This window comes from Triticum aestivum, chromosome 1D (assembly GCF_018294505.1).
Source record: "Triticum aestivum cultivar Chinese Spring chromosome 1D, IWGSC CS RefSeq v2.1, whole genome shotgun sequence".
Taxonomy (NCBI): domain Eukaryota; kingdom Viridiplantae; phylum Streptophyta; class Magnoliopsida; order Poales; family Poaceae; genus Triticum; species Triticum aestivum.
In genome coordinates, this window is record NC_057796.1 from 248,591,943 (window position 1) to 248,664,031 (window position 72,089).

At 44.5% G+C, this 72,089-nt stretch overlaps 1 pseudogene across 1 annotated transcript; it reads right to left on the reverse strand.

Moving 5' to 3' along the window:
* Positions 1 to 18,387: 18,387 nt before the first annotated feature.
* LOC123181259 (uncharacterized) lies at positions 18,388 to 20,874 on the reverse strand (annotated as a pseudogene). Its single transcript, XR_006491610.1, has 3 exons — positions 20,692 to 20,874; positions 20,471 to 20,612; positions 18,388 to 18,707 (listed from the first exon to the last, which is right to left on the reverse strand). The product of XR_006491610.1 is annotated as an uncharacterized protein (transcript).
* Between the last annotated feature and the right edge of the window lie 51,215 nt (positions 20,875 to 72,089).

A 72,089-nucleotide genomic window follows, 5' to 3' on the forward strand; every position in this document is an offset into this window, starting at 1 on the left:
AAGTGATTGTCGTTGTAGGAGAGCTTGGTGGACCGTGGAGTCGATGTAGAGGTATAATGTCCTTGGCTAGGAACTCTGAAGCGGGAAACCGGCAAAGAAGCGTGCTTTCAAATTGTCGTGGATGAAGGCTTTAGGCGAAGATGCCAAAGTGCCGATTTTTCTCTCAAACAAATGAAGTGGTAACCAATGTGACGATCAAGCGCATGTCAGCTAGCTTCGAAACGAGCCCAAGAACACCAAAATTGGAGTCCGGAATCAGAAGTTACAACCAAAAAGGATGTAGATGCTGAAATTTCATGCGTGCCTTCGCTAAGTCCGGAAGTTCTAGGGTGGGGGCCGGAATGTCCGGTGTCTAGAAATTCCGGGTTTGCACAGAAGTGTCGGTTTAACCCAAAATTATGGATATGAGTTTGGGGGCGGAAAAACTTGATTTACGGCCCGAATTGAAGGGGAAAAAGGGGAATTGGTCAACTAGTTTTGCAAGAGATTCATGGATCAAACCAACCAGTTCGCATGAAATCCAAAAAATAACAAAAAAACTGGGTGAGTATTTTTGAATTTGGCAAGGAAAAATGAACAAGAGGCTAGAAAGATGAGGGGGATGGGCTCCAAATCCTGGCAACCTTGCTCATGATATCAAATGATACGAGGCAAAGCATGAAGGTGGCCCGATCTGCATGAATTGGAGGTGGACTTGATGAAGAACACGAAGGAAAACAAGAGGAAGCGAAAGGGAACCTAGCACAAATAAACACAAGATACACATGGATATATTCTTGGTCCCAATTATCCACAAGAGAGAGAGGGGGCAGGATAGGGTTCTTCCCCAAGTCCTAAGACAAGGAGAATTAGAATTCCACATGATGAATCTTCACCATGGAAGGAGGTCTTGCGCTCATGTAGCCTTCACCACAAGGGTGGCCTTGATACTCCTCAGAGTCTTCATCCGAAGGTGGCTTCGAACTCCAATGGATTCTTCTCCAACATGGAGGGATTCCACAAGGGGGGGGGGGTGCGTCAGCAAAGTTCTATGTCTAAGTCTAATCTTCGCTAACCCTCGAGATGAGGTGGTTAAAAGATATATATAGGTCCACCCACCAAGGGGCAAGTGGGAAGGGAATGATAGAAGGGTCCAGCCCAGAGTCACTACACGCGGGCAAGCTGGAAGTTCCAGGGAAACTGAGAGGTTCCGGGGTCTGAAAGTTCCAGGGTAGGTTTTAGGGTACTTCCGGGATATCCAAATGCTTGCAAGGGGTGCGCGGCGCCCCTGAAGGTTCATGAGATGCTAGCCCGGAAGTTCCAACGTAGGCAGTGGCCTTCGGTTGGCCTGGGGGGTGCCACCTTCGTGATTCGTTTCTCTGTCTTCGTGCTTCCTTCTCTGCTTTCATGCTTCCCTCTTGGACTGCATGGGTGTTCTCTAGTGTTTGACCTCCTTCATGCCATGCTGACATTTGGCTCAAACCTAACGATACACAAGGTAGTAGTATACTATCCTTAAGAGAACCAAGTAGACACGAGTAAAGAAGAAAATTCATCTTTCTATTTATGGAGCGCGTGTCACTTGATGATGGGGCACTTGCCATCATGATGACACTTTGTGGAGGCCCTGGATGCAGTGTCGACGCTCTATCGAAATAGGATTTCGCCCCGCTTTATAGATAAAGCAAAACAATGCTGCCACTTGAAGGATGTGAGTCCTTCCACGTGTTGCATAGGGCGCACCACTGCCCGCCGCTGCCACGAGTAAGAGGGTTGCATGGCCCCTGGCATTTCATGGCCATATGGCGTAGTTCCTTGAAGCGGTGACAACAAGACCATAAGGTACAATCCTTCCCCCAGTGCCTCTCAGACAGGTATTTCAAGTACTTGCTCTTAAGCTTTGTCGAGAGAGGGCGGTGGTGGGGCGGCCAACTGAGCAGCAGTGCGCCTGCAGTGAGGGCCCTAATTCTATCAACCGTCGACATTTGGCAGAGCGTGTGGAGCGACGACCAAGCAGGTTGCTCCACGCGGATGACGACGTAGCGTCGTAGCTGAGGCAGGAGCCAATCACGAGGCTGCGGCCATAATGTAGGACAACCGCGTGTCGGAAAAGACAAGTCTCGAGCTCCTAGCGACGGAGGAGGAGCTTGTGTTGAGGCTGGCCTCCTGCCAGCGACACTCCGGCTCGGTGCCAACGACGACAAACCGCAGCGGGGGAAGTGGTGGCTGCTATGGCACTGGGGGACGGCAGCGCGCCGGGATGGCTAGCCGCGGAAGGGGAGGCTTGTTTCTTGTCTATGTAAGAGAACCAACGGAGTTGGCCTCATACCCTATCATTTCTTAAAACTGAAGCATTTTGCATCACTCTTTTTTTCCTTTTTTCTTTGAACAAGGAAAGGCACCAAAAGGCGCCAACTTCATTCAGCTCAAATGCATAGTACAACATGTACTACAAAATCCTGGAATTGCATTTGAGAGATAGTAGAAAGAAAGGGACAAAGGGTATGCCTATGAGCTGAAGAAATACAACCAAAGACACGTTCTGCCAGAGGCGGACGTTTGGTCTATGGTTGTATCAGCACCCTATATGGAAAAAATTAGTAATTAAATAAAAAGTCAAAAGATTATGAAATATTTTTGAAATAACCTTCTATTGTAGTACTTGTGAAAAAGTTCCACAAAAAGAAACCCCCCCTGACTTCTTTTTCAAAAAAAAATTCAGCGAAATAGCGTGAATAGTGACCCTATATATAACAGCAAATAAATAAAAACACCCTAAAGGCAACGCTGTTTTTTCCCAGGTTTATTGTGAAAATACTTCTGAACTATTTTGACTTTTTTTTTGTAATATTTTTTCCATACATGGTGTAGATACAACAAGGAACACATAGGTATTTCCCAGGTTCTACCTTGTTGTTTAGAACCTGATGAGCTACATTGTCTCAAATGCCGTTGAGCTTTCTAGATATATGATAGATAGAAGGTTGCAACTCATTGGAGATGGGGAAGTAGTCTGCTAAGAGCATCTTCAGCCGTTGGCCCCCCAGGACGCATAAAAATCGTCCCCTGGGGCGAGCCGGCGATTCGTTTGACGCTGGGGTGGTTTTGCGCCCAGTCGTCGCCCCTAGTCGCCGATTTTGGCCCACTTTTGAAGCCTCATTTCAGCAAAAAAGGCCCATATAGGCGAGAATAGGCCCATATTTGGTGTGGTTCGCCGTGGCTCGGCGTTCAATTATCAACATAAATATTTTTTATCACATATTTCATCACAGAAAATTCAAATACTTCAACAAAATAGTTCAACAACAAATAGTTCAATACAAATTATATAGTTCAACAAATAAAAACTCATATTTCATCACACATCGCGCCCGGTGTCGCCCTTGAGCCTCCATAGGTGCTCTATCAGATCTTGCTGCAGTTGATGATGCACCTGTGGGTCTCGGATCTCCTGACGCATACTGAGGTAGGCAGTCCAGGTTGCCGGTAGCTGGTGATCAACTTGGGTAAGAGGACCCTGCCTGTGGTATGGTTCAGTGTCAAACACTAGCTCTTCCTGCTCGCTCTCAATGATCATGTTGTGCAAGATGACACAGCAGGTCATGATCTTCCACATTTGACCTTTCGACCAGGTCTAAGCGGGGTACCGGACAACAGCAAATCGAGATTGGAGCACACCAAATGCCCGCTCGACATCCTTCCTGCAAGCCTCTTGAATCTTCGCAAACCAAGCGTTCTTGCCTCCAGGCACAGGGTTTTTGATGGTCTTCACAAATGTCGACCATCTCGGATAGATGCCATCAGCTAGATAGTACCCCTTGTTGTAGTGCCGCCCATTGATCTCGAAGTTCACCGGAGGAGAATGACCTTCAACAAGCTTGGCAAAGACAGGAGAGCACTGCAGCACGTTGATGTCATTGTGAGTTCCTGGCATACCAAAGAAGGAGTGCCAAATCCAGAGGTCCTGTGTGGCCACCGCCTCAAGTACCACACTGCAACCGCCTTTGGCGCCTTTGTACATCCCCTGCCAAGCAAATGGGCAATTCTTCCATTTCCAATGCATGCAGTCGATGCTTCCAAGCATCCCAGGAAATCCTCTTGCTGCATTCTGTGCTAGGATCCGAGCAGTGTCTTCCGCATTGGGTGTTCTCAAGTATTGCGGTCCAAACGCTGCCACCACTGCCCGACAGAACTTGTAGAAACACTCTATGCTGGTGGATTCGGCCATGCGCCCATAGTCGTCCTGTGAGTCACCGGGAGCTCCGTATGCAAGCATCCTCATCGCTGTCGTGCATTTCTGGATGGAGGTGAATCCAAGTTTGCCGGTGCAATCCATCTTGCATTTGAAGTAGTTGTCGAACTCCCGGATGGAATTCACAATCCTGAGGAAAAGCTTTCTGCTCATCCGATAACGGCGCCGAAATGTTCTGTTGTCGTGAAGTGGAGCATCGGCGAAGTAGTCGAAGTAGAGCATGCAGTAGCCTTCGAGACGATGTCGGTTCTTTGCTTTCACCCGCCCGGCGCCGAGCCACCTCGCCGCGGCTTTTCATTGCTCGCCAACAGCTGGGCAAGGGCGGCGAGCACCATGAGATGCTCTTCTTCCTGGACGTCGGCCTCGGCTTCCTCCTCCAGCAGCGCGGCGAGCACTTCCTCGTCATCTGAGTCCATCGCCGAGGCAGGCAAATCGCCGAACACCTTGCGCGCGATGGGCGTGCACCCGCCGCTAAACTGCCCCTCCGCGGCCAGAAACGGCGGCCGGAAACGCCCAGCTGGTGTCGGAGGGGCTGCCGCGGCGAACCTCTGCTATTTTTCCGGCGGGGAATGGCTATCTACCGGTGAAGGGCGGCGGGGCGGCGCCGGGATATACCTAGTGGCGGCCGAGAGCGCGGGGGGTGGGAGGCGAGTCGGAGAAGAAAATCTTGACTTTTCACCTGACGGCGTGGGCCAGCCGCGCTTTTCCCTTGCGTCGGAGCCCCAAAGCGCCCCCCAGCGCGCCGGGTTCGGCCTGCGGCCACCGGGCGGAAAAAAGGGCCGAATCGGCGCTTTTCGTCGTCCTGGGGGCGCGACTGGGCCGTTTTTTTGGCGCCGGCGCCGAAAAAGTCGCTTGGGAGGCCTGTTGGGGGCGCGGCTGGAGATGCTCTAAAGATTGCCTGATGGTCCAGTGAACATTTTCTGCATCCAACTTAGTAGATGCAAAGGGAGAAGATCTACCCTTCTGTTCCGTAATCATGCATACTTGTGCTGCTTAAGGATGAACGGGTCACTAGTTCTGTTTAAATATGGATTACAATCGTAGAAAGCAGCTTCGATACACACACAAAAAAGTGGCAAATGGTTTGGTCATGGTTTATGAGTCCTTCGTGCCAGGTTAGGTTAGATCCTCACCCTCTCTCCTCGAGGGAATCACCCAACGATCGAATGGATGATCAGCAGAAACAATGAGGATTTTCAAATTGTTGTTCGCGAGTGTGTGCAGGTGAGTTCGCTTGTGGAGGAATCGATTGAATTAGTCGATCTCGCGTCGGACTCCGAGAGTGCAGCACCTAAGCCAATCATCGGAGGACGATTTTGGGTGCTGGCGGATGATACTGATGCAGACGAAGACGGTGAGGGCGGATGCCTTTTGTCCGACGAGACTGAGCCCAACGCGATGATACGGGCTCCGTCTAAGGATTTACAGGTCAAGAAAGTTCCCAAGGGCAAACCGGAGGGACACGGTAAATCCCCGTCGACGAAGATCAAGCCGTGGAAAGGACCTATTCACAAGGTATTTTTGCCGCCTCATACTTTGTCAGATTATTTTTCGGATGGTTGGACGAGAGTATCGCGGAAGAAAAAGAAGCATTGTGTTGGGGCTTTTAAGCAGCAGCTGGGACGAATGGCTGCGTGCTGCACGAGCGCTCGATCGGCGCCGGAGGTGACCGCTGCTGCGTCGCAGCCGGTCACGGCGATCCAGATCAGAGACGCTCATAAGATACGTTTGAATTTTTTGCTGGGCCAAGGTGAGCCGCATGTTACTGGGCCGGGTGGTACAAGTGGGCCGAGCTCCGGTGGGTATGAGGCCCAGCCAGAGCCGCGTCCAACTACTCCGATCGAGAGGGGCGCATGCACGCTACGTCCGTCGTCTCTTTCCCCATCGTTGCGCAGGACTAGGGTTTTGGTGCGTAGGGCGCCGCATCGCCGTGTGGTGGGGCCGGGCCGAGCTCGTCGCATCCTCCCTCTCGGCGCGATGGCCGCTCCTGGCGGAGCGCCGCCTCCGGGCAAACGGCCGCCTGCCCCTGCCGGTGCGCCTCCCCCGGGCAAGAGGCCGCCGGCTCCGAGCGGGTCAGCCCGGGTTGTTGCGCCGCCGCAGCCGGGCCAAGGAGGAGGCCGAGGTGTGGCGCCGGCACCGGCGCCTGGTGCTGGACGGGGCGGAGCGGCGCCCCCCAAGGTCCTGGCGGGTCGCGGGGCTGGGGGCGTTGGTGTGCCGCCCGCCGGGAAGTCGCCGGTTCCCGTCTTGTCGGTGGGTGGGCGAGGCGGGCCGGCGTCCGGTCCCCGTCCCATGGCCGCCATTGGGGCTATGACGCCTGCTGCAGGCCGGGGGGCTCCGCTCCCGAAGGCGCCGGCGTCGTCGGTTCCGCTGCCTAGGCCGGCCCCTCCTCCACATGTCGTTGCTCGCCCATCTCCGCCGACGCAGAACGGGGGTGGCTCTGTGGCTGTGCCCCGGGGTCAATGGGGGGATGACGGCTACGATGTTTATGGGACTGGACAACACCGCGGTTCATCGTCAACGGGTGGAGGTCGAGGTTACGCTTGGCAAAGCGATGGTACAGCTGAGAGGCCGTTCTTGGGTCCGTCCGATGGCTTTGTCGAGGGGCAGTCGGGTCCGGATAATCGGCAGCGTGGTGGTTACCGTGGCCATCGGGGGGGTCGGGGAGGCCGAGGGGGCCGGTACCGTCCTCGTCAACCACCCCCTCCTGTTGTTGTCGAGCACGGAGCAGTTAGCGGGGCTGCCAAGGAACCGGTTCTGACCGGGCACGCTATGGAGGTGGTAACGGCTCTTGCTACTGTCCAGGTCCCTGAGAATGAGGTTATGACTGATGTGTCTGCGGAGCCGACGGAAAGGGCTGAGTCAGATAGGGCGTCCAAATGGGCGCGTAAGAAGGAGAAGATGTTGTGCTATCGTTGTGGCGACAAGGGCCACTTCATTGCGGAGTGTGTGGCTCGGCTATGCGACACCTGCGGCAAACCGGCACATGATTCCGGGGACTGCCCGATTCTGCGAGAGCAGGCTCCGTCACTTATGATGTATGGTGTTTACTGTGCTGAGCTCACGTTTTTTGAGTCTCCGTATGAGCGAGAGGTTACTGATGAGTCACCGAACATGACTACGGGGATTGTTAAGGTCGCCAGAGGGGAGGTCTCTGAGACACAGATCGTGCAGAGGCTTCGGGAGCTTGTCCCTGGGGACTTCCAGTGGGACCTCGTCAGTCTCGATGATAAGATGTTCAGAGTTGAGTTTCCCTCGGTTGAGGATCTGCAGAGGTTGCTGAGTTTTGGGATGTGTAATGTTCCGGGGACTGATGGCATCCTTGAGTTCCACGAATGGAAGCTGGTGGAGCCTCAGGGTGCGCCGCTTACTCAGGCGTGGTTGCGTTTTTCCGGGGGCCCATCCAAGCCTTTGCAGGATGCTCGAGTTGTGGCTAGCTTGGGTATTTTGATTGGGAAGCCTGAGCGAGTGGATATGGCGTTCACCAGAGCTCATGGGATTGCTCGGGTTTTGGTTAGTATTCTGAATGTTGAGTATGTGCCGGAGGTGGTTAAGTGGGCTTACCAAGGCAGGATCTATGATTTGATTATTGAGTTTGAGGATGAGAGCCTTTTGGTTGCGGCGACTCACGGGTCCGATGTGGATATGCACGAGGGTGACGGCAGCGCAGGTGCGAGGGAGCCGCCGGTCGAGGGGTCTAGACGACAGATGTCCAAGGGACCGGGGCCCGACACTGCGATGACCGAGAAGGGAGCGGAGCCACCCTCCTCGCTGCCTGTGACATCACTGAGATTTGGGTCTTTTGAGCCCGCTTCTGCACCCCCGAGGCTCTGGAGTGATCGGGTCAAGTCTGACGAGGCTTTTGAGCTTGCGTTGCCTGCTTTGGGGTTTGAGGATACAGTCTGTTCTCTGCCTGTGGTTTCTGTGGTGTCGTCGATCTCGGGCAACGGAGGGGTAGAGGTGAGTCGGCAGGTGACTACTCTCTCTCCTGCTCAGCGTGGTGTTCTTTCTCAGGACGAGACGCCAGTGGTCGTGGATGGGTTGTCGGGAGGGACCCCGGGGCAGGCGGCCTCCGGTGGCTCTTTTCCGGCTGAGGTAGGGGACTCGGGGCAGGTGGCTCCCGTGACCCTCTCTGCGTTGGGAGGGGATCTGAGGCAGGTGGCCACGGATGCATCCCCTCTCGTCGCTTGCTCCTCTATGCTGGTGGCGTCGGTGCCTATGGGGGGGGCTCGGGGCAGGTGGCCTCGGGGCCTCCTTCTCCTAAGGCGCCTATGCTGGCGACTTCTGCGGTCTTGGGGGGGGGGTCAGGGCAGGCGGCCCTGGCAATCCCGTCCCCCTGTGTGCCTCCGGTGCAGTCCCATGGGGAGAGCCAGTCCGTCCTGACGGGCCGGCCTGACGGTTGGAGTGGGGCAGGAGGCCTTACTCCAACCATGATCTCTCGGGAGGAGGTGATTGCGTTCGGTGGGATTCCGGATCCGATGTCTGAGGGACGACGGGTGAGTGCCTGTCTCCAGACACAACCGGTAGTGGACGACATTCAGCAGCGATGTGTCATGAGGGTGGCTAAGCTTCAGGATGCTGCAATCTCTACTGGTATGTCCGTCAACATATCTAACTCTTTATTGCATTTTTCTAATGAGGAGATTATAAATAATGCAAACCAATTGGGAGTTTCTCTCGGGGCTACAGATAGTGAGATGTCCAATTCGGTGAATGATTTGTTAGATTTGGAGGCGGAATGTGTCTTAGAAACTATTCGTAATCTTGCAGCAGTTAAACCCATGACTGACAATGAAATTGATGCATTAGGGGTTAGCGTGCTCAGCAATATGTGTGTGGATTTAGCTCCATCCAATCTTGAGACAGAGGACGATGATATGCCTATTGAGAGTGCAGATGTTTGTGCCGCTGAGCCCGGTTATGAGGATCGGGAGTCAGGACCTAGCAAACCCAAGCGTAAGTGGAAACGGAAAATTTACCCCGATTCTGCAGTTCGTAGGAGTGCTAGGACTCGGACTACTAAAAAATTTCATGATGAGTGATGAAAGGAATTTTTTGGAATAGCAGAGGTCTGAAAGACTTGGCTAAAAGAAGGTTTCTTGCTGAGGCATCACTGGAGCATCGTTTAGATTTTATTGCTCTATCGAAAACTGGTAGAGATAACTTTGCGCCCCAGTTCCTTTCATCTCTTGCGGGTGGTGTTGATTTTGATTGGCATTGTCTCCCTCCGCGAGGAAGATCGGGTGGTATTTTGCTGGGTGTGAGATGCGATTCGCTTGAAGTCCGGAGCATAGTCATGGGCGACTTCGCGGTTAAGTTTCGAGTCAGGTCTAAGGTTGATGGTTTCAACTGGGCGTTGGTGGCGGTTTATGGTGCCGCACAGCCCGAGCTTAAACCGGATTTTTTAGCGGATCTTGTTCGGATTTGTGGGTCCGAGCAGCTTCCAATCTTAGTTGGGGGAGATTTCAACATCATTAGGAGGAGAGAGGAGAAGAATAATGATAACTTTGACGGCAGATGGTCGTTCATGTTCAATACTATTATTGAAAGCCTGGATCTGAGGGAGATACAGCTTTCTGGTAGAAAGTTCACCTGGGCTAACTCTATGCCCAACCCGACGTACGAAAAGCTTGATCGTGTTCTTGCGAGTGTGGAATGGGAACAGAAGTTCCCGCTTGTGACGGTTCAAGCTCTTTCCCAGGGTTTTTCCGATCATACACCCCTGTTCGTTGACTCAGGGGAGCCGAACCATGTGGGAAATAAAAACACCTTCTCTTTTGAGATGGCCTGGTTCGAACGCGAAGGGTTCCTAGACCTGATCGCTCGGGAATGGGCGAAGGGTGTAGGTGGTAGGACCGCGGTCGAGCGTTGGCAAAATAAGATTAGGAGTTTGAGAAGCTTCTTACGGGGTTGGGCTAAGCACCTTAGTGGGGTATATAAGATTGAGAAGGACAAGCTTCTCTCTCTTATTCAGAATCTGGACGTCAAGGCCGAATCCACGATTTTGATGCCTGCTGAGCTCCAGGTTAAAACTGAAGCAGAGAAGAGGTTGAAAGAACTTCTCCGTGAAGAAGAATTGAAGTGGGCTTTGCGGGCTAAGGTTCGCAAAGTGGTCCAAGGGGATGCAAATACTCAATTCTTTCATCTGATTGCTAATGGTAAGCACAGAAAGAAGAGAATATTTCAGCTTGAACAAGATGAGGGCACTATTTTAGGACAGGATAACCTAAAAACATATATAACCGAATATTATAGGCAGCTATTTGGACCTCCGGAGGATAGTTGTGTCTCTCTCGATGAGTCCAGAACTGAGGATGTGCCTCAACTCTCGGTTGCTGACAACGATATTCTGGTTGCCCCGTTTTCGGAGAAGGAGGTGTTTGATGCTATAGCACAGTTGAAAAATAATAAGGCTCCCGGACCGGATGGATTTCCGGTAGAGTTCTACAAAAAGTGCTGGCATATTATTAAGGGGGATTTGCTACCTATGTTTCATGATCTATTCTCGGGACAGCTTCAATTATTTCACTTGAATTTTGGAACTATCACACTGCTTCCTAAGAAGACGGATGCTGTGAGAATTGAGCAGTTCAGGCCGATCTGCCTACTCAATGTTAGTTTTAAAATATTCACCAAGGTCGGGACTAATAGGCTCACACAGATTGCGCATTCTGTGGTGCAGCACTCCCAAACTGCCTTCATGCCGGACAGGAACATCCTTGAAGGGGTGGTTGTCCTTCATGAAACGCTCCATGAAATCCACTCCAAGAAGTTAGATGGTGTCATTTTTAAGGTGCATTTCGAGAAAGCGTATGATAAGGTTAAATGGCCATTTCTCCAGCAGGCACTGCGTATGAAAGGCTTTGATGAAGCCTGGCGACGCCAGGTTGAATCATTTACGCAAAAAGGGAGTGTGGGAATTAAAGTGAATGACGATATTGGTCATTACTTCCAGACACATAAAGGCCTTAGACAAGGAGATCCGATGTCCCCTATCTTGTTTAACATTGTGGTTGATATGTTAGCCATCTTGATAGGAAGGGCTAAGGAGAATGGTCAAGTGGGGTAGCTTGGTACCTCATCTGGTTGATGGAGGTGTATCCATCCTTCAGTACGCTGATGATACAATCATCTTTATGGAGCATGACCTGGCCAAGGCGAGAAATATGAAGCTGGTGTTATGCCTCTTCGAACAATTGACCGGGTTAAAAATTAACTTTCATAAGAGCGAGCTGTTCTGCTTTGGTAGAGCCAAAGACGAACAGGAGGCTTATAGGCAATTGTTTGGGTGCGATTTGGGGGAATTACCTTTCTCTTACCTAGGTATTCCAATCCACCATAGAAAGCTGACGAATAGAGAATGGAAGTGCATCGAAGACCGGTTTGAGAAGAAACTGAGTTGTTGGAAGGGCAAGCTCATGTCATATGGAGGCCGATTAATTCTGATTAATTCGGTGCTCACAAGTATGCCTATATTTCTCTTATCGTTCTTTCAAGTCCCAATAGGTATTAGGAAAAGGCTGGAATTTTATCGATCGCGTTTCTTCTGGCAGGGTGATGATCTAAAAAGAAAATACAGACTTGCAAAATGGGATATCATCTGTAGACCGAAAGACCAAGGGGGTCTTGGTATTGAGAATCTTGAAGTTAAGAACAGATATCTTCTCAGCAAGTGGCTGTGGAAGCTTTCTTTTGAGACTGATGCCATGTGGGCACAAATCCTCCGCAGCAAGTACCTACAGACTAAGTCCTTGTCCCAGGTCACAGTCAGGCCAACTGACTCGCCTTTCTGGAAAGGCCTGATGAAAGTTAAACAATCTTTGTTTAATAGGACAAAGGTTGTCATTGGCAACGGTGTTAGTACACGCTTCTGGGAGGATACTTGGCTCGGCGAGACACCCTTGGCCATTCAATATCCGTCTTTATATCGCATTGTTCAACGACGTGAGGTTTTCGTTGCTACGGTGTTTCAATCCATCCCCCTTAATATTCAGTTCAGACGGTCGTTAGTGGGCAATCGCTGGGAAGAGTGGCTCCGTCTAGTTCGGAGACTAATGGATGTCCATCTTTCTCAACAACCCGATGAATTACGCTGGAAACTGACTAGGTCTGGAGTATTCACGGTTAAATCAATGTATATTGATGTAATTAACTCGAGCTCCATTCCTACCTCCAAACATGTTTGGGCTGTCAAAGTTCCTTTGAAGATAAAAGTGTTTATGTGGTTTGTCCATAAACAGGTTATTTTAACCAAGGATAACTTGATTAAGCGTAATTGGACAGGACCTACGAGGTGTAGCTTCTGTGATCGGGACGAGACAATCAAGCATCTCTTTTTTGATTGCCCGTTTGCCCGAGTACTTTGGCGGACGGTTCACATTGCGTTTAATATTACTCCACCGAATTCTGTCACTACGTTATTTGGGACATGGCTCACTGGGATTGAGCCTGAATTAGCGAGACATATTCGTGTTGGAGTTTGTGCTTTGTCGTGGACTATCTGGACTTGCAGAAATGATTTGGTTTTTAACAGAACATCACGTATTCACTTTTTGCAGGTTATTTTCCGAGCCACGGCTGTGATCCGTTCGTGGTCGCTACTCACTCCGATGGAGGCCAGGGAGCATTTGGTTACTGGATCTATCCGCTGGGAGATGGTAACTCGGGATATCTTCAACCGGTTTGGATGACGGTCATGTAATAGGATAGGCAATTAGTTTACTATCTTTTTTTAGCCAGCCGGTTGTGGCATCTTACCTTGGCTAGTCTGTGTGTCCAGCCTCTGTAGCTCTGTGTGAGCTGGCTTTTTATTTCTTTTCAGTCGGAGACTTTGGAACCTTGTTGGAACCTTTTATTTCTTTAATAAGATGGCTGTATGCATCACTCTGATGCAGAGGCCGGGGAAATCCCCCTTTTCGAAAAAAAGCAGAAACAATGAGGAGCATAATCCCATCAGATAAAAGCAATTTTCATCATTGGAAGTGACGTTATGAGTCAGTGATTAGATATCAACTTAACAAGGAAAACTTTGTGGAGAAAATCATACACTGATTATTCCAGAGGACAAGCGTTCTCTTTATGCTAGTACATGTGTATTTACAATCTTATGACAAGATCCTTAACTTTGTTAAACACATCAACCGGCATATATCTCCATGAGGCGCATCGTAGGAGTTGGTTAGGTAGTTAGAGTATAATGTTTATCTCATGTACCTCTTATCTCTACCTCCTTTCTTTATCTCCAAGAATGTAATCTCAACCAATGTATGCGCTGTTATGGGAGGTGCGCCCCATCCATATAACACGAAGCCGTCGGCCTGAGAAGGCAAGACGTTCCGCTAGTTCGCACATGATAATCAGAGCCCCATCTCTTCCCATCTACTGAGATCCCATCTACCGAGCCTAGCCATGTCTTCCTCCTCCTCCTCCGGTGCTTCCCAGACCACCCTCAATGGGCAGGTCACCGAGAAGCTAACACGCACGAACTACGTGCTCTGGTGCACGCAGGTCACTCCCCATCTGTGCGGCGCCCGCGTCTTCGGCTACGTCGACGGCACCACACCGGAGCCGGCCAGGCTTCATGTCACCAAGGACAAGGATGGCAAAGAAAGCGCTGAGCCCAACCCTCTCCACCCAATCTGGGTCCGGAAGGATCAACAGGTGTTGGGCTACCTGCTCAGCACCCTCTCCAAGGAGGTCCTGATCGCGGTGACCACGGTCACCACGACGCACGCGCTCTGGACAGCGGTGGCAGGTATGTTTTCCTCGCAGTCCATGAGCCGTGCGAATAACATCAGAACGGCGCTCATCAACGCGCAGAAGGGCAACCAGACGGTTGCCGCCTACTTCGCCTCTCTCCGTGGCCTCGCCGACGAGCTTGCCGCTGTGGGGAAGGCCATCCAAGATGACGAACTCATCTCCTACATCATCCACGGCCTCGACGTCGACTACCAGCCCCTCGTGTCCGCCCTCGACGCACGCGTCACGCTGGTCTCCCTCGACAAGCTCTACGCCATGCTCAGCAACTTCGACCAGCGCATGGCCCAGTTTAATCACTCGGGCACCGGCGGCTTCCGCTCCTCTGCCAACGCCGCGGTGCGTGGCCGTGGTGGTGGATCACGTGGTCGTGGCTCTTCTCGCGCCAAGGGGCGATCTGGAGGACACGGTGGCGGCGGCAACAGCCGCTCTAGTGCATCCCGCGGTCGTCGTGGCGGCGGTCCACCTCGGGCCCGACCAGAGATGCCTCGCTGCCAAATTTGCGGTAAGCCAGGGCACACCGCGAAGGATTGCTGGTACCGTTATGATGAAGATGACGAGGACTCCCAAGTTGAAGAAAAAGTGGCTGCCGCGGCTGATGGATCCTACGGCATCGACACAAATTGGTACGTTGATAACGGCGCCACCAATCACATCACCAATGAGCTTGAGAAGATCACGATGAAAGACAAGTACCGTGGCAAAGATCACATCCACACGGCAAGTGGAGAAGGTATGCAGATTTGTCACATTGGTCATTCTACTTTTCGTACCCCTCACCGTCCAATTCATCTCAAGAAAATTTTGCATGTCCCTAGTGCTGCTAAAAGTCTCCTCTCTGTTCATAGAATTGCCCTTGATAATCATGTTTTCCTCGAATTTCATCCTTATTTCTTTTTGATCAAGGACCAGGCCACGAAGAAGGTTCTCTATCGAGGTAGATGTGTTCGAGGGCTTTACCCATTGATTCCGGAGCTTAGGAGACTCAATAAACAAGCCAATGGTGTTGTCAAAGTTTCGTCAACACGGTGGCATGATCGATTAGGGCATGCTGCTTTTTCTTTAGTTGAAAGATTGCTTAGGAAAAATAAACTCCCATTTGTTGGTGAGCGAAATGTCGAAACTATTTGTGATTCTTGTCAATGTGCTAAAAGTCATCAATTACCGTATCCAGTATCTACTAGTGTCTCTACCAAACCACTTCAATTGATCTTTTCTGATGTGTGGGGTCCTGCTCCCACTTCTGTTGGTAGACATGAGTATTATGTAAGCTTTATAGATGACTATAGCAAGTTTGTGTGGATTTATCTTCTCAAAAAGAGATCTGATGTCTTTCAAGTTTTCAAAACTTTCAAGCCTTGGTTGAACGAAAATTTGATAGCAAAATTATTGCAGTCCAATCGGACTGGGGGGGGGGAGTATGAAAAACTCAACTCCTTCTTCCAAACACTTGGCATATCACACCATGTTTCATGTCCTCATGCCCATCAACAGAATGGCTCCGCTGAACGGAAGCACAGACACATAGTTGAGGTCGGGCTAGCTCTCCTGGCAGGAGCCTCCATGCCCCTCAAGTTTTGGGATGAGGCCTTTCTTGCTGTTGTTCATATCATTAATATGCTTCCTAGTCGAGTCATCAATAATCAAACTCCAGTAGAAAGACTTCTTCACACCAAACCAGACTATAAATCTCTTCGCGTGTTTGGGTGTGCTTGTTGGCCTAATCTTCGCCCATACAACAAAAGAAAACTCATGCTTCGCTCAAAACGATGTGATTTTCTAGGGTATAGCCCTCAACACAAAGGTGTCAAGTGTTTAGATATATCCACTGGTCGTGTCTATATATCCCGTGACGTCGTTTTAGACGAAACAAAGTTTCCTTTCGCCACCCTACACCCAAACGCCGGTGCTCGCCTCCGAGAAGAAATTCTCCTCCTACCTACTCATCTTACCACCATTGATCAAGGGGGTCCGAATTATGATGATCAACTGTTGACTAATCCTGCTACTAATGGTGTGCATGGGTTTTTTGATGATGTTCCAGGAGATAACAGCGGAAATAATGAAGAAATCGGTGAAAAAAACGCGCCGGCAGTTCCATATCGCATGTGTCCGCATCCAGGAGGCAAATCCTCCTCGGGATTGGCTCCGCAACAGCAGTTCAATCGATCCCCCTTGGGATCGGTGCCGGCAGATGCGCCAGACGCGCAGGCGACAGCGCCAGCCGGCCGTGCGGCTGTCCCCAGCCCAGCGCACGCCGCGCGTCACGCTCCAACTGGTGGCGGCCCAGGCGCCTCTCCGCGCCAACCCCCGTCCAACACGCGGCAGCACGTGGTTCGCCAGGACGGCGCACGCTTCCGTGACTAGCCGGTCACGTACAAGCCGCGCGACCAGATTCGCCGACCTGACACCGGGTCCGGATCTGCTGCGGGACCGGGCGCGGACTCCTGTGCGCCCACGCGCGCACCGAAGACTGGCGTCCGCCTCGAGGCTGATCCGCCATCATCCACCAATGATGAGGCCCCGGGATGTTCTGTGCCTACAGAACATGCTGCACCTGATCAAACTGCCATCGAAGATCCAGCGGGAGCAGATTCTGCTACAGGAGCTTCTGCTTCGGGATTTTCTGTGGCCGAGGATCCCGATGCTGCACCGTCATGACGTACATGACTACAGCATGGGGTAATACATCCTGTTAATTATAAACACATAACCAAATACGGTATGGTCTGTTCTACAGGTGAACCAGGTGAACCCCAAACACTTCAGGAAGCACTTGGTGATGAACGATGGAAAAATGCTATGAATGAAGAATACATGGCACTCAAGAAAAATAAAACTTGGCATTTGGTTCCCCCACAGCAAGGTAAAAATTTAATTGATGCAAGTGGGTATTCAAAATAAAGAGGAAATCTGATGGAACTATTGATCGCTACAAAGCTAGGCTCGTTGCAAAGGGTTTTAAACAACGGTATGGCATAGATTACGAGGACACATTTAGTCCAGTTGTTAAAGCTGCCACTATCCGTCTTGTTTTGTCTATTGCTGTTTCCAGGGGATGGAGTCTCAGGCAACTTGATGTTCAGAACGCGTTTCTTCATGGTGTTCTGGAAGAGGAGGTATATATGAAACAACCTCCTGGGTTTATAAGTAAAAGTGCACCCTCTCATGTCTGCAAGTTGGACAAAGCACTTTATGGTTTGAAACAGACACCAAGAGCATGGTACTCCCGTCTCTGTCACAAAATGCAAACACTTGGTTTTGTCCCTTCAAAGTCTGACACCTCTCTATTCATCTACAACAAGTTCAATACATGCATATTTGTCTTGATATATGTTGATGATATTATTGTGACAAGCTTATCTGATGAAGCTATCACAGGGTTGTTAAAAGATTTGAGTGCAGACTTTGCGATCTTGGAGACTTGCATTATTTTCTTGGGATTGAAGTAAAGAGGCACAAGGATGGACTTCATCTCTCCCAAGAAAAGTATGAAGTTGACTTGGTAAGAAAAGCTGGTCTACAGGGTTGTAAACCTACACCTACTCCACTATCCAGCTCAGAAAAGTTATCTCTCACACAAGGAACTCTCTTGACTCAAGAGGATAGCACAAAATACAGAAGCTTGGTAGGACCTCTTCAATACCTTACTCTTACTAGGCCTGATATTTCTTTTGTTGTCAACAAAGTATGTCAGTTCCTTCATGCACCTACAACTGTTCATTTGACTGCTGCCAAACGGATAGTTAGATATGTCAAAAACACATTAAGCATGGGTCTCAATTTTAGCAAGTCATCCTCTACACTTGTCAGTGCATTCTCTGATTCTGATTGGGCAGGTTGTCTTGATGATAGACGCTCCACTGGTGGTTTTGCTATTTTCTTTGGACCTAACTTAATTTCATGGCGTGCTCATAAGCAAGCTACAGGCTCCAGATCTAGTACAGAGGCAGAATATAAAGCATTGGCAAATGCCACGACTGAAATCATATGGGTTCAATCCATGCTCAAGGAACTTGGTATATAAAGCAAACAAGCTCCATGTTTGTGGTGTGATAACCTTGGTGCCACCTATCTCTCAGCTAATCCAGTGTTTCATGTCAGGACCAAACACATTGAGATAGATTTTCATTTTGTCAGAGAGAGGGTGGCTCACAAACAACTTGACATTCGTTTTGTGCATTCCAGTGATCAAATTGCAGATGGATTCACAAAGGCATTGCCGGTCAAGAGTTTTGAAAACTTCAAGTATAATCTCAACTTAATGGAGTTGGAGGGTGTTAAACACATCAACCGGCGTATATCTCCATGAGGCGCATCGTAGGAGTTGGTTAGGTAGTTAGAGTATAATGTTTATCTAATGTACCTCTTATCTCTACCTTCTTTCTTTATCTCCAAGAATGTAATCTCAACCAATGTATGCGCTGTTATGGGAGGTGCGCCCCATCTATATAACACGAAGCTGTCGGCCTGAGAAGGCAAGACGTTCCGCTAGTTCGCACAAACTTTACACAGGGGCTGGTTAATATATAGTGCATACATTATTGTGTATTTGGGGTTGCAACCTAAGCGTGTTGAGATCTGCCCAAAGAAGAGAATATGCCATTTCACTGGACGTACAACATTCTGAATTGGAATGAGATGAGGGGTTCTGCCGACTGAGGTTGCTTCTTTCAAAGTTCCAAAGATTATTCCTTAAGAGGTCCCTTCTGATTTACTGTTCCTGTTAACCAATATTAAACAGCCATGTTCACGTTAGCATATAAAACAAAAAAGAAAAGAAAAAAACAGATCCCAAACTAGCCTAAGTGTGTTCTAGAATCTCAGATGGTTTAGGGGTGGAACCATCTTAGCATTTTAGCAAAAGTAAAACTAGGCTATATCATCTATGCAGAAAGCAGCTATCTTCGTCAGAATGTCATATAAGATAGGAGTATTACTTTTGCAAGTGAGCACACTATGATTTGAAATGATGGGGTATGTCTGGAAAGTGTGCAACACTCTGAATAACCAGAGTCTTCAGATAGCATTCCTGTAGTAATCATGTCTATCTTCTAATGTATTCCCTCTGTTCACAAATGTAAGACCTTTTGGCAGTTTAATTTAAATTGCCAAAACGTCTTACATTTGTGAACAGAGGTTGTAACTTTTATATGTAAGACCAATATGCTCTAAACTTAGATGAAGAAAGGAATGTAACACTCTGTGACACACCAAGCCACACTCTTCCTGTTAGCTTCTTGTCTGAATTTTCTAAAAATCAGCATGAAACAATTCCTTGTCAAGTCGCATCAGCTCTTAACCAGTCAACAAAAGTAATCAAACATTTGATATTAAACTGGTTATCACAGCAGCTGGCTACGTATTAGTGACCCAATATCAAGAAACTCAGCACCATTTGGCAAAACAATTGTATGCAACTCTTATGACAAAAAGGAACGGTATTAACATACAACTGAAAAGCGTGGTAATTTTTTATGTTGGTCTACGCGTGAAAGTAAAATAAGAAGACTCTACGGAGACAACAAAACATAACTCAGATGCTAGAATATACACATCATAATACTTTACAAATATCTTTCCTCTTTTCAAATAATTACTCTCTACGGATAAAAATGCCCGAATTGACAATCACATTTATCATGTTCAATTTTCAATTAATAGTGATAAAATATAGAAAATTTCATAGGCACTTTTAATCTGAACTCTCTATGAACAAAACAGGCTTTACAGATATTTTCTTCTGTTGAAGTATACGTGGACTTGCCCAACCTTCTGCGTCAGTTTGGACTTTTGGTTCTACTGGTTGATGCATGAAACTTAATACTCATTGCTCTCCAACCATATTTCCCACAAATTTGGTAGAAGGGATAAAAAGTTTTGAAACAATACGGCTGCAGGTATTTGCAGTGCCAGCCGTTAAATAGTTCTGCTTCTTAGGAGTGATTAGAATCGTACTCTAATCCCTCTAATGCAGCTCCGAAACAGCCAGCGGCTAATCTTAACATATGGTTGTCTGATTTACTCAACAAGTTTCCTTTGAATTTAAACACGAGTGTTTCACCATTCTACCGTTCACAAATTCTCCAAAGCATTTAACAGTTCTACCACTGCACCAAGATCAAACTAAAAGACTGCAGTGTAGTTGCAGAGAAGGACGCAACCAATGCAGCAAACATCAAGGCCACGGGTAGGCAATAGATAGCTTAAACTAACATTTCACAGATCAGTTTCGATAAAAGGAAAACTGCAATGATAATCAAAATCTCGTGAGCAATTGCGAACATCAAAATAAAGCTATCCATGAATACACCAACCCAATCTACATTCCACAGCACGAGTATCTCAGCTGTGCCCACAGCGGAATAGAAATCTTGGCTAGAATTGAGCAAAAGTGGGTGAAGATTAATTGCCGCAGAACACAACAGCAGCACATCCAAATGGGAACAGAAGTAAAAGGAGACTTGGGGAGGTTAGAGCCGTCACCTCTGGGCTTGCGACTCGTAGAACCTGGCGATGCGACCGCGGTTTGGGGGCTTGGGCTTGACGGGCTTCTTCCGGCGCAGCCCGGCGATCTCCTGCACGAGCGGGACGTGCACCAGCACCGTCCTCCACGCCACATACCAGCCTGAGGCTCGTCAGTTGACCAAGACGGACGAGCCGAAATTAAAGGGGAACGAGCCAAGGTGAAGGGATGGCCGTCGTACTCAGGAGGATGAATGACAGGACGAAGGTGACGGCCAGGACGGGACGGAGGACGAAAAGTTCGGCGAGCTCCCACGCCGTCTCCAGGCTGCCACCGGCCATGGCGCCGACGGCCTTCGGGGGGAGAAAGGAATCTCGTTCTGTGCGATGAGGGTTGAGGGGAGGTCCATGAGTCTATGACATGTCGGACCTAAACTAAGATTGCTGGTTGCTCAATCGTTGAAGCAAAGGAGACTTTTTTTCTTCTTTTTTTCAAAAAAAAAGCAAAAGGAGATTGCTGTTTCTGTATCGTTCGCTCCTCGTAGCTGCAACTCTGTAGCTCATGCTCTTGCTGCAATTGGAGCTAATGGCAATGATCCCCACCGCCTGTGGTTGGAGGACGTGCCGAATGATATATGTGAGTATGTGACCTTGTGGCCAGCGACTTAGCTGTGCTTGATGTTTAATGGAATCAGTTTCCAGTTTCAGAAAAAGAAAAGAAAAAGAAGCAAACGAGATTGCTTGTGGGAGAGAGGAAGTAGACCGTAAACGAATAACCCTCCGTCCAAAAATACTTGTCATCAAGATGAATAAAAGAAGATGTATCTAGACATATTTAGTTCTAGATACATCCTTTTTATCATTTTGGTGACAAGTATTTTCGGACCAAGGGAGTAGGATTCAAATTGTATGCTGATCAAATCACATTCACACATAATCCTATACCTATCAATACATTCACAGATGGTATAAAAAATAACTCGTTCAAATTAGATCCAGAGTTATCTCATCCGTTTTTTTCCCTCTGTACATGGTTGTATTTTCGTTATGTCCCCGCTTCAAAAAAAATCTCATCCCTTTTCTAATGATTTTTTTAAGCATGGCAAATAGAACATTTTTTAGGGCAAACTATGTTGTGGCGAGGATGGCAATTTTCTTTAGCATGCAAATGACAATTTCTAGCAAAAAAAATGAATATGACAAGGATTTGGCATGCTTGCTGACATAAATTGCCAATCCTCGTGACAATCTAATTTACCGGCAAAAACATTGTATTTGCCATGCTAAAAATCCAACGTTTGATTTATAGCCAACAAAAAATTTGCAGAGTAAATTGTATTTTCATCAACTTATCGTGAAGTACAGTTTTTATCCGTAGACTTTCTTTTGGTGTGAACCTTCATCCTTTAACTCTTAATACTAGTCAAATTTAGTCCTTGGCGGCAGTATTTTCGGGTCAAAGTAGGTTTTGACTTTGTTGTCATTGTAACCTTTGTCCTTTAACTCGTAATATTCGTAGATTTACTCTCTCACTCTTCCTCTCTCTCGAGCTACCGTCCCATCGAATCATTCCATTCGTCGGTTCAATAGGTGTGCATCTCTCTCTCTTTTTTTTAGAAGAAAGACGCAAGGAGCGTCCGCCTTTAACTTAATAAAGCCCACGAATAGGCAGCATCCGACAAACAAGACAGTCTTAAATGAAAGGAACGTGGCCGAAGCCTTAGTTTTAACATGCAACCGGCCTAGGCCTGAGAAAAGATAAGGCAAAAGTCTAAACATGCCAACACCGGCAAAAAAGGAACGATCATCGACATCTAGTGACGAGCAGCAATCTGGATCAGTCGAATTCGCTCCATCGCCTCCTGCATCCGCTCAGCGTCCCGCCGTTTCCCCAACGGCATCCAAGTCTGGAGGAACAAATGGCATTTGAAAATAATGTCAGCGGGGTGAGAGGGAAATTTGTGCTCTATAGTGATTTTGTTTCTAGTAGTCCATAGAGCCCAGAAAAGCGCCCCTACGCATCTCCAAAGCACTTGACCGAACCCACCCCTACGGGCCAAGAGAATATCGCGAAGGTCTCTACTCGAGTGGGGATTCCAATTTTGGTCAAAGGCTTCCCGGACCGCATTCCAAGCGAAGCGAGCGAGATGGCAATTGAAGAAGATACGGTTTGCATCCTCGTGCGGACCACACATCACACAATTGCCATCGGACAGCCTGTTTCGTTTCGCTATGTTGTTAGAGGACGGGAGGCGGTCGTGGAACATTTGCCAAAGGAAAACTTTAATTTTGAGGGGGATTGACACTTTTCCATAGCCCCCTAGCTATGTCCAGTGTCGGGCCCTCTGTCAACTTATTGTAAAGAGACTTAACCGTGAATTTCCGAGAGCTCGTAAGGGACCAAGAGACCGTATCGGCCTCGGGCCGCAACATCACTACCGCAAGAGCATTACATAACTCGTCCCAGCCAGCCAGTTCGGCGTCAGAGAGGGGCCTTTTGAAAGTAATGGCTTGTGGGTTAGTTCTAAGCGCGTCGGCAACGAGGATATCGATGTTAGTAGCAAGTTGGTATATGGAGGAGTGGCTACGCCACAACGGCTCCTGACCGAACCAGTGATCTAACCAAAATCGCGTGGATCTTCCGTCGTTAACGCAGAGCTTAGCTCCGAGCGCGAAGGCCGGTTTGGCGGCCCGGATCCCATTCTAGAATGTCGACCCTTTGGCCTTGGAGGTAAGGAAATTCCCGTCGGGGAAGTATTTCGCTCTCAGAATATCCGCCCAGAGCCCCTGCTCATTTTGGGCGAGTTTCCAGAGCCACTTGCAGAGAAGGGAACGTTCATAACGCCATATTTCTTTGGCGGCATATCGCTGCCCACTTAACTAAGTGGTACTTCTTTTTGGACCCAGTTCCTTCCCAAAAGAACTTGGATCGGGGGGTGTCGAGGTTGGCGTGAACACCGTCTGCTAGGAGGAACATGCCCATGGTAAACATGGGCAGAGAGGAGAGGCTAGTGTTCGTCAGAATGAGCCTAGATGTCGAAGACATGAACCGGCCCCGCCATGGGCTGACCTAGTTCGCCACCTTGCCGTACAGGGGTTCCCATTCTTGGATAGATATGTGTTTGTCAAAGATGGGGAGGCCCAAGTACGTAAACGGAAAGCTCCCAAGCTTAGGTTGGCAACGCGCAAAGCGAGAGGTGCGGCCATCCCAATGGCTATCACCTCACTCTTGAGGAAATTTATCTTGAGGCTGGAAACGATCTCGAAAGCAAGGAGGATGAGCTTGATGAGGCAATACTGTGTTCGTCCGGCTCAAAACGCAGCATGGTATCATCCGCGTATTGAAGGTGAGAGACCCCTCCTGGAATGAGGTGGGGGACGACACCGCGGATGTGGCCGGCACCATTAGCCTTTGTGATCATGGCCGAGAGGGCGCCCACAACAAAATTGAAGATAAGAGGGGAGGATGGGTCACCCTGCCTAAGCCCTCGCTTGTTGCGGAAGAAGTTCCCAACTTCTCCATTTATAGACACCGCCGTATGGCCCCCCAAGACCAGCTGCATAATACGATGCACAAAGCCTGACTCAAAACCCTTACGGACGAGGACCTCACGAATGAACTCCCAATTCACTCGGTCATATGCTTTTTCGAAATCCAGCTTGAGGAGCACGGCCGGTTGCCGGGCTCGTTTAAGCTCATGGACAATCTCCTGAAGCACTACTGGTCCCTCAAGGATATTACGACCCTTGAGAAAAGCCGACTGGCTATGGTTGATGATTCTATGCGCCACCGGGGCTAGTGATACGTCTCCAACCTATCTATAATTTTTTATTGTTCCATGTTGTTATATTATCAATCTTGGATGTTTTATAATCATTTTATATCATTTTTTGGTACTAACCTATTGACATAGTGCCAAGTGCCAGTTGTTGTTTTCTGCATGTTTTTTACATCGCAGGAAATCAATATCAGACGGAGTCAAATGCAACAAAACTTCGCGGAGATTTTTTTGGACCAGAAGGAACATAATGGGCCCTGGTTGCGCCTAGGGGGTGCCCCGAGGGGGGCACAACCCACCAGGGCGCGCCAGGAGGCCCAGGCGCGCCCTGGTGGGTTGTGCCCACCTCGGGTGCCCCCCGGACCGCCTCTTTGCTCTATAAATACCCCAATATTCCCAAAACCCTAGGGGAGTCGACGAAATATTCATCCAGCCGCTGCAGAGTCCAGAACCACCAGATCCAATCTAGACACCATCTCGGATGGGGTTCACCACCTCCATTGGTGCCTCTCCGATGATGCGTGAGTAGTTCTTTGTAGACCTTCGGGTTCGTAGTTAGTAGCTAGATGGCTTCATCTCTCTCTCTCTGAATTCTCAATACAATGGTCTCTTGGAGATCCATATGATGTAACTCTTTTGCGGTGTGTTTGTTGGGATCGATGAACTTTGAGTTTATGATCAGATCTATCTTTTTATATCCATGAAAGTATTTGAGTTTCTTTGATCGCTTTTATGCATGATCTTTTATAGCCTCGTATTTCTTCTCCGATATTTGGGTTTTGCTTGGCCAACTTGATCTATTTATCTTGCAATGGGAAGAGGTGCTTTGTAGTGGGTTCGATCTTATGGTGCTTGATCCCAGTGACAGAAAGGGAAACGACACGTATGTATCGTTGCTACTAAGGATAAAACGATGGGGTCTATCTCTACATAGATAGACCTTGTCTACATCATGTCATCATTCTTATTGCATTACTCCGTTTTTCCATGAACTTAATACACTAGATGCATGCTGGATAGCGGTCGATGTGTGGAGTAATAGTAGTAGATGCAGGCAGGAGTCGGTCTACTAATCTTGGACGTGATGCCTATATAATGATCATTGCCTGGATATCGTCATGAGTATTTGAAGTTCTATCAATTGCCCAACAGTAATTTGTTCACCCACCGTTTGCTATTTTTCTCGAGAGAAGCCACTAGTGAAATCTACGGCCCCCGGGTCTCTTTCTCATATATTTGCCTTTGCGATCTACTTTTTCCTTGCATTTATTTTTAGATCTATTAAACCAAAAATACAAAAATACCTTGTTGTGTTTTATTTTTATTTATTTTATTTGGCGTTCGATCTATCAATCTATTACAATTTTCTCCCGTCCACGCACCATTTCTGGCACCGTTACCCGAAAGGGATTGACAACCCCTTTAACATGTCGGGTTGCGAGTGGTTGTTATTTGTGTGCAAGGGCTGTTTATGTTGTGTTGCTTGGTTGTCCTACTGGTTCGATAACCTTTGTTTCATAGCTGAGGGAAATACCTACCGCCGTTGTGCTGCATCATCCCTTCCTCTTTGGGGAAATACCGACGTAGCTTCAAGCGACATCAAAAGGAATTTCTGGCGCCGTTGCCGGGGAGGATCTTCAACATATACCAGGTTCCTAATCACAAATCTCATCTCCTTGCAATTTACATTATTTGCCATTTGCCTCTCGTTTTCCTCTCCCCCACTTCACAAAAAAATGTCTTTTTATTCGCCTCTCTTTTTTATTCGCCGTTTTCTTGTCGAATCTATTTTTGAGTGCAATCTTGTTGTGTGGTCATCATGACTCAAGAGAACACCAAGTTATGTGATTTCTCAAATACCAACAACAATGATTTTATCGGCACTCCGATTGCTCCTCCCGCCACTAATACGGAGTCTTGTGATATTAATACTGCTTTGCTGAATCTTGTTATGAAAGATCAATTTTCCGGTAGTCCCAATGAGGATGTCGTGTCCCATCTTAATACCTTCGTGGAATTATGCGATATGCAAAAGAAAAAAGATGTGGACAATGATGTGGTGAAGATTAAATTATTTTAGTTTTCTTTGTGTGATTCTGCAAAAAATGGTTCTCTTCTTTGCCTCGCAATAGTATCGATTCTTGGAATAAATGCAAAGATGCTTTTATCACTAAGTATTTTCCTCCCGCAAAAATTATTTCCCTTAGAACCCAGATCATGAATTTCAAGCAACTTGAACATGAGCATGTTGCACAATCTTGGGAAAGGATGAAAATGATGCTAAGGAATTGCCCAACTCATGGGTTAAATCTTTGGATGATCATACAGAAAATTTATGCGGGATTGAATTTTGTTTCTCGTAATCTTTTAGATTCCGCCGCGGGTGGTACTTTTATGGAAATTACTTTGGGTGAAGCCACCAAATTTCTTGATAATATCATGGCAAATTATTCACAGTGGCATACCGAAAGAGCTCCTACTAGTAAAAAAGTTATTTCGGTTGAAGAAATTTCTTCTTTGAGTGAAAAAGTTGATGCTCTTATGAAATTGGTTGCTAGTAAAAGTGCTCCTATTGATTTTAATGATATGCCTTTGTCTACTTTGATTGAGCAAAATAGTGATGCCATAGATGTGAATTTTATCTCTCGAAATAATTTCAACAACAATGCTTATGGAGGTAATTTTAATCCTAGGCCTTTTCCTAGTAATTCCTCTAATAATTATGGTAATTCCTATGGAAATCAATCTTATAATAATAATAGGAACACCTTTGATCTTGAGAGCAATATTAAAGAATTTATCAACACACAAAAGGCTTTTAACACTTCCATAGAAGAAAAGTTGGGTAAGATTGATGATTTGTCTAAAAGTGTTGATAGAATTGCTCATGATGTGGAAAATCTCAAGATGAAAATTTGTGTGCCTAAAGTGGATGAATCAATTAAAGCTCTTTATGTTTCTATGGATGAAATTAAGAAAAGAACCGCTATGCTTAGAGCTAAAAGAGAATTTTTAGAAAAAGCGTTTTCTAGTGATTTCTTTCGCAAAAGTGATGAAGATCTTAAAATGATTGGTGTTTCTCCTATTGATTCCTTTTTTAGTAAAGTTAAGATTGATGAAAAAGGGACAGGAGAAGAGTCAACTTTAGGTAGAATGCATCTTGATACGTCTCCAACGTATCTATAATTTTTGATTGTTCCATGCTATTATATATTCTATTTTAGATATTTAATGGGCTTATTTATACACTTTTATATTATTTTTGGGACTAACCTATTAACCGGAGGCCCGGCCCAAATTGATGTTTTCTTGCCTATTTCAGTGTTTCGAAGAAAAGGAATATCAAACGGAGCCCAAACGGAATGAAACCTTCGGGAGAGTTATTTTTGGAACGGAAGCAATCCAGGAGACTTGGAGTAGAAGTCAAGGAAGCTTCGAGGTGGCCACGAGGCAGGGAGGCGTGCCTGCCCCCCTGGGCGCGCCCCCCACCCTCGTGGGCTCCTTGTGGCTCCCCTGACCAACTTATTTCGCCTATATATATCCATATACCCTAAAAACATCGGGGAGCAGAATAGATCGGGAGTTCCGCCGCCGCAAGCCTCTGTAGCCACTAAAAACAAATCGGGACCCTGTTCCGGCACCCTGCCGGAGGGGGAGATCCCTCACCGGTGGCCATCTTCATCATCCCGGCGCTCTCCATGACGAGGAGGGAGTAGTTCACCCTCGGGGCTGAGGGTATGTACCAGTAGCTATGTGTTTGATCGCTCTCTCTCTCTCTCTCATGTTCTTGAGGTGGTACGATCTTGATGTATCACGAGCTTTGCTATTATAGTTGGATCTTATGATGTTTCTCCCCCTCTACTCTCTTGTAATGGATTGAGTTTTCCCTTTGAAGTTATCTTATCGGATTGAGTCTTTAAGGATTTGAGAACACTTGATGTATGTCTTGCATGTGCTTATCTGTGGTGACAATAGGATATCACGTGATCCACTTGATGTATGTTTTGCTGATCAACTTGCGAGTTTCGTGACCTCGTGAACTTATGCATAGGGGTTGGCACACGTTTTCGTCTTGGCTCTCCGGTAGAAACTTTGGGGCACTCTTTGAAGTACTTTGTGTTGGTTTGAATAGATGAATCTGAGATTGTGTGATGCATATCGTATAATCATACCCACGGATACTTGAGGTGACATTGGAGTATCTAGGTGGCATTAGGGTTTTGGTTGATTTGTGTCTTAAGGTGTTATTCTAGTATGAACTCTATGATAGATCGAACAGAAAGAATAGCTTCATGTTATTTTACTACGGACTCTTGAATAGATCGATCAGAAAGGATAACTTTGAGGTGGTTTCGTACCCTACAATAATCTCTTCGTTTGTTCTCCGCTATTAGTGACTTTGGAGTGACTCTTTGTTGCATGTTGAGGGATAGTTACATGATCCAATTATGTTATTATTGTTGAGAGAACTTGCACTAGTGAAAGTATGAACCCTAGGCCTTGTTTTCTAGCATTGCAATACCGTTTGTGTTCACTTTTATCATTAGTTACCTTGCTGTTTTTATATTTTCAGATTACAAAAACCTATATCTACCATCCATATTGCACTTGTATCACCATCTCTTCGCCGAACTAGTGCACCTATACAATTTACCATTGTATTGGGTGTGTTGGGGACACAAAAGACTCTTTGTTATTTGGTTGCAAGGTTGCTTGAGAGAGACCATCTTCATCCTACGCCTCCCACGGATTAAGAAACCTTAGGTCATCCACTTGAGGGAAATTTGCTACTGTCCTACAAACCTCTGCACTTGGAGTCCCAACAACGTCTACAAGAAGAAGGTTGCGTAGTAGACATCACGTCTCAATATTTCGGAGGGTGAAAATCTTGTTGAGAAAATTGATAAAAGTGGGTTTGAAGAGGTCAAAACTTTAATTAGTAATGTGCCCACTCCTTTGGATTACAAAGACTTTAATTATGATAGTTGATCTTTGATTGATTGTATTTCTTTGTTGCAATCCATGATAAATTCACCCCATGCTTATGAACAAAATAAAGCTTTTACTAAACATATTGTTGATGCTATGATGAAAGCTTTTGAAGAAAAGTTGGAATTGGAAGTTTCAATTCCTAGAAAATTGCATGATGAATGGGAACCTACTATCAAATTCAAGATTAAAAATTATGAATGTTTTGCTTTGTGTGACTTGGGTGCTAGTGTTTCTACAATTCTGAAATCTTTATGTGATGTGCTTAGTTTTACCGATCTTGAAGAATGTTCTTTAAATTTGCACTTGGTGGATTCTACTATTAAAAGGCCTATGGGAAGAATTAATCATGTTCTTATTCTTGCAAATAGGAATTATGTGCCCATAGATTTTATTGTTCTTGATATTGATTGCAATCCGTCTTGTCCAATTATTCTTGGTAGACCATTTTTACGCACTATCGGTGTCGTGATTAATATGAAAGAAGGCAATATTAAGTTCCAATTTCCCTTGAGGAAGGGTATGGAACAATTTTCTAGAACAAAAATTAGGCCACCATATGAACCAATCATGAGGGCATCTTATGGATCTCAAACTAAAGATGACAAAAATTAGATCCTTGCTTTATGCCTAGCTAAGGGTGTAAAACTATAGCGCTTGTTGGGAGGCGACCCAATGAATAAAATTTATTTTTGGCTTTTGATTTCTGTTCTTGAGTGTTTACACTATTATGCTACTGTTATTATTGTGTTTTTTGTGTTTTAATTAGTGTTTGTGACAAGTAGAATCAATAGGATCTTCTTGGGTGATAGTTGTTTGATCTTGCTGAAAAAACAGAAACTTTGCGCTCACGAAAACAATTATAATTTTTTATCAGAAAGATATTTTGCCCTGATTCTTTTTGCAGAAGATTAATATACAAATTACCCAGGTCTTCCTAGTTTTTCAGAATTTTTGGAGGTCCAGAAGTTTTTGAAATAGTCAGAATGCTACAGACTGTTCTGTTTTCACAGATTCTGTTTTCTTTGCGTTGTGTGCTTATTTTGATGGCTCTATGGTTTTCTTTGATGAGTTTTTACCCTAGAAAAGTTGGAATACAGTAGATATAATGCAAAAACAAAATATGAATTGGTTTGGTACAGTACTTATAGTAGTGATTTTCTTTCTTTTACTAACGGATCTCACGAAAGTTTTGTTGAGTTTTGTGTGATTGAAGTTTTCAAGTTTTGGGTTATCTTACGATGGATGAAGGAATAAAGGATAGAAGAGCCTAAGCTTGGGGATGCCCCAGCATCCCAAGATATTATCCAAAAATGATCAACCAACTAAGCTAGGGGATGCCCCCTAGTGGCATCCCCTCTTTCTTCTAACGAACATCGGTATTTTACTCGAAGCTATATTTTTATTCGTCACATAATATGTGTTTTGCTTGGAGCATCTTGTATGATATGAGTCTTTGCTTGTTTTATTTTGTGTTTTAAGTCTTGATCCATTGATGGACACACCTATTTGGGAGATCCAAAATTATTTCATGACTTGTTAGAATTGCTCTCTATGCTTCACTTAAATTTTTATGAGCTATGGACTTGCTCTAGTACTTCACTTATATATTTTTGAGAACGATGTGCTTTATTAATTTTGAAGAAAATACTTTTTTGCTTCACTTAAATTTATTTGAGAGTTAGTAAAATTTTCAAAGAAATTCTCTCTTGCTTCGCTTAAATTATTTTGAGAAAAAGAAAGAAAAATTATGCTCATGATCTTCACTTATATTTGTTTGAGCTTGTCAAAGGCAACACATAAAAATTAGTTCCAAAGTGATAGATATCCAAGAAGGATATAATAAAAAAATTCATGAAGATCATTGGACAAAATAAACTTGATTCTTAGTAATAGTTTTGAGATATGATGATGTGATATGTGAGTTATGTTGATGAGTAATTATGCTTTAGTAAGAATATTGGTGTTAAGGTTTGTGATTCCCTATGAAAGCACGAAAGTCAATAGTCATGCAATTAAATTAGATCCTACTTGTGGTGCATTATTCTGTGTTAATTATGCTTAATGCTTGCTTATGAGATTATTCGTTTCTTGGTTGGTCGCTGCTCAATCTTTTGCTAGCCTTCATTTTTGTACTAAGTATGATCTCTACTTGTGCATCCAAAATCCTTTGAACCAGTTTTGCCACATGAGTCTAGTATATCAACCTATATGCGGTATTCTTTTGCCGTTCTAAGAAAATTTGCATGTGCCATCTCTAATTTTCAAAATAAACTTCTCTTTTATGTGTTTGTTTCGCTCGCGGAGCGGTGAGGGGTGGCTAATATTTTCCATGCTGGATGTGTTATTCTCACGATGAGTGTTTAGTCACTTGTCATTGCACGAGAGTAAGGCAAAGTTTTTAGGGATGCCCTGTCCCGAAATGAAAAAATGTACTTTATGTTGTCAAATAATAAATTCCTTGGAAAGTGTTGGTATGGAGGTCAACCGTGGATACGGCTAGCCATGGAAAGTGAAAGTATGGTGGAAAAAGGAATAAACTTTATTTCCTGTTTGGGAACCGCCTATGATATATCTAGCATGGAAAGTATTGGGAACTCTAAGTCGTTTTCGTTGGTGGGATGGATACACCTCCCAAAATGTTTTTATCTCCACGTTTTTCGCTTTGTTCTCTGGCACCTCTACAAATCCCTACTTCCCTCTGCGAAGGGCCTTTCTTTTACTTTATGCAATTTTTATTTTGAATTTGAGTCTCCATCTTCTCTTATAAAAGCACCAACTAGGAGGCAATATGATCGTGCTTAAGTATTGGGTGTAGCTAATATGCGAGTGTGTTTCATGAATGGATCAATGGTTGAGCATGATGGGCTAGGGATAACATATTTTAGCATTGATATTTTGAAAGACATGGTTGCTTGTTGATATGCTTGAATATTTAAATTATCATGTCAAAACTAGACTATTGCTTTGAATCACTTAAAAGTCCAATTTTCCATGCTATAAAGAAAAGAATATGATATGACATGATAGGCAGCATTCCACATCAAAAATTATGTTTTTATCACTTACCTACTCGAGGACGAGTAGGAGTTAAGCTTGGGGATGCTGATACGTCTCCAGCGTATCTAAACATTTTGATTGTTCCATGCTGTTATATTATCAATCTTGGATGTTTTATAATCATTTTATAGTCATTTTATATCATTTTTGGTACTAACCTATTGACATAGTGCCAAGTGCCAGTTGTTGTTTTCTGCATGTTTTTTACATCGCAGGAAATCAATATCAGACGGAGTCCAAATGCAATGAAGCTTCGCGGAGAATTTTTTTGGACCAGAAGGAACATAATGGGCCCTGGCTGCGCCTGGGGGTGCCCCGAGGGGGGCACAACCCACCAGGGCGGGCCAGGAGGCCCAGGCGCACCCTGGTGGTTTGTGCCCACCTCGGGTGCCCCCCGGACCGCCTCTTTGCTCTATAAATACCCCAATATTCCCAAAACCCTAGGGGAGTCGATGAAATATTCATCCAGCCGCCGCAGAGTCCAGAACCACCAAATCCAATCTAGACACAATCTCGGATGGGGTTCACCATCTCCATTGGTGCCTCTCCGATGATGCGTGAGTAGTTCTTTGTAGACCTTCAGGTCTGTAGTTAGTACCTAGATGGCTTCATCTCTCTCTCTGAATTCTTAATGCAATGGTCTCTTGGAGATTCGTATGATGTAACTCTTTTGCGGTGTGTTTGTTGGGATCGATGAACTTTGAGTTTATGATCAGATCTATCTTTTTATATCCATGAAAGTGTTTGAGTTTCTTTGATCTCTTTTATGCATGATCTCTTATAGCCTCGTATTTCTTCTCCGATATTTGGGTTTTGTTTGGCCAACTTGATCTATTTATCTTGCAATGGGAAGAGGTGCTTTGTAGTTGGTTCGATCTTATGGTGCTTGATCCTAGTGACAGAAAGGGAGACGACACGTATGTATCGTTGCTACTAAGGATAAAACGATGGGGGTCTATCTCTACATAGATAGATCTTGTCTACATCATGTCATCGTTCTTATTGCATTACTCTGTTTTTCCATGAACTTAATACACTAGATGCATGCTGGATAGCGGTCGATGTGTGGAGTAATAGTAGTAGATGCAGGCAGGAGTCGGTCTACTAATCTTGGACGTGATGCCTATATAACGATCATTGCCTGGATATCATCATGAGTATTTGAAGTTCTATCAATTGCTCAACAGTAATTTGTTCACCCACCGTTTGCTATTTTTCTCGAGAGAAGCCACTAGTGAAATCTACGGCCCCCGGGTCTTTTTCTCGTATATTTGCCTTTGCGATCTACTTTTTCCTTGCATTTATTTTCAGATCTATTAAACCAAAAATACAAAAATACCTTGCTGCGTTTTATTTCTATTTATTTTATTTGGCGTTCGATCTATCAATCTATTACAATTGTCTCCCGTCCACGCACCATTTCTGGCGTCGTTACCCGAAAAGGATTGACAAACCCCTTTAACACGTCGGGTTGCGAGTGGTTGTTATTTGTGTGCAGGGGCTGTTTATGTTGTGTTGCTTGGTTCTCCTACTGGTTCGATAACCTTGGTTCATATCTGAGGGAAGTACCTACCGCCGTTGTGCTACATCATCCCTTCCTCTTTGGGGAAATACCGACGTAGCTTCAAGCGACATCAGCCAGCCGCGTCGTATGGGCCTTTGCACAAATTTTGAAAGGCACGTTAATGAGGGTGATAGGCCGGTATTGTTTTATGGAGTACGCCCCTTTGACCTTTGGAATTAAACTAATGACCCCAAAGTTGAGGCGCGAGATGTCTACCGTGCCTAACGCAAATCCGTTAATGATGTCGTAAAACTGAGCTTTGAGCATGGGCCAAAACCGATGGAAGAAAGCCACCGGCCAACCGTCCGGGCCGGGGGTAGTGTCAGTCTTCATCGATCCAACAGCCCTATCGATTTCCTCCGTGGAAAAGGACAAGGCGAGGAAGTCATTTTCGGCCTGAGAAACTCGAGCTTCGTCCCCCCAGAAGTCAGCTTGGAGGCGCAAGGGTTTCTCCTCCGTTGTTCCCAACAGGTTGAGGAAGAACTCGTAAATGTGAGCCGTAATATCCGCTTGGCTGACCAGCACCCCTTGCTCAGATTGCAGACGCATGATCGAGCATTTCCTTTTACGCCCGTTGGCATAGGCGTGGAAATAGCCCATGTTGGCGTCTCCCTTGGTGATCCACTTGACGCCTCCCCGACGGCGCCAATATTCCTCCTCTTCCCTAAGGATGGAAAGCACCTGGTTTTCGAGGGCGTATTGATTAGCCCACTCCGCCTCCGAGAAGGTCCTGGAGTCTGCTAGGGCGTCGAGGGATTTGATTTCTTCAATGAGAGCTTCCCTAGCTCTCTTCGACGCACTACCATGGTTAGCCCCCCAATCGCGGAGGAAACCGCACAAGGAACCGGCCGCCGAGATCCATTGAGCCATTGGCCCCCTGGTCCGGCCGGCCGCTACCACCGCTTGCTCCCAACGAGCGATGATCAACGGGATAAACCCGTCCACCTCGAACCAGCCTGTTTCGAAGAAGAAACGCCGGCTGCGCTTGATCCTGTCCTCCCCTGAGGCCAAGAAGAGTGGGACGTGATCTGATCCTATACGAGTTTCTGCAACTAGCGTACATAGGGGGAAAAGAACTTCCCAATCGGGCGAGACAAAAACTCGATCAAGCACACTACGCACCAGGGCTAACTATTTGTTGGTCCATGTAAATCTAGCATCGGTCCTGGCAATCTCCCGCAGAGCGGATGCCGCAATAGCGTTATTGAACATCGCCACCCTTGGCCAGTCAATATTCCGGTTATTTTTATCCGCCCCCGAGCGGATAAGGTTGAAATCACCCCCAAGAACGATGGGCATGTTGGCGGCTTGCTTGGTCCCAGCTTGGATTTCGCTCAAAAATCCGCCGCGCGCGAGTGATCAGCTGGGCCGTAAACACACACGATCGTCCACATTGCTAAGGAAACATGGTGTTTGATCATAGCCGCAATAAAGAAAGTACCTGTATCCCAGCAAACAACATCACATAGATCACGATTACAGCCCAAGAGAAGCCCACCCGAGTGGCCGTTTGAGGGGACCCAACCCCACAAAAAACATTGAAGAGGATCAAAAGCCGCAAGATCTCTAAAGGTAAAGTCCGTTTTGACCGTCTCTTGAAGCGCCACTATATCTATTTGTTCACGGGCAATGTATTCTCTAAGTTGGGTGCGTCTGCCCGAGTGACCGCACCCCCGAATGTTCCAGAAAAGATAGCACATCAGATAATACGGTTGCATAGGCGCACCCCTCTGGAGGTCATCGGTTTTGCCACTCTTTTCTTAGCCGGGGCATGGCTGGTGGAGGGGGTCGCGTCCACCTCCCTGGCTTCGGCCTCTCCACCTGACAATAACAGCACCGGGGCGCCAGGCACAACCCCAACTATGACCTGGGCCGGTTCGGTAGCCACGGTGGCCTCCCTGGCCTTTGCCGCAGCCGCGGCTTCCGCCAGAGCCGCCTCAGCATCCTCACGTGCACGAATCCTAGAAATAATATCACTGCCATACGTGCCTAACTCGAAACCGCTATCGTCGAGGATCGAAGCTAATTGATGATCAGTGAAAGCGTTCAGAATTTTGTAAGAGGGGGGTGGATGATGTCTACTACGCAACCTTCTTCTTGTAGACGTTGTTGGGCCTCCAAGTGTAGAGGTTTGTAGGACAGTAGCAAATTTCCCTCAAGTGGATGACCTAAGGTTTATCAATCCGTGGGAGGTGTAGGATGAGGATGGTCTCTCTCAAACAACCCTGCAACCAAATAACAAAGAGTCTCTTGTGTCCCCAACACACCCAATACAATGGTAAATTGTATAGGTGCACTAGTTCGGCAAAGAAATGGTGATACAAGTGCAATATGGATGGTAGATATAGGTTTTTGTAATCTGAAAATATAAAAACAGCAAGGTAACTAATGGTAAAAGTGAGCGTAAACGATATTGCAATGCGTTGAAACAAGGCCTAGGGTTCATACTTTCACTAGTGCAAGTTCTCTCAACAATAATAACATAATTGGATCATATAACTATCCCTCAACATGCAACAAAGAGTCACTCCAAAGTCACTAATAGCGGAGAACAAACGAAGAGATTATGGTAGGGTATGAAACCACCTCAAAGTTATCCTTTCTGATCGATATATTCAAGAGTCCGTAGTAAAATAACATGAAGCTATTCTTTCCGTCCGATCTATCATAGAGTTCATACTAGAATAACACCTTAAGACACAAATCAATCAAAACCCTAATGTCACCTAGATACTCCAATGTCACCACAAGTATCCATGGGCATGATTATGCGATATGCATCACACAATCTCAAATTCATCTATTCAAACCAACACAAAGTACTTCAAAGAGTGCCCCAAAGTTTCTACCGGAGAGTCAAGACGAAAACGTGTGCCAACCCCTATGCATAAGTTCAAAAGGTCACAGAACTCGCAAGTTGATCACCAAAACATACATCAAGTAGATCACGTGAATATCCCATTGTCACCACAGATAAGCACATGCAAGACATACATCAAGTGTTCTCAAATCCATAAAGACTCAATCCGATAAGATAACTTCAAAGGGAAAACTCAATCCATTACAAGAGAGTAGAGGGGAAGAAACATCATAAGATCCAACTATAATAGCAAAGCTTGCAATACATCAAAATCGTACCACCTCAAGAACACGAGAGAGAGAGAGAGAGAGATCAAACACATAGCTACTGGTACATACCCTCAGCCCCGAGGGTGAACTACTCCCTCCTCGTCATGGAGAGCGCCGGGATGATGAAGATGGCCACCGGTGAGGGATCCCCCCTCCAGCAAGGTGCCGGAACAGGGTCCCGATTGGTTTTTGGTGGCTACAGAGGCTTGCGGCAGCGGAACTCCCGATCTATTCTGTTCCCCGATGTTTTTAGGGTATATGAATATATATAGGCGAAAGAAGTCGGGCAGGGGAGCCACGAGGGGCCCAGGAGGGTGGGGGCGCGCCCAGGGGGCAGGCGTGCCTCCCTGCCTCGTGGCCACCTTGAAGCTTCCTTGACTTCAACTCCAAGTCTCCTGGATCACGTTCGTTCCAAAAATCACGTTCCCGAAGGTTTCATTCCGTTTGGACTCCGTTTGATATTCCTTTTCTCAGAAACACTGAAACAAGGGTTAATAGGTTAGTCCCAAAAATAATATAAAAGTGCATATTAAAGCCCATTAAACATCCAAGACAGATAATATAATAGCATGGAACAATCAAAACTTATAGATACGTTGGAGACGTATCAGCATCCCCAAGCTTAATTCCTACTCGTCCTCGAGTAGGTAAATGAAAACAGAATTTTTGATGTGGAATGCTACCTAACATATTTATCCATGTAATTCTCTTTATTGTGGCAAGAATATTCAGATCCATAAGATTCAAGACAAAAGTTTAATATTGACATAAAAATAATAATACTTCAAGCATACTAACAAAGTAATCATGTCTTCTCAAAATAACATGGCCAAAGAAAGCTATCCCTACAAAATCATATAGTCTGGCTATGCTCTATCTTCATCACACAAAATATTTAAATCATGCACAACCCCGATGACAAGCCAAGCAATTGTTTCATACTTTTGATGTTCTCAAACTTTTTCAATCTTCACGCAATACATGAGCGTGAGCCATGGACATAGCACTATAGGTGGAATAGAATGGTGGTTGTGGAGAAGACAAAAAAGGAGAAGATAGTCTCACATCAACTAGGCGTATCAACGGGCTATGGAGATGCCCATCAATAGATATCAATGTGAGTGAGTAGGGATTGCCATGCAACGGATGCACTAGAGCTATAAGTGTATGAAAGCTCAACAAAAGAAACTAAGTGGGTGTGCATCCAACTCGCTTGCTCACGAAGACCTAGGGCATTTTGAGGAAGCCCATCATTGGAATATACAAGCCAAGTTCTATAATGAAAGATTCCCACTAGTATATGAAAGTGACAACATAGGAGAATCTCTATCATGAAGATCATGGTGCTACTTTCAAGCACAAGTGTGGTAAAAGGATAGTAGCATTGTCCCTTCTCTCTTTTTCTCTCTTTTTTGGGGCCTTTTCTCTTTTTTTATGGCCTCTTTTTTTCCTTTTTTTTCTTTTTTTTCTTTTCTATTTTTCGTCCGGAGTCTCATCCCGACTTGTGGGGGAATCATAGTCTCCATCATCCTTTCCTCACTGGGACAATGCTCTAATAATGATGATCATCACACTTTTATTTACTTACAACTCAAGAATTACAACTCAATACTTAGAACAAAAATATGACTCTATGTGAATGCCTCCGGCGGAGTACCGGGATATGCAATGACTCATGAGTGACATGTATGAAAGAATTATGAAGGTGGCTTTGCCACAAATACGATGTCAACTACATGATCATGCAAAGCAATATGACAATGATGGAGCGTGTCATAATAAACGGAACGGTGGAAAGTTGCATGGCAATATATCTCGGGATGGATGTGGAAATGCCATAATAGGTAGGTATGGTGGCTGTTTTGAGGAAGGTATATGGTGGGTGTATGATACCGGCGAAAGTTGCGCGATACTAGAGAGGCTAGCAATGGTGGAAGGGTGAGAGTGTGTATAATCCATGGACTCAACATTAGTCATAAAGAACTCACATACTTATTGCAAAAATGTATCAGTTATCGAAATGAAGTACTACGCGCATGCTCCTAGGGGGATAGATTGGTAGGAAAAGACCATCGCTCGTCCCCGACCGCCACTCATAAGGAAGACAATCAATAAATAAATCATGCTCCGACTTCATCACATAACGGTTCACCATACGTGCATGCTACGGGAATCACAAACTTTAACACAAGTATCTCTCAAATTCACAACTACTCAACTAGCATGACTCTAATATCACCATCTTCATATCTCAAAACAATCATAAGGAACCAAACTTCTCATAGTATTCAATGCACTTTATATGAAAGTTTTTATTATATCCCTCTTGGATGCCCATCATATTAGGACTAGTTTTATAACCCAAGCAAATTACCATGCTGTTCTAAAGACTCTCAAAATAATATAAGTGAAGCATGAGAGTTCATCTATTTGTTCAAAATAAAACTACCGTCGTGCTCTAAAAGGATGTAAGTGAAGCACTAGAGCAAATGACAAACTACTCTGAAAGATATAAGTGAAGATCAAAGAGTAGTTGAATAATTATGTAACTATGTGAAGACTCTTTAACATTTAAGAATTTCAGATCTTGGTATTTTATTCAAACAGCAAGCAAAACAAAAGAAAATAAAATGACACTCCAAGCAAAACACATATCATGTGGTGAATAAAAATATAGCTCCAAGTAAAGTTACCGATGAACGAAGACGAAGGAGGGGATGCCATCCGAGGCATCCCCAAGATTAGGCTCTTGGTTGTCCTTGACTATTACCTTGGGGTTCCTTGGGCATCCCCAATCTTAGGCTCTTGCCACTCCTTATTCCATAGCCCATCGAATCTTTACCCAAAACTTGAAAACTTCACAACACAAATCTTAACAGAAAATCTCGTGAGCTCCGTTAACGAAAGAAAACAAAACACCACTTCAAGATACTGTAATGAACTCATTATTTATTTTTATTGGTGTTAAATCTACTGTATTCCAACTTCTCTATGGTTTATAAACTATTTTACTAGCCATAGATTCATCAAAATAAGCAAACACCACACGAAAAACAGAATCTGTCAAAAACAGAACAGTCTGTAGTAATCTATAACTAACGCAAACTTCTGGAACTCAAAAAAATTCTACCAAAATAGGAAGACCTAGATAATTTGATTATTGATCTGCTGCAATTGGAATCAGTATTTTATCACGTTCTGGTGATTTTAAACAATTGTTTTCGTGAACAGAAAGTTTCTGAAATTTTCAGCAAGATCAAATAACTATCATCCAAGAAGATCCTATAGGTCTTACTTGGCACAAACACTAATTAAAACATAAAACTACATATAACCAGAGGCTAGATCAAAAATTTATTATTAAACAGAACCAAAAAGCAAGAAACAAAAATAAATTTGGGTTGCCTCCCAACAAGCGCTAACGTTTAACGCCCCTAGCTAGGCATGATGATTTCAATGATGCTCACATAAAAGATAAGAATTGAAACAGAAAGAGAGCATCATGAAGAATATGACTAGCACATTTAAGTTTAACCCACTTCCTATGCATAGGGATTTTGTGAGCAAACAACTTATGGGAACAATAATCAACTAGCATAGGAAGGCAAAACAAGCATAACTTCAAAACTTTAAGCACATAGAGAGGAAACTTGATATTATTGCAATTCCTACAAGCATATGTTCCTCCTCATAATAATTTTCAGTAGCATCATGAATGAATTCAACAATATAACCAGCACCTAAAGCATTCTTTTCATGATCTACAAGCATAGAATTTTATTACTCTCCACATAAGCAAAATTCTTCTCATTCGGAATAGTGGGAGTATCATAAGAGACTCGAATACTATAAATTGTTTCCACATTAAAAGAGTAATGTTCAGAAAAGGGGTAATCATAATCATGACAAGTTTTATAAATATAATCATCACTACTCTTTATAGCATAAGTGTCATCACAATAATCATCATAAATAGGAGGCATGCTATCATCATAATAAATTTGCTCATCAAAACTTGGGGGACTAAAAATATCATCTCCACTAAACGTAGCATCCCCAAGCTTGGGACAAACATTAATTGCAGCAAATATATTCTCAAACATGTCATTCTCATCAAACATAGCATCCCCAAGCTTGGGCCTTTTCATATCATAAGCATAATCACTCTCATCATTAATAGTATGGGTAACACCAATAGTATAGCAATTATCATCATCACAATGAGTAATAGAAGCAACATCATTTGGGAGAGATACCTTTCTACCTTTGCTCCTCCGTCTTTTCTTTTTCTTCTTCATATCATGTGTCGGTTCAATCCTCCTTTTGGAGCTCCTTATTAATGATATTGGTTGAATAGAAGGCTCCTCCTCGTTACCTGATTCATCATAAGAAATAATAGGAGAATATTGGGAAGTCTCTTCCCTTTCGTTAGTATTATCTTCATCTTCTATCTGTTTTCTTTTCTTTATGTAATTGGCAATATAAGGATTTTCAATGGAATTCACCGCACAATGCATATAAATTTCTTCTAGATCAATATCGAGGAATTTCTCAAGGTTATATTCTGGAATATGCTTAGTTTGACGTTTCATTTCTTCATAACCAAAAAGCAAACTAAGTTCATTATGATGTGCAAGGGAAATCAAGTCATCACAATTTTTGGACACGATTCGATCATGAAAGAATTTGCATTTGATATTTAAATGACCATGTTCATTGCAAAGTTCACAAGTACGGTGAAGATATTTTAAAGTTTCAGCACTAACATTTAGCCTTTCTTGCAACCATTTAGTTTCCAAATACTTATGCCTCTTGCAAAATCTATTTTCCCAATTTGGTATGTACTTGCAAACTCTATGCACTCCACAAAAGTCGACATGCTTATAAGTGATATTCTCATCATGACTAGTGCAATCATCATTAGTACTATGGATATTCAAGGAGTTCATACTAACAACATTGCAATCATGCTCATCATTCAAAGATTTAGTGCCAAACATTTTATAGACTTCTTCTTCTAGCACTTGAGCACAATTTTCCTTTCCATCATTCTCACGAAAGATATTAAAAGGATGAAGCGTATGAGGCAAACTCAATTCCATTTTTTTGTAATTTTCTTTTATAAACTAAACTAGTGATAAAAACAAGAAACTAAAAGATTCGATTGCAAGATCTAAAGATATACCTTCAAGCACTCACCTCCCCGGCAACGGCGCCAGAAAAGAGCTTGATGTCTACTACGCAACCTTCTTCTTGTAGACGTTGTTGGGCCTCCAAGTGCAGAGGTTTGTAGGACAGTAGCAAATTTCCCTCAAGTGGATGACCTAAGGTTTATCAATCCGTGGGAGGTGTAGGATGAAGATGGTCTCTCTCAAACAACCCTGCAACCAAATAACAAAGAGTCTCTTGTGTCCCCAACACACCCAATACAATGGTAAATTGTTAGGTGCACTAGTTCGGCGAAGAGATGGTGATACAAGTGCAATATGGATGGTAGATATAGGTTTTTGTAATCTGAAAAATATAAAAGCAGCAAGGTAACTAATGGTAAAAGTGAGCGTAAACGATATTGCAATGCGTTGAAACAAGGCCTAGGGTTCATACTTTCACTAGTGCAAGTTCTCTCAACAATAATAACATAATTGGATCATATAACTATCCCTCAACATGCAACAAAGAGTCACTCCAAAGTCACTAATAGTGGAGAACAAACGAAGAGATTATGGTAGGGTACGAAACCACCTCAAAGTTATCCTTTCTGATCGATCTATTCAAGAGTCCATAGTAAAATAACATGAAGCTATTCTTTCCGTTCGATCTATCATAGAGTTCATACTAGAATAACACCTTAAGACATAAATCGATAAAAAAACCAAATGTCACCTAGATACTCCAATGTCACCACAAGTATCCGTGGGTATGATTATGCGATATGCATCACACAATCTCAAATTCATCTATTCAAACCAACACAAAGTACTTCAAAGAGTGCCCCAAAGTTTCTACCGGAGAGTCAAGACGAAAACGTGTGCCAACCCCTATGCATAAGTTCACAAGGTCACGGAACTCGCAAGTTGATCACCAAAACATACATCAAGTAGATCACGTGAATATCCCATTGTCACCACAGATAAGCAAATGCAAGACATACATCAAGTGTTCTCAAATCCTTAAAGACTCAATCCGATAAGATAACTTCAAAGGGAAAACTCAATCCATTAGAAAAGAGTAGAGGGGGAGAAACATCATAAGATCCAACTATAATAGCAAAGCTCGCGATACATCAAGATCGTACCACCTCAAGAACACGAGAGAGAGAGAGAGATCAAACACATAGCTACTGGTACATATGCTCAGCCCCGAGGGTGAACTACTCCCTCCTCATCATGGAGAGTGCCGGGATGATGAAGATGGGCACCGGTGAGGGATCCCCCTCCAGCAGGGTGCCGGAACAGGGTCCCGATTGGTTTTTGGTGGCTACAAAGGCTTGCGGCGGCGAAACTCCCGATCTATTCTGTTCCTCGATTTTTTTAGGGTATATGAATATATATAGGCAAAAGAAGTCGGTCAGGGGAGCCATGAGGGGCCCACGAGGGTGGGGGGCGCGCCCAGGGGGGCAGGCGCGCCTCCCTGCCTCGTGGCCACCTCGAAGCTTCCTTGACTTCAACTCCAAGTCTCCTGGATCACGTTCGTTCCAAAAATCACGCTCCCGAAGGTTTCATTCCGTTTAGACTCCGTTTGATATTCCTTTTCTGCGAAACACTGAAACAAGGGAAAAACAAAAACTGGCACTAGGCTCTGGGTTAATAGGTTAGTCCCAAAAATAATATAAAAGTGCATAGTAAAGCCCATTAAACATCCAAGACATATAATATAATAGCATGGAACAATAAAAAATTATAGATACGTTGGAGACGTATCAGTGGATTACCTGCAGTCTCGAGGTTCTTGTCAGCGAGACGGAGCTGGGCACTCTCCAGGGAGGAGAGCTCGCCCTGCGCCACCTTGGATCTTGCACTAGGGGCCCGCTGAACCACCGGAGACGCCTTGGAGCGCTTGCCCTTGGCCGCCACACCCGCAGAACCAAGTGCGGCCTGCAGATCCCCGCCCGATGGCGCCACTGGGGACGGCAGGTATAGCACCGCGGGGTTGGCCGTCGGCTTCCGGCCTGCAGTCTTCTTGGGAGCACGCCCCGAGCCACCCGAGCTGCACCGTCCAGACTGGGGAGTGCGGAGAGGAGGGTCATTGAGCATGCATCCAGCATCCGAACCTTGCTGGTCGGGCGAGGTCGGGGCGGGAGTGGAAGCAGTCCTGGTCCCTAGCACACCCACCGCGGCACACGGGGGGGCAGCATCCACTTTCATGTTTGAGCCATATTGATCAAAGGCCCGAGCCAGCACACGGGCCACGGGAGGGCTGCTTCCAGCCATATCGAGCACCGCGAGCGCCCAGGCTTCGGTGTCTCCTTGTCCACAGGTGGATCTTGAGCGCTGAGTCCCAACTGGTCCCGAGTCTCCTTGTCAATTGACGTGTCAGGCATGCTCTCTTCAGGATCCTGAAAGTGCAACTATCCCTGGGTGGTTTTGGTAATTCCTAAGAACATATAGCTCATTAAGCTAATGCTATTTCAAGATAAATATTTCAGGAAAGCTCAATGATTGGCATGGCATGAATTAAGAAAGTGGATCCCTCGAAATGCTAAGGACAAAAGGATTGGCTCAAGCTCAAAGCACAAGACTCTACATTTCATTTTTAGTGATCCAAGGTCACATTGAGTCCATAGGAAAAGCCAATACTATTAAGAGGGGGTGAGGTGTTGCTTAATGAGGTTCTTGCTCAAAATGCTTAGTGATATGCTCCAAAAGCCTCAAATACTTTCTCATATCCAAATATGTCCCAAAACAAAAGTCAAACTCGGCCCCACCGATTTGATCTATCCGGCGCCACCGAGTTCACTTGACATAGCCACTGCCACAAACCCTAGTCTTTTCGGTCTCACCGATAGGGATCTCGGTCTCACCGAGATGGGATTGTAATCTCTCTGTTTCCCTTCGTAACTTTTCGGTCAAACCGAGATGAGCGATCGGTCCCACTGAGATTGCAATGCAAACTCTCTGTTTCCCTTCGTAACGTTTCGGTCCAACCGAGATGAGCGAATCGGTCCCACCAAGTTTGCCTGACCAACTCTCTGTTTGTCTATTACCAAAATCGGTCCCACTGAGTTTGTGTAATTGGTCTCACCGAGATTACATTATGCCCTAACCCTAATGACATCGGTCCCACCGAGTTGACATGCCGGTCCCACCGAAAACCCTAACAGTCACATTATGAACCAAATCGGTCCGACCGAGTTCTCTGAATCGGTCCCACCGAGTTTGGTAAATTGTGTGTAACGGTTAGATTTTGTGTGGAGGCTATATTTACCCCTCCACCCACTCTTCATTCGTGGAAAGAGCCATCAGAACATGCCTACACTTCCAACATACATTTTCTGAGAGAGAACCACCTACACTTGTGTTGGGGTCAAGATATTCCATTCCAACCACATAAATCTTGATCTCTAGCCTTCCCCAAGTTGCTTTCCACTCAGATCATCTTTCCACCAAATCCTATCCTATGAGAGAGAGTTGAGTGTTGGGGAGACTATCATTTGAAGCACAAGAGCAAGGAGTTCATCATCAACACACCATCTATTACTTCTTGGAGAGTGGTGTCTCCTAGATTGGTTAGGTGTCACTTGGGAGCCTCCGTCAAGATTGTGGAGTTGAACCAAGGTGTTTGTAAGGGCAAGGAGATCGCCTACTTCATGGAGATCTACCCGAGTGAGGCAAGTCCTTCGTGGGCGATGGCCATGGTGGGATAGACAAGGTTGCTTCTTCGTGGACCCTTCGTGGGTGGAGCCCTCCGTGGACTCACACAACCGTTACCCTTCGTGGGTTGAAGTCTCCATCAACGTGGATGTACGATAGCACCACCTATCGGAACCACGGATAAAAAATCTCCGTGTCAACATTGCGTTTGCTCCCTCAAACTCCTCCCTTTACCTTCACGTGCAATTGTTTTATATTCCTCTGCTATATGATACGTCTCCAACGTATCTATAATTTTTGATTGTTCCATGCTATAGTATATTCTGTTTTGGATGTTTATTGGGCTTTATTATACACTTTTATATTATTTTTGGGACTAACCTATTAACCGGAGGCCCAGCCCAAATTGCTGTTTTTTTGCCTATTTCAGTGTTTCGAAGGAAAAGGATATCAAACGGAGTCCAAACGGAATGAAACCTTCGGGAACGTGATCTTCGGAACAAACGTGATCCAGAGAACTTGGAGTCTACGTAAAGCAATCAACAAGGAGAGCACGAGGCAGGGGGGCGCGCCCACCTCCCCCAGGCGCACCCTCCACCCTCGTGGGGCCCATGTTGCTCCACCGACGTACTTCTTCCTCCTATATATACCCATATACCCTGGAAACATCATATACGGAGCCAAAACCCTATTTCCACCGCCGCAACCTTCTGTACCCATGAGATCCCATCTTGGGGCCTTTTCCGGCGCTCCGCCGGAGGGGGCATTGATCACGGAGGGCTTCTACATCAACACCATAGCCTCTTCGATGAAGTGTGAGTAGTTTACCTCAGACCTTCGGGTCCATAGTTATTAGCTAGATGGATTCTTCTCTCTCTTTGGATCTCAATACAAAGTTCTCCTCGATCTTCTTGGAGATCTATTCGATGTAATCTTCTTTTGCGGTGTGTTTGTCGAGATCCGATGAATTGTGGGTTTATGATCAAGTTTATCTATGAACAATATTTGAATCTCCTCTGAATTCTTTTATGTATGATTGGTTATCTTTGCAAGTCTCTTCGAATTATCAGTTTGGTTTGGCCTACTAGATTGATCTTTCTTGCAATGGGAGAAGTGCTTAGCTTTGGGTTCAATCTTGCGGTGTCCTTTCCCAGTGACAGCAGGGGCAGCAAGGCACGTATTGTATTGTTGCCATCGAGGATAAAAAGATGGAGTTTATATCATATTGCATGAGTTTATCCCTCTACATCATGTCATCTTACTTAAAGCATTACTCTGTTCTTATGAACTTAATACTCTAGATGCATGCTGGATAGCGGTCGATGTGTGGAGTAATATTAGTATATGCAGAATCGTTTCGGTCTACTTGTCGCGGACGTGATGCCTATATACATGATCATACCTAGATATTCTCATAACTATGCTCAATTCTATCAATTGCTCGACAGTAATTCGTTTACCCACCGTAATACTTATGCTATCTTGAGAGAAGCCACTAGTGAAATCTATGGCCCCCGGGTCTATTTTCCATCATATTAATCTTCCAACACTTAGCTATTTCTATTGCCATTTATTTTACTTTGCATCTTTATTTCTCTTTATCATAAAAATACCAAAAATATTATCTTATCATCTCTATCAGATCTCACTCTCGTAAGTGATCGTGAAGGGATTGACAACCCCTTTATCGCGTTGGTTGTGAGGTTCTTATTTGTTTGTGTAGGTGCGTGGGAGTCGAGCATGGTCTCCTACTGGATTGATACCTTGGTTTTCAAAAACTGAGGGAAATACTTACGCTACTTTACTGCATCACCCTTTCCTCTTCAAGGGAAAACCAACGCAGTGCTCAAGAGGTAGCACTATACTCTTAGAATTGCATGTGTAGGTTGATTGCTTGAATTGTGCTAAGTTGCTAAAATCTGCCAATAATTTAAATTGGGAAAAGGCTAGATTTTTTTTTGGTCAAGTAGTCTAATCACCCCCCCTCTAGACATACTTTTGATCCTACAAGTGGTATCAGAGCTTTGGTCTCCATTTGCTTTCATTTCCATAGCTTTTGGTGGTCATAGCCTTGGTTTCACAACCTAGGAGAGTATGGCGTCTAGCGAGGGAAATTATCACCGTAGAGGTCCTTACTTTGATGGTACTAATTTTGCTAGTTGGAAGCATAAGATGAAAATGCATATTCTTGGACATAACCCCGCCGTTTGGGCTATTGTGTGTATTAGCTTGCAAGGTGAATTCTTTGATGGGAGAGAACCGAACCGTGAAGCTACCATGGAAGAGTTGAAGATGCTGCAATACAATGCTCAAGCTTGTGATATTCTCTTCAACGGATTGTGCCCCGAAGAATTCAACAAAATTAGCCGTCTTGAGAATGCAAAGGAAATTTGGGATACTTTGATTGATATGCACGAAGGTACCGACTCCGTCAAGGAATCCAAATTGGATGTGCTTCAAAGTCAACTTGACAAGTTCAAAATAAAGGATGGTGAAGGTGTCGCTGAAATGTACTCTAGGCTTGCTCTCATCACAAATGAGATTGCCGGCTTAGGAAGTGAAGAGATGACCGACAGATTCATCATCAAGAAGATCCTAAGAGACTTGGATGGAAAATATGATACCGTGTGCACATTGATCCAAATGATGCCCAACTACAAAGATCTCAAGCCAACGGAAGTCATTGGAAGAATTGTTGCTCATGAGATGTCACTCAAGGATAAGGAAGAGCTCCACAACAAGTCAAGTGGTGCTTACAAAGCCTCATGTGAAGCTCCCACATCATCAAGTGAGAAACAAACCTTCAATGAAGAATTGAGCCTAATGGTGAAGAACTTCAACAAGTTCTACAAGAGTAGAAGCAAGGAAAGAAGTTCCAAGTCAAGGTCCTACAATGATAAAAGATCTTCTAGTCGTGAGCATAATTGCTACAATTGTGGAAGACCCGGACACTATTCCAATGAGTGTACGGCTCCCTACAAAAGAAGAGAAGATTCTCCCAAGAGAAGAAATAGGAGAGAAGAATCACCACCAAAAGAGAGGAGGAGTAGAGATGATCGTTATGAATGAAGACCCTCTCGGAGAAGCAAGGATTCGGAGAGGAAGGACAAGTCATCTAGGAGCTACACAAAAAGAAGACATCAAGCTCATGTTGGTGAATGGGTATCCGGCTCCGACTCCGACCATCACTCCGAAAGAAGTTATCACTCCGACTCCGAATATACTCAAGATGAAGGTGTGTTGCCGGTCTAGCACTTGTGTCAACCAACTCCTATGACATATTTGACTCACCAAATGAAGGAATTGGGAGATGCTTCATGGCCAAAGGTCCAAAGGTAACACACCCCGAGTATGTTGATTTCAATAGTGATGAAGATGATTTGCTAGGAGATGATGATTTACTTGTTGACAACTCTAGTTATGAAAACTTTGATGAACTTGCTAATGATCATGCTAATCAAGATAAAACGAATGATGATGATAAGAAGAAGATTGAGCGTATAACTAAAGAACTAAACACTCTTAAGTTAGCTCATGAAACTACCTTGGAAGTTCATCGAAAACTTTTAAAGACTCATGAGAAGCTACGCTTTGAAAAGCTCAACCTTGAGCAAGAGCATGAGTTCTTAAAAGCAATCAATGATGATCTTCGCAAGAAAAGCTCTTCTTACATTGCCAAGCGTTTACTCTTGTCTGCTTACATGCCACAAGTTAAATCTAGCAATAAGAACAAGAAAGATTCTTCCTCTAGTAGTAACAACAATCATGCTAAATCCAATGTTGTTGCTTCTAGTAGTTCTCTTGATTCCACTAATGATTCTCTTAGCCAAGTTACACTTGAGGAAGAAAATAGCTTATTAAGGGAATTATAGAGAAAGGTGTTTACAAGAGTCTTGCCGGAAGTAAGCAATTTGAGGAAATTGTACGCAAGCAAGGAAGACACCGGAAGAATCAAGGTGTTGGTTTTGAACGAAAGTTCAATGCCAGTGGAGTTGAGTGGGAAGAAGATCAATACCCCAAGACGAAGTTTGTTCCTCAACAAGAGAAGTATGATCCTACTTCTTTCCAAGGAACACAAGCTCAAGATGATCTTCCACCACAAGACCACAAGCAAAAAGGCAAGGACAAGCTTCAAGAGGAGATTGATGCATTTTAAGAAGCTCCTAAGGCCTTGGTCATGTGGGTTCCCAAGACTACATCAAGTTCTACTTCATCAAGTACGACTACAACTCCAAGGATTCCCATCAAGATGGTGTGGATCCCGAAGAAGAAGAACTAGAGAGTTCTTGAGGGTGACTCCACCAACATACTTCACTCTCATCATTTTGGCAATGACAAGTGAAAACAACTTCCATATCTTGCACTAGTTCAAGGAGTCACAAACCCTCTTGTTGGTAAGACAAGGGACAAGGTAACCTAATGCATTCATGGACATCATCTTGTGTGAACATCACTCTATGTCTATGGATATCCTTGCTTGTTCCTTGTGGGACTAACCCGTGTAGGTATTGAAAGTGCAACTCACTCCAAAGGATTGCTCCGAATGATCTACATCAACATTGACCACCAACATCTTCAACACCTACATGAAGTCATCATCGACAAAACCCAAGGTTAGTTCATCCCTCTTAGGGGGGATATCACATCTAGGGGAGATTTACTCTAATCAATTGAGCTAAAGCAACTCTAATGGTGTGATCACAACTATGCTTTATGTAAAAGTGGTAACCCCACTTGTGCCTAAACGATGAGTATGACCTATGATCAAATGTTCTCATTTGACTCCTAAGTCAATATACTCATATATAGATGACCTAGTCATCGCCAAATTGCTTGATAGATGCTAGAGTGTTTGTGCATGCTTTGTCACATATTTCATTTGTCATTTTATTGTGTGCATGTTGGATGCATATTTTACTCATTCGATGACATCCATTTGTTGCTTTGATTGTTTGGATTTTTCTCTTTTGCCAAATGGATGGACAAGAATGCCTAAGAACTCCCTCTAGCTATCTATGCTTTCCTCGTCTCAAACTCTATTCATGCTACATCACAAAGTTTGATCAAGTCAGATTCGAACCACTCTGTGTGAGGAGCACTCGGAGTCCCCGATTCATCATAGACTTAAACCTCCAAAACCTCTTTGTGCATTTCGGTCTGACCGATTCACCCTTTTCGGTCATACCAAGATCACTAAGTTGATCTAGGTTTTCAATCTCGGTGCAACCGATTAGAACTTTTTGGTCACACCGAGCTGCAGTAACTGCTCACAGTTTTGCATCTCGGTGCCACCGAGTTGTGCCACTCGGTCACACCGACAGGGTCAGGTTATATATACTGACGGGTCAATGTTTGGAAAAATTTCCAAAACCCTTCACCCGTGCTACCTCTTGAGCACTGCGTTGGTTTTCCCTTGAAGAGGAAAGGGTGATGCAGCAAAGTAGCGTAAGTATTTCCCTCAGTTTTTGAGAACCAAGGTATCAATCCAGTAGGAGGCTACGCGCGAGTCCCTCGCACCTACACAAAACAAATAAATCCTCGCAACCAACACGATAAGGGGTTGTCAATCCCTACACTGTCACTTACGAGAGTGAGATCTGATAGATATGATAGGATAATATTTTTGGTATTTTTATGATAAAGATGCAAAGTAAAATAAAAGCAAAGTAAAAAGCAACGGAAATAACTAAGTGTTGGAAGATTAATATGATGAAGATAGGCCCGGGGGCCATAGGTTTCACTAGTGGCTTCTCTCAAGAGCATAACTATTTTACGGTGGGTGAACAAATTACTGTTGAGCAATTGACAGAATTGAGCATAGTTATGAGAATATCTAGGTATGATCATGTATATAGGCATCACGTCCGAGACAAGTAGACCGACTCCTGCCTGCATCTACTACATTACTCCACACATCGACCGCTATCCAGCATGCATCTAGAGTATTAAGTTCATAAGAATAGAGTAACGCCTTAAGCAAGATGACATGATGTAGAGGGATAAATTCATGCAATATGATAAAAAAACCATCTTGTTATCCTCGACGGCAACAATACAATACGTGCCTTGCTGCCCCTAATGTCACTGGGAAAGGACACCGCAAGATTGAACCCAAAGCTAAGCACTTCTCCCATTGCAAGAAAGATCCATCTAGTAGGCCAAACCAAACTGATAATTCGAAGAGACTTGCAAAGATAACCAATCATACATAAAAGAAATCAGAAGATTCAAATATTGTTCATAGATAAACTTGATCATAAACCCATAATTCATCGGTCTCAACAAACACACCGCAAAAAAAGATTACATCGAATAGATCTCCACAAGAGAGGGGGAGAACATTATATTGAGATCCAAAAAGAGAGAAGAAGCCATCTAGCTAATAACTATGGACCCGAAGGTCTGAGCCAAAAAGAGAGAAGGAGTACGTTGGTGGAGCAACATGGGGCCCACGAGGGTGGAGGGCGCGCCTGGGGGGTAGGCGCCCCCTACCTCGCGGCTTCCTGGTAGCTTTCTTGACGTAGGGTCCAAGTCTCCTGGATCATGGTCGTTCTGAAAATCACGTTCCCGAAGGTTTCATTCCGTTTGGACTCAGTTTGATATTCTTTTTCTGCGAAACTCTGAAATAGGCAAAAAACAGTAATTCTAGGCTGGGCCTCTGGTTAATAGGTTAGTCCCAAAAATAATATAAAAGTGAATAATAAAGCCCAATAATGTCCAAAACATAAGATAATATAGCATAGAGCAATAAAAAATTATAGATACGTTGGAGACGTATCAAGCATCCCCAATCTTAATTCCTGCTCGTCCTCGAGTACGTAAATGATAAAAACAAAATTTTTGATGTGGAATGCTACTAGGCATAATTTCAATGTAATTCTTCTTAATTGTGGTATGAATATTCAGATCCGAAAGATTCAAGACAAAAGTTTAATATTGACATAAAAATAATAATACTTCAAGCATACTAACTAAGCAATCATGTCTTCTCAAAATAACATGGCCAAAGAAAGTTATCCCTACAAAATCATATAGTCTGGCTATGCTCTATCTTCACCACACAAAATATTTAAATCATGTACAACCCCGATGACAAGCCAAGCAATTGTTTCATACTTTTGACGTTCTCAAACTTTTTCAATCTTCACGCAATACATGAGCGTGAGCCATGGACATACAACTATATGTGGAATAGAATGGTGGTTGTGGAGAAAACAAAAAGGAGAAGATAGTCTCACATCAACTAGGTCAACGGGCGATGGAGATGCCCATCAATAGATATCAATGTGAGTGAGTAGGGATTGCCATGCAACGGATGCACTAGAGCTATAAGTGTATGAAAGCTCAACAAAAGAAACTAAGTGGGTGTGCATCCAACTCGCTTGCTCACGAAGACCTAGGGCATTTTGAGGAAGCCCATCATTGGAATATACAAGCCAAGTTCTATAATGAAAATTCCCACTAGTATATGAAAGTGATATCATAGGAGACTCTCTATCATGAAGATCATGGTGCTACTTTGAAGCACAAGTGTGGTAAAAGGATAGTAACATTGTCCCTTCTCTCTTTTTCTCTCATAAATATTTTTTTATTTGGGCCTTTTTTTATGGCCTCTTTTTTTTCGTCTGGAGTCTCATCCCGACTTGTGGGGGAATCATAGTCTCCATCATCCTTTTCTCACTTGGGACAATGCTCTAAAAATGATGATCATCACACTTTTATTTACTTACAACTTCAGCAATTACAACTCAATACTTAGAACAAAATATGACTCTATGTGAATGCCTCCGGCGGTGTACCGGGATATGCAATGAATCAAGAGTGACATGTATGAAAGAATTATGAACGGTGGCTTTGACACAAATACAATGTCAACTACATGATCATGCGAAGCAATATGACAATGATGGAGCGTGTCATAATAATCGAAACAGTGGTAAGTTGCATGGCAATATATCTCGGAATGGCTATGGAAATGCCATAATAGGTAGGTATGGTGGCTGTTTTGAGGAAGGTTTATGGTGGGTGTATGATACCGGCGAAAAGTACGCAGTATTAGAGAGGCTAGCAATGGTGGAAGAAAGAAAGTGCGTGTAATCCATGGACTCAACATTAGTCATAAAGAACTCATATACTTATTGCAAAAATCTACAAGTTATGAAAGCAAAGTATTACGCGCATGCTCCTAGGGGGATAGATTGGTAGGAAAAGACCATCGCTCGTCCCCGACCGCCACTCATAAGGAAGACAATCAATAAATAAATTATGCTCCGACTTCATCACATAACGGTTCACCATACGTGCATGCTATGGGAATCACAAACTTTAACACAAATATCTCTCAAAATCACAACTACTCAACTAGCATGACTCTAATATCACCATCTTCATATCTCAAAACAATTATCAAGCATCAAAATTTTCTTAGTATTCAACACACTCATAAGAAAGTTTTTACTAATCTTGAATACCTAGCATATTAGGATTATTTAAGCAAATTACCATGCTATTTAAGACTCTCAAAATAATCTAAGTGAAGCATGAGAGATCAATAGTTTCTATAAAACAAATCCACCACCGTGCTCTAAAAGATATAAGTGAAGTACTAGAGCAAAACTATATAACTCAAAAGATATAAGTGAAGCACATAGAGTATTCTAATAATTTTCGAATCATGTGTGTCTCTCTCAAAAGGTGTGTACAACAAAGATGATTGTGGTAAACTAAAAAGCAAAGACTCAAATCATACAAGACGCTCCAAGCAAAACACATATCATGTGGTGAATAAAAATATAGCTCCAAGTAAAGTTACCGATGGAAGTAGACGAAAGAGGGGATACCTTCCGGGCATCCCCAAGCTTTGGCTTTTTGGTGTCCTTAGATTATCTTGGGGGTGCCATGGGCATCCCCAAGCTTAGGCTCTTGCCACTCCTTCTTCCATAATCCATCAAATCTTACACCCAAAACTTGAAAACTTCACAACACAAAACTTAACAGAAAATCTCGTGAGCTCCGTTAGCGAAAGAAAACAAAAGACCACTTCAAGGTACTGTAATGAACTCATTCTTTATTTATACTAGCTAAATACCCGTGCGTTGCTACGGGTTGAAACAATATCTCAAAAGTAGTGACATGATCGATTATCCTCGGCCACGATGGTGTCAACTATGTCGGGGCAACGTTGCTGGCTACCAACTGCTACCCGGAGAAGGGTGGTGAGATGAAAGGTGAGGTATGGTTTTAGACGGAGTCCAAGATGGTTGTCGTCCGACCCAACCATCCAGGTCTCGGCTCTATCGCAAGACAACATCGAATGGGGTGGCTAGTGTGTCATGCTGTCGCCTCACGGACATATGATAAGTGCAATCACGTGACCTAGCACGGCCATTGATGCAGGCAACCGAGAAATCATGCATAGTCGTCATGGGGAGTCACCTTTGTGTGTGTGTGGTGACTGAGCAATCAGCACAGTGTTGTTGGAGCCGACCACAGAGTAGAGGGAGATGGGTGACGGCGTAGAGGCCCTAAAGTAGAAACCCTTGTTGTTGCTCGATATGTTGATTATTTAGATGAAAAACTTAATTCCGTCGCACGTAGACAAATCGGTTGACATAATTGGGTAGTGAAAAAAAATCAAAGATCGGTTAAGTTATTCCCCCGTCCTCGATTATAGGGTCGGCAAGCCACGAAGTAGCGTTCCCTTTTTATTATGAGTTTGCTGGAAAATTTTCCTAATTAAATGGACCTAATTAATTGCATGCCTAATTAACAATCTGGCTAATTAATTGGATTAATGGTTCGGTTTTCAAATTGATTCAGCGTGAAAATTCTCTGTTCAGATGAATCTAATTAACTACACGCCTAAATAATTGTTTGGCAAATTAATTGCATTAAAGGCTCTGTTCTCGAATTGATTTGGCACTTGGTTTTCAAATGGTTATTGCATTAGTGACTGCAGGGGACAAATCTACGTTCCAAGATACATAATCTCCTTGAATAGTAGAGGTATTTTGCACTTGCACAAAAAGACTCATAGTGTCACGCCATGGCCTCCAACCGTCCAATCTCCTGCAAAATCATAGTCTACCAGTGTAGACCGTCATCCATATCGTATGATCTAAAAGAAAATTTCTCGTGTTAGCACCATACATGTGAGATCAACATCAATGTTACAATCACTTGATACTGAGGCATATGGGAGGTTCTTGAGTGCACCAGTCCATGATTTTTTTCTTAATGTTTGTCTTATTCATGTGAGAGAACATCCTTGTTAGCAACTTATTTGAAATGTATTGGCTGTTATTTTTATGCAATCAATTAGGATGCCATTAGGAATGTAGAATGTTTGGAGAATTTTGGGTCAAGGATGGGAGCATCTACGAATGGCCCTCCATCTTCTTTTCTGATCTACAAAGTTTTCCTTTCTTGGATTCACATTCCATTCTGATTCTAAGTCTAGTGGTCTGTCGGTGATTGCCGCTTGAATGGAGCTGAATTGAATCTAGAATCTAGGAAGTTGCCCATGTGTTGCAACGGAGATGCACCATTAAAAAGATAACAGTAAAAATGGGTTGTCGCAGCAAAAAAAAACACTACCATGGGAATGAAACATGTTTCCCATGAAAGAAAAATATGTCATGGCAGCAAAAATGGACCACCCAGGCAGAAAAAAAATTAATTCTGGGCCATGTTAACTTAGTTCCACATACGAATCATCAAGTATTACGAAAATAAGAGAAAGATAGATTATAACATTTTTGCTCCAATTACAGATAGCTTCCTTATTTAATCTCATCTCAAATCAAAGGAACAAAAACATACTATGTTAAACAAAATCTGTATACAAGTATATACTGATGGGCTACTAAAAAAACCATTGGAAAAGCAGCAGACAATGGGAGGAGCAGCACAAACAACGAAGCTGTTTGAAGCACCGAATTATTGGGCGATTCGAATTGGATTTCACCCTTTGGATACCAATACAGGCCCTCTTATGCACTTGTGCACTCTTTGTGGTATGCTACTTCAACACACGGCAAACATTTCTGTACTGGATATCCACCGGCTGATCATATGTACCAGGTTTGAGAGGACATCTTGGGCAATTGTCACGAACGGGCGCAGGTGAACACACTAAGTGGTCAAGATAGTTGGAAACGTGGTTGTCTTCCTCCCCTTCATTGGTGCCCATGGTGTCCGGAAAGTAGCCGTCAGCCGGGAGCTCGGTCACACTCCCCAAAACTCGAACACAGTAGGCGCCCTCACTGGTAATCCACCCTATCTCGCGTATACGCTTCCCCAAAACTCCGACTAATCCACTCAACCGCCCCCGCGTCGTCCGGACGGACGGCACGGGCGGCTCCCGATCCAGTTTCTTCGGGACCTCCCCACCTCTCTCGTTTCCCTCGCCGCCGCCGGACGACGCTGCCGGGCAAAGCCTGTGTGGCTGACGGCGGCGGCGGGGCTCCGGGCGACGGCTTCTACGCAAGGCGCTGAACGGCGCGCGAGGTGAACAACAACTCAGTAGCGATCTTCATGCAACGTCCGAAGGCTAGAGCGATCTGCGCATGGACATGCAGCGGCAGGCGATCTGTGCACATGGACATGCATAGGTCAATGGCTAGAGCGATCTGGGATTCTGAACTGGGCAGCATGGTGATGCCTTGGCAATGGCCTGGGTGGAGATGACCATCCATTCTCCTCCAGCAGCCTGCCGTCAAGATCATGAAGGTTCGGACCGAAGCTTCCTCCGGCTGTCCAGTACGTTGAGCATGGCAGCGTTGGTGATAAGGGTCATCTTCCCAAGCGACCCAAGACGCTCGCCGCTGTTGCCGCCGGCAGATCACAAGGCCGAAGGAGGTTGGTGGTGGCGCCTTGGGACTTACATCGGTTGACCGATGCTTGTCACTTGGCCGCAGGTGGTTTGTCCGATCGATGCGAGGGGGCAATTTTCGTCCTGACCATGGCGGCACCGTCCGGCCACTCGAGCCGCAGATCGCAGTGGCCATTCAAGGGTCTTCATGAGAGTTTTTTCTTAAGATCCACTGGTTGTTGCCAGCAGCTCGCACTGGCGAGGTTGTGTGATGTAACCGGAAGGCTCCATTGGGAGTTTCGGTGGCTCTCAATCCGGCCAGTTTGCATTTAGCGGTGAGATAAATTCTATGGACGGCGGCTTGACGCAGAGGAGATGGTTACGCAGCGGCAGTCATGCCGGCACGTAAAGACTGTGCCTCATTTTTAGCTGCTGGGATCGCGGAAAGTGGTGGCGACAACATGATGACTTTGATTTGGTGGTGCTTCTCGAGTACTCGGTCTCGAGTTCCGGGGTGAAAACCCTAGGTCTGACCTGAATTGGTTATACCTGGCGATGGCGATGTTTTTGCGTCGTTACCTTGATGAAGGCATTGCTCGGATGTGCTCGGACTTGTTCTTCAGGGTGAAAACCTAGAGTCTGGCCTTTGTTGGTTGGGTCCAGTGACGGCGACGTTTAAGCGTCGTTTCCTTCCTGAAGGCGTTGCTGTTGAAGAAACTTTCTCGTTGCGCTTGTTCTGTCAAGAGATGGTTGGTGCGGATATGGTCGTTGATGTAGTTTATCGACCGTTGTTTTGATCGTTTCAGAGTGTTTTTCTTTTTCTTTTCCCTCGTTTAGGCATAGCTTGAGTCTTGTATGACTTTGCTCTTTGCTGGCGTTTTTCTTTTTCTTTTGTGTGTGTTGGTGTTGGCTGTGTGCATACTGGTTATGCAGAGGCCGGGGGTGTGCTCATTGTGTTTGTATCCCCTTGATGCTTTATTTTAAGTTAATAAAATCCACCCTTTGTCGAAGAAAAGAAAAAATACGCTTCCATAGCTCCTCCATGAACACCCTGTCCCTCGGGCACACACTCCACACTAACGGGCTCCACAAACCCGCCGGCGCCAATGTGGCTCATGAAGTGAGCGTGCCACAGCGACATGAGGGAGGGTGCTCGCTGCCCGGCGCATTCCGGTGTGCATGTTGGTAGCTCGTCTGTGCGTTGTCGCTGTCCCAGCTTCCCTGCTACTGCATAACATAAAATTGGAAGAAAACCAAACACAGCGAGACGCCGAGAGCTGGCATATAGCAGCATGGCACGGCAAATTTAGGCCATAGCGAGCGCGTACCATGGAGATTTCGGCATACAAAGAAAGGAGATATAGCTGACCGAAATGAAACTTAGTTCAGTTTAGATTATTGAGCTACAATTTCAAATCTTTAACGAATTAATAACAGGATGTTTACCCATTCCTTTGTAGTTCAATCCCAACAATGATCTGTAACTACCGAACAGATCAAAATATATATAACTATAATATTGTTCATGTTTTGTAAAAGAAATAGACTATATGGAGTATCAAGGCTGCCATACCAGTCCACTTGCACATCCAATTCTCGAATGCAACTTCATAATAGCACACCAATTCCCTAAAATTTAAAAACGTTATTACCTTTTATTCGTCTACTTTCCATAGCAGTTTGGACAAATACACAGAAAACTGGTATGCAAAAGGACAGCAAATGTCAGACATGCTACAAATAGATAATACGTACTCCCTCCATTCTAAAATAGATAATCCAACTTTGTACTAACTTTATACTAAAGTTAGTATAAAGTTGAGTCATTTATTTTGAAACGGATGGAGTAGTAGATTAGTAGTACAAACATGCATGATACTCTCATGCGAAAATAAAGGATCAAGAATAAGTATAGTAATACAAAGAGGGGACTCACCTGTGCCTTATGGCATGTTCGTTCCCTTGCATCATAGATCCCACAGGCTACAAGTAATTGAAGTGTACGCAAGTAGATATACAAGACAACGGTCACTGTGGTTCCTGTTTCATATGTGGCTGCCTGACTAAGATAAAAATAGAGGTAATATCACTGAAAGTCACTAAACTTGCGTCGGATGTGTAGTTTGGTGCTAGATCTTTCAAAATACGGTTTTTTGGTCATCAAACTTGTCATTTGATGCAAATACGGTCATTTCATTCAAAAGCGTGTATATCCGCAGCTGATGTGGCATGTGCGGGTCCACTGTCAGAGACCTATGCTGTTTCGGAGCGGCGTGCGTGCAGATTTTTTGCTCAGACCACCCTGAAATTATTTTTATTTGCGCTGACTGAACTTGCTGAACGCACTACTCTTACTAAACTTTCTGAAGATAACTAAAGATAGCGATTACTGAACTTGCACTTGGTGCTCTGAAGCGTGGTCACCAGCGTGCTTATATAGTATGTGTTGCGGGTGGGAAACATGGCAATACAAAAGAGAGAGGAAATGCATACAGTGACCATCATCATTAACAACGAAAATGCAGTAAGGTATTACATATGTACGGAATATTTTTACAAAGAAAATACAGTATAGTTTGGTATAAGAAGGGATTGACAAGATGTATGCATATTATAGGGATTCTCCTCATCGAATATGGAGGCGGGGGCAGCGGCCGCAACCTGCATGTGGGGTTGGAAGCGTCAGGCATGTCTGGCGGTCTGGGGCCCGTGCTCTATCCCTGGGCTTGGCTCAGCGCACGGCGCTGCTCTCGACCAGCTGCGTGGTTTGCTAGCGTGCGGAGGAGCTAGCGCCTGGCAGGACAGGCTGATGTGATCAACTCACGACGCCCGTCGTGCAAGTTACTGGCAATCACGCGCATGATGCGTCTGGCGACCTTGGCAGATGCGGCAGCTGGGGCGGTGGCGGCACACAACAAGCTAGCGAGTGTCGGCGTGAGGTTGCGAGGCAGGCGGCGGAGGATGTGCGTCGCGATCGCCATGGCTGGTGGTGGGAGAAGCGGCAGTTAGGTAGAAGATGCATGGTTGTTTGTGGTGGTAGTCCGCGACGTAGTCGAGCTATATGACGCGATGCAGAAACACTTCTGCCCGGCGGCTAGGTTTGCGAGGCCAAGCTGGGTGGGGAGGAAGAGAGACGGGCTGGGAACGGGAGTCACGCAAGAGGATCGGTGGTGATTTGTGATGTATTTTAGGAAAGCTCTGATTCCATCGTGATTTAGGTACATGAGATAATGAAAAATCAGAGGATGGTAAAAATCGGTGGCTTAGGATGGATACTCGGTGGGGATCGATGGTGAGGGTGTTCGATCGATCGTTTCCTTGGACTAAAGGAAATGACTTACGGACTCCTAGAGATGATTTGATTGGTGTCGTATATGGAAGGGAATGGAGGGATTGGTATGATATATGGAAGGGTGGGATTGATGAAAGGATGAAAGGGTTGGTTTGGTTTTTCTGGGCATGAGACGTGTGGTTCTCGTGATGCATGAATTAAAACCGATCTTGGTTTTCGGAGTGAGAGAAAAAATCGGTGGGAGAGAGATCGCCTGGTGGGATCGATGGAAAGGTGGAAACGAACGAAGCGAACGAACTGCCTACGTACTGAGACATTAGGAGTAGAGATTGGTGTTAAACCTAATGTATTCCAACTTCTCTATGGTTTATAAACTCTTTTACTAGCCATAGATTCATCAAAATAAGCAAACAACACACGAAAAACAGAATCTGTCAAAAACAGAACAGTCTGTAGTAATCTGTAACTAACGCAAACTTCTGGAACTCCAAAAAATCAGCCAAAATAGGACGACCTAGACAATTTGTTTATTGATCATCAGCAATTGGAATCAATATTTTATCACGTTCTGATGATTTTTAACAATTATTTTCGTGAACAGAAACTTTCTGAAAATTACAGCAAAATCAAATAACTATCATCCAAGAAGATCCTATAGGTTTAACTTGGCACAAACACTAACTAAAACATAAAAACACATCTAACGAGAGGCTAGATCAAATATTTATTCCTAAACAGAAGCAAAAAGCAAAAAACTAAAAATAAAAATTGGGTTGCCTCCCAACAAGCGCTATCGTTTAACGCCCCTAGCTAGGCATAAAAGCAAGGATAGATCTAGGTATTGTCATCTTTGATAGGCAATCCATAAGTGGCTCTCATGATAGATTCATATGGTAACTTTATTTTCTTCCTAGGGAAGTGTTCCATGCCTTTTTTTAATGGAAATTGGAATCTAATATTCCCTTCCTTCATATCAATAATTATACCAATCGTTCTAAGGAAAGGTCTACCAAAAATAATAGGACATGAAGGATTGCAATCTATATCAAGAACGATAAAATCTACGGGCACATAATTCCTATTTGCAACAATAAGAACATCATTAATTCTTCCCATAGGTTTCTTAATAGTGGAATCCGCAAGGTGCAAGTTTAAAGAGCAATCATCAAAATCACGGAAACCTAGCAAATCGCACAAAGTTTTTGGAATCGTGGAAACACTAGCACCCAAATCACACAAAGCATAGCATTCATGATCTTTAATCTTAATTTTAATAGTAGGTTCTCACTCATCATAAAGTTTTCTAGGGATAGAAACTTCCAACTCAAACTTTTCTTCATAAGATTGCATCAAAGCATCAACGATATGTTTGGTAAAAGCTTTATTTTGACTATAAGCATGAGGAGAATTTAGCACGGATTGCAACAAGGAAATACAATCTATTAAAGAGCAATTATCATAATTAAATTCCTTGAAATCCAAAATAGTGGGTTTATTAACATCTAATGTTTTGATTTCTTCAATCCCACTTTTATCAATTTTAGCATCAAGATCTAAAAACTTCGAATTTTTGGAACGCCTTCTAGGTAAAGGTGGATCATATTCAGTCCCATCATTATCGAGATTCATATTGCAAAACAAAGATTTAATAGGGGACACATCAATAACTTTTAGATCTTCATCTTTATTTTCATAGAAATTAGAAGAACACGCTTTCATAAAGCAACCTTTCTTAGCACGCATCCTATCGGTTCTTTCTTTGCACTCATCAATGGAAATTCTCATGGCTTTGAGAGACTCATTGATATCATGCTTAGGAGGAATAGATCTAAGTTTTAAAGAATCAACATCAAGAGAAATTCTATCAACGTTCCTAGCCAATTCATCAACTTTAAGCAATTTCTCTTCAAGCAAAGCATTGAAATTCTTTTGCGAATTCATAAACTCTTTAACACTGGTTTCAAATTCAGAGGGCATCTTATTAAAATTTCCATAAGAATTGTTGTAGGAATTACCATAATTATTAGATGAATTACTAGGATAAGGCCTAGGATTAAAGTTTCCTCTATACGTGTTGTTACCAAAATTATTCCTACCAACAAAATTCACATCCAAAGATTCATTATTATTCTCAATCAAAGTAGACAAAGGCATATCATTAGGATCAGAAGAAACACTCTTAGTAGCAAATAATTTCATAAGTTCATCCATCTTTCCACTCAAAACATTAATTTCTTCTATCGCATGCACTTTTTTATTAGATCTTTCAGTGTGCCATTGAGAATAATTAATCATAATATTATCTAGGAGTTTAGTAGCTTCTCCTAAAGTGATTTCCATAAAAGTGCCTCCCGCGGCCGAATCTAAAAAAATTCTAGAAGCAAAATTCAATCCGGCATAAATTTTTTTATAATCATCCACAAATTCAAACCATGAGTAGGGCAATTACGTATCATTAATTTCATCCTCTCCCAAGCTTGTGCAACATGTTCATGATCGAGTTGCTTAAAATTCATAATATCGTTTCTAAGAGAGATGATCTTAGCGGGAGGAGAATACTTAGAGATAAAAGCATCTTTGCATTTATTCCAAGAATCAATACTATTTTTAGGCAAAGACGAAAACCAAGCTTTAGCAAGATCTCTAAGCGAAAAAGGAAATAGCTTCAATTTAACAATATCTTTATCAACATCTTTCTTCTTTTGCATATCACACAAATCAACGAAGCTATTTAGACGAGTAGCGGCATCTTCACTAGGAAGGCCGACGAATTGATCTTTCATGACAAGATTCAACAAAACAGCATTGATTTCACAAGATTCAGTATCGGTAAGAGGAGCAATCGGAGTGCTAAGGAAATCATTATTGTTGGTATTGGTAAAGTCACATAATTTGGTATTATCTTGAGCCATCATGACAAACAAGCAATCCAACACACGAGCAAACAAAAAGCAAGCGAAAAAGATGCGAACGAAAAAGATGAGGCGAATAAAACGGCAAGGGTGAAGTGGGGGAGAGGAAAACGAGAGGCAAATGGCAAATAATGTAATGCGGGAGATAAGGGTTTGTGATGGGTACTTGGTATGTTGACTTTTGCGTAGACCTCCCAGGCAACGGCGCCAGAAATCCTTCTTGCTACCTCTTGAGCACTGCGTTGGTTTTCCCTTGAAGAGGAAAGGATGATGCAGCAAAGTAGCGTAAGTATTTCCCTCAGTTTTTGAGAACCAAGGTATCAATCCAGTAGGAGGCTACGCGCGAGTCCCTCGCACCTACACAAAACAAATAAATCATCGCAACCAACGCGATAAGGGTTGTCAATCCCTACACTGTCGCTTACGAGAGTGAGATCTGATAGATATGATAGGATAATATTTTTGGTATTTTTATGATAAATTAAGATGCAAAGTAAAATAAAAGCAAAGTAAAAAAGCAACGGAAATAACTAAGTGTTGGAAGATTAATATGATGAAGATAGGCCCGGGGGCCATAGGTTTCACTAGTGGCTTCTTTCAAGAGCATAAGTATTTTACGGTGGGTGAACACATTACTGTTGAGCAATTGACAGAATTGAGCATAGTTATGAGAATATCTAGGTATGATCATGTATATAGGCATCACGTCCGAGACAAGTAGACCGACTCCTGCCTGCATCTACTACTATTACTCCACACATCGACCGCTATCCAGCATGCATCTAGAGTATTAAGTTCATAAGAATAGAGTAACGCCTTAAGCAAGATGACATGATGTAGAGGGATAAATTCATGCAATATGATTAAAAAAACCATCTTGTTATCCTCGATGGCAACAATACAATACGTGCCTTGCTGCCCCTATTGTCACTGGGAAAGGACACCGCAAGATTGAACCCAAAGCTAAGCACTTCTCCCATTGCAAGAAAGATCAATCTAGTAGGCCAAACCAAACTGATAATTCGAAGAGACTTGCAAAGATAACCAATCATACATAAAAGAATTCAGAAGATTCAAATATTGTTCATAGATAAACTTGATCATAAACCCACAATTCATCGGTCTCAACAAACACACCGCAAAAGAAGATTACATCGAATAGATCTCCACGAGAGAGAGGGAGAACATTGTATTGAGATCCAAAAAGAGAGAAGAAGTCATCTAGCTAATAACTATGGACCCGAAGGTCTGAGGTAAACTACTCACACTTCATCGGAGAGGCTATGGTGTTGATGTAGAAGCCCTCCGTGATCGATGCCCCCTCCGGCGGAGCTCCGGAACAGGCCCCAAGATGGGATCTCGTGGGTACATAAGGTTGCGGCGGTGGAATTAGGTTTTTGGCTCCGTATCTGATCGTTTGGGGGTACGTAGGTATATATAGGAGGAAGGAGTACGTCGGTGGAGCAACGTGGGGCCCACAAGGTTGGAGGGCGCGCCTGGGGGGTAGGCGCGCCCCCTACCTCGTGGCTTCCTGGTAGCTTTCTTGATGTAGGGTCCAAGTCTCCTGGATCATGTTCATTCTGAAAATCACGTTGCCGAAGGTTTCATTCCGTTTGGACTCCGTTTGATATTCTTTTTCTGCGAAACTCTGAAATAGGCAAAAAACAGCAATTCTGGGCTAGGCCTCCGGTTAATAGGTTAGTCCCAAAAATAATATAAAAGTGAATAATAAAGCCCAATAATGTCCAAAACAGAAGATAATATAGCATGGAGCAATAAAAAATTATAGATACGTTGGAGACGTATCAACCCGTGCGTGACCTACTCTGCCTCCTCGGGTCTCTGGATCGTCCTCTCACCGCCAGCGACCTCCTGCTGCTGGTCTCCACCGCCGTGAATGGCAATCTGCCCCGCCGTTGCTGCCATAGCAAGTTCACCGCCGAATTAGGGTATGAACTTGATCTTTGTGCTATTCCTTAACTCCGATTCTTAGCACATTTCTTTGCCATGATTCTTGCCACGTATGAAATCATCCTGTCCAGCGAAAACTTCCTTAGGTTTAGATTGATTCGAAAAATTTAGGGTTAGCTCTCCGCAGAACTCATCTCGGACCGACCGAACTGTAGAAATCAGTCTCACCGATTCGGCTTAGGCCATTGCACATGCGCTTTTCGGTCTGACCAAAACGCGCAAATCGGTGTGACCGAGTTCAAGATGCTATGAAACCCTAGCAATCTCGGTGCCACCGAACTGTGACTCGGCCCAACCGAGTTCGCTAGTTTAGGTTCCAAGTGTTGCTTCTGTATCACCGAGTTTGTCAATTCGGTAGCTCCGAGATCACTTCTGTAGAGAACTAAAACTAAGCTTTTTGACTCAATTGTTTTGCAAAACCTCTGTACTTTGTGATGCTCATCTACTCTACCTCATCTAAAACCTATTCACAGGGTCTGCTGACAGTTTGCCTGAAGATGTCTGATCAAAGTGATAGTCAGAACAAGTCTGAAGAGCAGGTTCAGATGAGTGAGGGCACAAGTCCCTCAAGTAGCTATGATGATGGCAGCAGGAGCACTCCAAGCAACTTGCCAAAGGCAGCAACCAGATCCAGAAAGACGAGAACCTCATATTCTGAGGATGAGGATTATGTGGCTGTTGAGGATGAGGCCACTTCAAGGAAAAAGGTGCTGAAAGAGGAATATGGCACATCCGCTGCAAGTAAGCCAGGACTGAAAACAAAGGCTCCAGCAAGAAGAGTGCCAATGTCAAAGCCAAGAAAAGTTGCCACAGGTGAAACTATGAAGTTCACCATTGAATCTGAAGAAGAGGCAGCTGGTGAGGACAAGAAGAAGAAGAGGGCAAGAACCACTACTGCCAGAGTTCTTGGCAAGCCCTCAATGAAGAGAGATTCTGAAGGAGAAGAGGAAGAGGAAGAGGATGCTGCACGAGCAACCAAAGCTCAGAAGCTTATGGGAGATGCAATCAGATCAGGGGCTGCTCCATCTAAGCCCAAGTCTGCTCCCAAAGCTCAATCTCAGAAGCCCCCAAAACCCAAGAGGAACACCAGGAGTATTCCAGCTGAGGAGAAGAACAAGGCCCCGGTGCCTGAAGCTGAAGAAGAAGAAGATGATTCACTTGTTTTGAGAAAGTTGAAGCCAAAGATCCCTGACCATAATGATGCAGGACTGAGTCTGTGGAGACAGTCTGATCCATATGCTGTCAGGTGGAGAACTGTCGTTGATTACAGGTTCCATACAAAGGAACAACAAGATTTCTATGAGACTATCCTGCTTGACAAGAAGCCCATTGTCTGTGACATGAGATGGGTTGATTGGGAATACATCAAAGAAAATGAAGATCACTATCCAGGAGTCTATGACAGCTTCAAGGCTTGTGGAGTTGATGCATTTGTGGCTCAGAAGCTCACAAAATGGAATGATGAGCTGATCATGCAGTTTTACTCCACTGCCCATTTCTATCCATATGGGGGGATAGTATGGATGTCTGAGGGTACTAGATACCAGTCCACAGTTGAAGAATGGGCCAAGCTGATCAATGCCCCTGAAGAACATGAAGATGACTTGGATGTGTATGCCACCAAGAAGAAAGACCACAACACTATGGCCAATATGTACAAGGAGATCCCAGATAAAGCTTTGGAGACTCACAAGCTTGGATCAGTACATTACCTGTTGTCTGGTCTGCCTACCATCAACTGGATCCTTAGGCACACATTGCTACCCAAGTCAGGAGACCACAAGATGATTAGAGGACATGCTATCAATTTGCTACATTTGTTTGATGTGCCTCAGAAGTTCAAAGTGATGAGTTTGATTGTAGAAACAATCAAGAGGACAACTGCTAATCAGAAGAGAAGTTGTGGGTATGCTCCACACATTCAGGAGCTCATCAACTCCAAGATGGGCACATGTACATATCTGTTGGACAAGGAGCACCTTCCTCTGCATCCTGAATTTGAAGATAACACTGTTGTGATGAATGAGGAAGACCCCACATCTGTGCAAGCACATGAGAAGAGAGAGAAGGCAAGGGCAGAGAAAGCTGCAAGGATGCCAACTGTTGAAGAGGCATCTCAAGTTTTCTTGAAGACCAAGCAAGATCAGCTTGGATATCTGATCCAATCCACTCTGAGGATTGAGAAGGGCTTGGCCACCCTGACTCAAAACCAGGAGAGCTTGGAGAGGATCATTGAGCAGAAATTCTATGATCTTGATGTCAAAGTAACTGAGATTCAGTCAGCAGTTGAGCAACTTCAGGAGGAAGTGGAGGAGAAGAAGGGCAAGTCAACTACATATGCTTTTGCTAGAGTGCCCCGAAGCCAGAGGTCTGCTGCAGTGCCAGTCACAGATACTAGAGCTACAACATCAGCACCAGCAGCCACAGCTCCAGTGACACCTCCAGCAGCCACTCCACCAACTCCAGCTACATCAATTGAAGCTTTCGTCCTTGGAGTCATCTCTACACCACCTCATGAAGGCCAAGCTTGAGAGACGTTTAGCACTATGCATTTTTGAACTTTTTGGTAACTTGGTGCCAAAGGGGGAGAAAAATGTATAGATCATAGGCTTCGAGAGAGAGTCTCTCTTGCTATTTTGGTTGAACTTCTTTATTGTGTGCTTGTGTGAGACACTTTTTGTCCTTGTGAGATACTTGTTTGATCATGTGTTTGATCATATGCTACCCTTAATGCTTGTTGGATGATATTATCTCTTATATCCTTATATGATCATTCACTTGCTTGGTGATGAGTGCATGCTTTCAATTTCTATCATTTTGAGCGCTCCACCAAGATGTATGTGACATGGAAGAGTAACCCATGATCCTAATCGATTGTGCATTTGCATTCAAAAGCAAAATTTAAATAATGCACAAATTTAGGGGGAGCTCTTGCTTATCACATACTTCTCAAAGCGACGATGTTTTTCAATCTTATGATCATTTGTCGAAACTTTGATCTATATGTTGTCATCAATTACCAAAAAGGGGGAGATTGAAAGTGCAATTATCCCTGGGTGGTTTTGGTAATTCCTAACAACATATAGCTCATTAAGCTAATGCTATTTCAAGATAAATATTTCAGGAAAGCTCAATGATTGGCATGGCATGAATTAAGAAAGTGGACCCCTCAAAATGCTAAGGACAAAAGGATTGGCTCAAGCTCAAAGCACAAGACTCTACATTTCATTTTTAGTGATCCAAGATCACATTGAGTCCATAGGAAAAGTCAATACTATTAAGAGGGGGTGAGGTGTTGCTTAATGAGGTTCTTGCTCAAAATGCTTAGTGATATGCTCCAAAAGCCTCAACTACTTTCTCATATCCAAATATGTCCCAAACCAAAAGTCAAACTCGGCCCCACCGATTTGATCTATCCGGCGCCACCGAGTTCACTTGACATAGCCACTGCCACAAACCCTAGTCTTTTCGGTGTCACCGATAGGGATCTCGGTCTCACCGAGATGGGATTGTAATCTCTCTGTTTCCCTTCATAACGTTTCGGTCAAACCGAGATGAGTGATCGGTCCCACCGAGATTGCAATGCAAACTCTCTGTTTCCCTTCGTAATGTTTCGGTCCAACCGAGATGAGCGAATCGGTCCCACCGAGTTTGCCTGACCAACTCTCTGTTTGTCTATTACCAAAATCGGTCCCACCGAGTTTGTGTAATCGGTCTCACCGAGATTACATTATGCCCTAACCCTAATGACATCGGTCCCACCGAGTTGACATGTCGGTCCCACCGAAAACCCTAACAATCACATTATGAACCAAATCGGTCCAACAGAGTTCTCTGAATCGGTCCCACCGTGTTTGGTAAATTGTGTGTAACGGTTAGATTTTGTGTGGAGGCTATATTTACCCCTCCACCCACTCTTCATTCGTGGAGAGAGCCATCAGAACATGCCTACACTTCCAACATACATTTTCTGAGAGAGAACCACCTACACTTGTGTTGGGGTCAAGATATTCCATTCCAACCACATAAATCTTGATCTCTAGCCTTCCCCAAGTTGCTTTCCACTCATATCATCTTTCCACCAAATCCTATCCTATGAGAGAGAGTTGAGTGTTGGGGAGACTATCATTTGAAGCACAAGAGCAAGGAGTTCATCATCAACACACCATCTATTACCTCTTGGAGAGTGGTGTCTCCTAGATTGGTTAGGTGTCACTTGGGAGCCTCCGTCAAGATTGTGGAGTTGAACCAAGGAGTTTGTAAGGGCAAGGAGATTGCCTACTTCGTGAAGATCTACCCGAGTGAGGCAAGTCCTTCGTGGGCGACGGCCATGGTGGGATAGACAAGGTTGCTTCTTCGTGGACCCTTCATGGGTGAAGCCCTCCGTGGACTCGCGCAACCGTTACCCTTCGTGGGTTGAAGTCTCCATCAACGTGGATGTACGATAGCACCACCTATCGGAACCACGTATAAAAAATCTCTGTGTCAACATTGCGTTTGCTCCCTCAAACTCCTCCCTTTACCTTCATGTGCAATTGTTTTATATTCCGCTGCTATACTCTTAGAATTGCATGTGTAGGTTGATTGCTTGACTTGTGCTAAGTTGCTAAAATCTGCCAAGAATTAAAATTGGGAAAAGGCTAGATTTTTATTTGGTCAAGTAGTCTAATCAACCCCCCTCTAGACATACTTTCGATCCTACAGATCCTCGTCGCGACACGCCATCTCCACATCCTTGGCCTGGCCGTCAGGAAGCCCAGCCTAGCCCCCTAGGCCGCCTTGATCACCATGTTTCTGCGCCTGTGACCCGCCGGCCCCCGAGCCGGACGGGCCGCCGCGCAGGACCGAGGGGGGCATCATTGGGGCCTGGCGCTGATGGCCCGTCACCCGAGCGCTTGGGCAGCCTCTTGAAAGTGCAACTATCCCTGGGTGGTTTTGGTAATTATTAACAACATATAGCTCATTGAGCTAATGCTATTTCAAGATAAATATTTCAGGAAAGCTCAATGATTGGCATGGCATGGATTAGGAATGTGGACCCCTCAAAATGCTAAGGACACATATTGGCTCAAGCTCAAGACTCTACATTTTACTTTTAGTGATCCAAGATCACATTGAGTCTATAGGAAAAGTCAATACTATTAAAAGGGTATGAGGTGTTGCTTAATGGGTTGCTTGCTCCAAATGCTTAGTGATATGCTCCAAAAACCCTCAACCACTTTCTCATATCCACATATGTCCCAAACCAAAAGTCAAACTCGGCCCCATCGAGACATTCTATCCGGCGCCACCGAGTTCACTTGACATAGCCACTGCCACAAACCCTAGTCACTTCAGTCTCACCGATAGGGATCTCGGTCTCACCGAGATGGGATTGCAAACTCTCTGTTTCCCTTCGTAACATTTCGGTCCAACCGAGATGAGCGATCGGTCCCACCGAGTTCGCAATGCAAACTCTCTGTTTCCCCTTCGTAACGTTTTGGTCTCACCGAGATGAGCAAATCGGTCCCACCGAGTTTGCCTGACCAACTCTCTGGTTAGCTTATTACCAAAGTCGGTCTCACCGAGTTTGTGTAATCGGTCTCACCGAGATTACGTTATGCCCTAACCCTAATGAAATTGGTCCCACCGAGTTGACATGTCGGTCCCACCGAAAAGCCTAACGTTCACATTTTGAACTGAATCGGTCCGACCGAGTTTTCTGATTTGGTCCCACCGAGTTTGGTGAATTGTGTGTAATGGTTAGATTTTTTGTGGAGGCTATATATACCCCTCCACCCACTCTTCACTTGTGAGGAGAGCCATCAGAACATGCCTACACTTCCAGCATACATTTTCTGAGAGAGAACCACCTACTCATGTGTTGAGACCAAGATATTCCATTCCAACCATATGAATCTTGATCTCTAGCCTTCCCCAAGTTGCTTTCCACTCAAATTATCTTTCCACCAAATCCAAATCTGTGAGAGAGAGTTGAGTGTTGGGGAGACTATCATTTGAAGCACAAGAGCAAGGAGTTCATCATCAACACACCATCTATTACCTTTTGGAGAGTGGTGTCTCCTAGATTGGTTAAGTGTCACTTGGGAGCCTCCGTCAAGATTGTGGATTTGAACCAAGGAGTTTGTACGGGCAAGGAGATCGCCTACTTCGTGAAGATCTACCCTAGTGAGGCAAGTCCTTCGTGGGCGATGGCCATGGTGGGATAGACAAGGTTGCTTCTTTGTGGACCCTTCGTGGGTGGAGCCCTCCGTGGAATCGCGCAACCGTTACCCTTCGTGGGTTGAAGTCTCCATCAACGTGGATGTACGATAGCACCACC